Here is a 59,723-nt window from a genome sequence, read left to right on the forward strand (position 1 = left end):
TCTGTCTGGGGTCCGATTTGAGATACTTTCAGGTTGATTTAAGGTTGAAGGTACTTTTTTTTTTTTTTTTTTTTTTTTTAACTCTGCAGATTTACGTTTTGAAGACCAGCTTGTGTGAGCTTTTCTTCTGTATTGCTTTAAACGACTGAAGCTGAAGTCAGCTGGACAGGTCAACAGTTCATCAATGCACTCTTATTTTCACACACATGGGCAGTTTATCAGTGACCAGTTAGCGTCAGATGCATCGTCTGGAGCTGTGAGAGGAGTCTGGAGTCGCCAGAGAAAAACCCACAGAAGCAAACTCAGCACAGAAAGGCTCCACCAGCCGATCCCAGACATTCTCGCAATAAAGCTGGAGTGGCCTACTAACTACAATACCACTGTCTGGCTCTGGAGGGAACAAAGATACACAAAATAAAAATCCACTGAATTACAGGGGTTCATTAGTTTCCACCTTTGCTGTTACTTTGCATGCCCATGAAGCCTTCTCCCTTAATGATGACTCAAATTAAGCAACAGAAACGAAGACGTATGCAAACCACTGCTTGTTCAGCACAGGCTCAGTAAACAGGATTATCCACACAAGAGTGCCAAAAACTGGTTCAGTCACTTTAAATTTATAGTCAACTTTCAGGCTGGCAGAAACAAGTCAGTGAAGGCAGGAAAAGAAAAATAGAAAAAAAAAGTTTAATGTGTGCCTTCCTCCATTTTTCCAGGGAAGTGAGCGGTGTGCAGACGAAAAGAGGCATGCATCGCATTCAACGCAACATTATGTCAAATTCCCACAGCTGTCACAAGTCCTGTTACATCTGCTGCGAGTGTGTGGGTACGTCTCCCAGCATGGGCTGCAGCCATCACGCACAATAGAAAAGCGCCACATTTTCCTGACAGTATAGTGACATGCATGAGACATTTTCTCATTGTCCCGTGAAGCACTGTAAATGTAATCACCTCCTCCGCAGCACGTCCCCGCAACAACGTGTGCGCAAAGGGCCTGAATGTGCTGAGCGGTGTGTTCTTTATATTCACTGAAGCTGAGAACGTCTTTAGTTTTGCTGTGGAAAAATCAACAGATTTATTAAATTGATGGGATGTGAGGGGAATGGACTGACAGGTCAAATGAGGAATAAACACTATAGGGTGCTGTAACGCTGAACAGAGTGGGTGGCGGTACAATTCTTCTCTTAAGAGACTTTTAGGAAAACATTTTCACCATCGTACATAAATACTGAGTAACAAGAAATAGATTTTTGTGGGAGTTCGAGATGTTGTAATTCAGCCTTGAGGATTTAATGAATGAGTTTTCCACAATGAAGGAAAACATTCTTCAGTAGCTTCAACCAAATGTTTTCAAATCCACCAAAAGACTCATCATTTTGATGGACTGTGCATTCCCAAAATTAGCAAACACACTCGCGGGGGGCTTGTCAGCAAAAAGAGAGACTTAATACTTGCTGACATGTGTGATAGATGCTGACATGTTTGCTTTATGTGTGTGTTTGTGTGTGCACCTGTTGAAGGCATTTGTTGTGCTGCTGCTTCTTTGATGCTGATTGCCGATTCGTCCAAACTGCAAAGTCAGTAATGAGTGCAAACTGACTGAGGCTTTTGAGCGCACATAAACACACACACACACACACACACACACACACACACTCGCACACAAAGGAGAATGGAGTTGCAGTTAAAATGTTTGAATTAAGAGTTTTCTGACTGCTGGAGTTAAAAAGAATTCATTTGGACTCCAGCATAAGTTTTGTTTCAGGTGTGTTTTGTGGATTTAAACAGCTCGTTGCATCTGCTTTGGAAGCTCTTATCATTTTCACTTTATGACCCTAAATGACTTTTTAAACAGATAAACCAGTGCCACATTCAAAATGCATCAACAGTGGACTAATTCACATTTTTGCCCATGTGTGATCAGATCTTTTGATGACCATCTGAACAGCTAAATCGAATAAATATCCATTGATTTCTATGAGGTCTTGTTATGAGCAACTGTGTCACACATTGAAGTGAGGCATGCATAAAAGTATTCACCACTTTCACCTCATAGAGAGAAGCTAGTGGGTTCGAGTCCAGGCTGGTTCTTTCTGAATGCAATTTGCTGAGCATGTGTGGGATTCCTCCTGTTATTACACTCTCCTCCACAAGTACAAAACCATGGATTTAATGTTTATTGGTAATAAACTGCCCTGTGTGTGGATGTGAGTTTGTGTGGTGTGACTGTCTCTTTGTGTTTCTCCCATGATGGACTGGAATCGATCCAACAACCCACAGTCGGAGACAGTGGGATGGAAGACGAATGGAGGAAGATGAAGAGAAAGCAGCCTCTGGTCCACAAAACGCAACCATTAAAATTGTCTCAGATTAAATAGACGTCCTTAATCTGAATCTTTATTTAATTGTCATTGTCAGAGTAAATAAAACAGCGAAACTGTTGTTGAGGGCTTTCATATTACACAGTGTTTGGCTGTTCTTGGTTGGTGTAGCGATTCGTCTGGTTAATTCCGATAATGAATGTCCCTAACTGGGCCTAACTATGTAAATGACTCTTGATGCGTCAGGTCAAACTGGAGTGTTTGAGGGAAACGTGAAGCTGGGGTGAAGTACTAAATGTTAGTGTTTTGTTGGCTGTCGAGCATGCCTTTGCGTTTGAAAGTGATTTATTTTTAGCACTGAAATGCATAGATTTGATTAAAATGATTTTTTTTCAGAGTCAGCACTAGAATGATTGACAAACTCATATATTTCTTTCTTTATTTGCTATTACAGTTTATGCAACATTCAATATTTGTCTTTTTCTGTAAAAGGTTTTTCACCTACCGTGCATGATTTAAGCTGACTGCCACATCCTAAAGTGAAAGTTCTGGAAAAAATGGGAATTAGTTTTCCTATTTGAGTGGGATCCATTGAACTCTCCACGGATGTCAATCCTGTCAAGTCTGGAGAAAAATCGCAGGAACTCCAGATGTGACACTGAGAACTGTAATAAATTTCCATAATCACAGCCCCAGTTACAGCATGTCAGCATGAACAAGCTCCTCCCACACATCTCACAAAGTGTTAATTCATAGAAAAGCCATCAAAGATGAGCATAAAAAACCCCCCCAAAAACTAACAGTTCAGACACAGACATGCTTCTGCAAAAGGTATGGATGGAATAAATTCCATTTCATCTGCATTTTGTAAAGCAGCTTTTTCCTGTATTTCACTTGACAAGCAGGTGAGGACGCCGTGTCTGTGTCACGTACTGAGCACTGATGGTGATTTTACCCAACGAGGAGACAACACGTCCAATCACTGTAAATGAGCCTGCGAGTGTGAAAATGAACAGGCCACTCATGCAAAACACTTCAATAGAGTTTACAGTGATTCGAAATACATCATGACAACGGCTGGTGTAATGTAAAAGCCTATAATAGTCTGCAGCATTCCCTCATAAGTGTTTGAATTGTAAATGCTGATGTGACGTGATAGGGATGGCTCTCACTCCCGGCCTGGAGGATGGTGATTATTCATGAAAAACTTGACAGAGAAAGGCCCCGACCGCATAATCTAACCCGTTCTTCTTGATAACAAGAGCGCTGAGCTCTACACCAACATGCAGAGTTTACACATTCATCACGTTAAGTTCAAACTATAAATCCTCGTTACTTCACAGAATGAAAAAATGAAACACACACAAGTGAATACAGAATGACGGCTGGAGAAAAAAAACAAAAGACGAAGGGAAATAAGTTTTTCTCATGTTGTCTTTGGTCTTTGGGACATTCGGGGTTTCTGTCATTGAGGTCATCAGATCAGGTTTTCCTATTGAGAAATTCAGCTTCTGTAATCCACCATCCAAATTTACAGAGCAAATTAATTTAACTGGAGATTCCAATCTGCAGATGAGGACTGAGCTGCTTTGTAGTCATTAAAAATAATCTTTCAACACGATAAAAAAAAGGAATTCAAGGCATCTTAATTATAATTTCTGGCCTTTGTTCTCAAGGCGTAGCGTAATTGAAAGCGTCCCAGTTTTATAGTTCTCTCATGAAGCGAAATCTGAAAGCTGGTGTACAAAGAAAAACTCTGGAACGTGATGGAATCTGAGGCTGAACAGAGCATGCTCTGATGTTCCAAGGTTACACTGCAACTTCTGAAACACAAACTTTCTGTAATGACTGTCATCGTGGAGCATCTGATGAGTTTTTCATCTCTGTCCCGGGACCTCTGCTGAAGGACACATCGTGTGTTTAAAGAATTCTACTTTCCCTTCATAATGACAACATGCTTGTATATTTGTCCTACTTGAACAAACAATGACTCAAAACATCTGCAAGCCCAATACGGCAACACATTAATATAGCATTGTGTTCTCTGCTTGTGAATCCAGCATTCCTCAACAGATATTTGTACAGCTCATGAATGTGGTGCAGACCATAACTGATAAAAAAAGACTTAATATTTTCCTTTATTATATATCAGTGGTTAACTGTGTCAAAAATATCTTCATTGATGGCATCTTGAGAAATCCTAAAAGTTAGATTCAATGACTTTTTAATATATAACTCAAAATTTGCTGATAGAGATTAAAAAATGAAGTCCATATTTCTTATATATGCCACTCCGTTGAGCCTGTAACATGATATCGTCTAAGTTCAGTGAAAGTGAAGTGAAGCAGGGCCACTAATTCTTTTGCACTGAGTGAAACTCTTACACAAACACACTCCACTTTCATTTGTATTAGTTTGTTCGTCAGGTGTAAATGGGACTTTGCGGGCTGGCGTAAACACTCGGTCACAGCTTCCACAGGCACTCTGGCTTCCATCTACAGACCCTGATGGCCTGACCGCTTGTCTTTTGCCTAAAGTCAGCTGGGAAAAGGCTCGCGCTCCCTGTGATCCTGAAGCGTTTATTGCAGCTGGATGGGTGGATGCTAACAGCTGTTGGGGCTGATAACCAATAAATAGCATTTTCTGATGTGTGTTGATTAAAGGCTTTATAGGTCTTTATTTGGGGCCTGCAACCATCCACCTGTTATACTTTGAATGGCTTTTCCTCAGGTGATAAAGTGAATTCTGTTTCTAATCCAAAGGGTTGGCTGTTCGACCTCCATGTGTTCAAGTGTTTTTAGGCAAGACAAGTTTTTTTCCCCAATTATGTGAGAGCATATCATATAAAAACCTCCACCGCTGAGTCTGTGAGTGATTAAGAAAACCACACAGAGACTGATAAAACAGTAAATGAATGACCTTACCGGTTAACCTTATTGAATTACATTAAGAATTAAGCAAAGCCCATCTACCATATATTGAAACAAATTGTTTTAAAGAAAGTATTAATGGAAGATCTTTAAAAAAAAAAATCCTTAATTTGCATTGATTTCTAATTATGCTATCGACAATAGTCTTCCTTGACAAATTATGCATTGCTCATCACTCACAAATACTATACTGAATTACCATACATTGATTTCTTGCTGTTAAAAGTATCTTATATAGAGACAAACGTCTCATCTGGTGATATTTAAACTGACAGATGCAGGAAAAAAGGTGTCTTTTTTTTTATTTTCTTTCTACAAGAACAAGGGTGCAATTAAAATTCTGAGCAGTGTTTGTTCTGCACAAACAGCCACACTCGGCCCCCCGGCTTCAGATCCAGTTTCACTTGAACAATCCCGTCCTCCTGTGTGCCGCCACAGAAATCCGAAACCTCACTTATATATTTAGAGACAAACTGCCTTCGCCGACGTAAACTACGGCCAACCTTGACACCCGAGGTCTCCGCCGGTGGTCATGGTGGTGGACAAACGCTGATACATGTTTTCTGTCTGCGCTCGCGCATGCTTTATTCTATATTTTCCACATAACTGGAACCAAGTTTCAGGGCGCTGCTTTTTGAAGATTGAGGGATTTTTCTTTCTGTTGATGAAACTTTTCATAGAGAATTATATGAAAATGTCAAATTAAGTCAAGACTTCTTGGTTTTCAGCTGCCAATCATCCAACTGACAGTTTCAGGGTGATTATTATCAGTATTTTCACGAAGCCGTGCTCTGAGACAGTTTCCACGAACAACCCCTGCTGTTGCTCTTTGTCTCCATCTCCATATGCCACAGCGAAATCTGCTTTTCTGAATCCAAATGTGCTTGTCTCTTTGTGGACCGCTTTGACTTTTTAAAAATGTATTCTGTCAAGTATAAATCCTCCCCGGTGGTTGAGTTTCTCCTAAGCCCCTTCATGATTTTTCTTGGCTTTAGTTTTGCCCCATTCAACCCAACCTTTATTCAGCCGCTGCGTTCAAGACCCGTCTCCATCTGTTAAAGAGATTAGTGTGAACCCCCTCCGCTGCCACAGCTACTGTAACTCAAAACACACACACAGAGGGGGAAAAAAGAAATCAATTAATGAGAGGCTTTTGGGACGATGGAGAACGGGGACAACCAAGGTGAGCGATGCGTGTTTGGGTGAAGACTGATTAGCTCCAGAAAGGAGGGGAAAACGGGTAAATGTTCCTCATTATCTTTCCTCCTCCTCCTGTAAGTCTCCTTTTTCATTGAATCACCTAAGAAGAGGGGAAGAGACACTCCCAAACTCACTGCCCATTGGCCTGGAGGCTTTTGGAGGAGATTTTAAGAGTTGAAAAAGGAGGAGAGAGGGAAAGTCACTGTAAGTGTGGAGATCTTTGAATCATTGGTCCAGGTCAGTCAGCAGGTGGCGGAGGGAGAGGCTCGGTGAGTGACGTCCAGTCCTTCAGAGAAAAGAGACAAAGACAGGAGGAGAAAGTTAAAGAAAACCCTGAAGGGTAAGGCTACTTTGGAATATTTCGAACCTAAATCTATTTGGAAAGATTTGAAACTCAGAATTTCTGAAATCAGCCAGTAGAATTACAACAAATTTAGGATTGTTTGGCTGAGTGGTATATTCTACATAATGCTGTACAAAACGGATTTTAATAACTGGTCATTAACATTATGCCTTATTCATCTCTTCTCTTCACTGTGTCGTACCTTTTCTTTAATCCCCTCCCTCTCTCACTCTCTCTCTCTCTCCCCCCTTGTTTGTGAGGCTTTAATGAAGCAGTGCACGTCCTCCACAGGGTCTCACCCGGACAGTAACTTGACAGTGTAAAGGTTAAGATGACACCTTGAATTTATTAAGAGTCCCAGGGCTCAGCTTGCTTCCGTGTTCGTTTGGGTTTGCACGGCGGTGATTTGTTCATGATTGAAAGCGATGTGGGTGCATACGCGGCTGTGCATGAGTATGGAAAGCGTACTGTAAATGTTTCATACTGTTTCCTTGGTGAAATGCAGTTTAATGTGCACGTGTAAGGCAAAGGCTGCATATTTGACCCAGATATGGTGGAAATGTTTGCCACTTTCATTACAGGGAAAATATTGAGAAGTCAAGCATTAAATTGTTAAAATTAACTGAAATATGGAAATTTTAACAGGACATGAAGATAATAAATGTAAGACATTTTTATAAATGCAGACATAATTTTGCGCATGTGGAAACTTTCCCTCCTGAGAGGCTGTGAAAGACTTTTCCGGCTTTAAAAGCTCATTAAAATTATTATTTACGATTGTGTGTCAAGTTGATATGCACATTGTACTGTCCATAATCTCTTATTGTCTGTCAACAAAGCTGTCGGCGCTAATTTTCCTCATTGATAGTAACATAAATATTTATAATAGCCATGCGGACGGGGGGGTTATAAGTATTCTCAAAAGACTGTCGATCCAGTAGATTTACCTTTCATGCTACTGTGCTGGCTCGGGGAAAACACACAGAAGCCCCTTCCAAAATGAGCTACAGATGTGAGCCCTCAGCCACTGGAAATGATAGAGAGGAGGAGGCATGGTGAGAAGGAGAGAAAGAGAGAGAGAGGGAGAGAGAGAGAGAGACCCATGGCCCTGAGTGGGTGGCTCATAAAAAGTGTTGAGACTGTCCAACGTGACTGCTTTCATGGAAACATCAAAACAAAAGTTAAGGAGCACATTTTTTAGTCCAGCTCCATGATTGAAAATGACCCCTGGGTATACTAAAAACACAAGTTTTGTTATTTCGAACTGTTACCCGTGCCTAGGAAGTAGGCTGTTTTATTAATACTTTCTTTGGTTTTGCTCGTTGAGGTGAATGGAGCCTCTGTGGTCGTGATGTAGCGAGATCCTGATGGAGGTCTCTGTGGTCTGCGGGGCAGCCGAAGGTAGAGGGAGCCATGAAGATATGAGCTCCGCACTCAGACGATAATTGCTTTCAGCTTCGTTTTATTCATTTTAGTTTCCGTGTTCTGTCTGTGAACTGCGCGTGTACTCGTATGTGTGTGTGTGTGTGTGTGTGTGTGTGTGTGTTTGCAACCGCACTTGAAAAGGCATAACCTCATTTCTAGCCCTCCTCATGCTTGTTGGTGTGTTCCAGAGAAATCAGTCTTGAGTTGTAACCTGGTGAAACAGTCAGCCTTTTGTCTGATAGTTAATGGATCTCCAGAGAGGATGGGGCAAATATGCTCAGACTGACCAGAAGTTCTTCTGCTGCCTCTTCTTGTGTGTATCTGTATTCCCAGCAGGGTTTTTTTTTTCTGCGTTTGTTTGCTTTTGTTTCATTTGCAGTTGTCTGTTCTTCCCTGACTTACTTTATCGAAGCCCATTGTTCAACGCAATGCCCTTTTTTAAACCTCTAAAGTGGATTTTTTCTTCTTCTTTTTGCACAAGCAGCCCTCTCAGCTTGTCAAGATGCCTTCAACGAAAATGTGTTTGTTGATCCAGACAGTATTGTCTCCAGGTGATTAAATTGTTGCTACCTGTGGAGGTTCTCTCACCCCCCCCCCCCCCCCCCCACTCCGTTTGTAAGCTTTAAATGCCAAGTTTCACATACTGTACACACATGGACAGAACAGGTCTTTTACTCATATAAAAGACCGAGCACACATCTAGGCAACAACGCTTTACAGGCCCATTGACATAGCTCAGCATTGACATGGAGAGAAGTTATTGTCAGGAAGGAATTTTTCAACAGTGTTTATGGACATGTTGATTTTTACTTGCTTCCGTTTGACGGGCTGGCGGAGGTTCGGTCTGAGAGAGCCGTACAGTGCTGACGTAGAGCCTCCACCAGCGGAGCTCTGCGGTCCTGAGAGCTCAGAAACACTAGTGACAGTCAAATACCATTCGTTCAAAGAAATACTGGACCATTAACAGGGTATTTATTTTTGACAAAGTGTGAATAAACACCAAAATGTTCCATTTTCCTCTTCAGATATCTGTTAGAAATTGTCAAATTGAGTGAAATCACACCATTGATAGCTTGAAAAGTCTCTGGATCACCCATGATTGACCTTGTGTGGCTTTTTTGTACGTATTCTTATTTAGTAATGTATCCTGAGACTAACTTTCTATATTCATTTTAAAAGACATGTAAAGAACTTCCGAGGCTGCCAATACAGTCAGTAAAGAGTTAACTTCTGATACCGGACCTTTGGATAACGGCCAATAAACCCTCTCTGTTTTATAATATTAATTGAACAAAACCTGCTGCTCTGGCTTATGTCGTGACAGACGCTTTATTCAGCAGATATCTAGTATTTCATTTAGCGGTACCAATTCTTCCTGTCGTTTCACTTCCAACCACATCTGGTCGCTTCATCCATTAACTAGTAATTATCATTTGAAAACCCCTCATTTATTATCTCTGCCTATTTGATCCATCCCTTCAGTCACATTCGACAGTAAGTACATCCCAAGGAAATAGTTGGGTTTTTGGCGTATTTGGACCATTAAATATTTGATCATCTCTAAAGTGGTGGCTCTTAATGGAGGTGACATTGACTCCCTCCACAGTATTTCAGTGTGCAGCGCTGCCATGCCAAGAGCTCTTAAAGGCCTTCATAAAAAAATCCTTGTGGATTCCTTTGAGCCTGGTAGAGGGCTTTGAAAAATCCACCAATAATATGAATTGAAATGTGTTTTTTTTTTTCTTTTTCTTTTTGACTGTGAGGAATATCGTCTTCATGTGGTGCAAATTTCATGTCCTGGATTGACCATCTCCAAAAAGCACTTGATCCAAACTGAAATGAAATGTCAAAGGAGACCAAATATGTTGTGTCAAGATCTAGGAAGCTTAGAAAATTAGGAAATAAGAAACTTTAGTGTAGATTTCAGTTACATTTATTTTCAAAACGGCTTGGGATGTACTTCATTCTGTATATCCTTTCATCCATCCATCCATCCATCTGGCCACCACTCATCCATCATTAAGGTGACCATCTTTTATCCATTAACCGTCCTTTTACCCGTTCATCCATTCTATGTGGTAACGATTCTCATGTGACGGTCCCACTTCCCTCCTCTATTCCTTATTTCCTCCCTTCATTAATCCCTCCATCTGCCTCTCTTCTCCCACATCAGGACATTCTCAGCAGCCGGTAGCAGCTTGCTGCTGTGCTTGGAAAGTCACAGTGCCGTCTCCTCCAAGAGAAATAAGAAAAGGGCCTGAAAACTGTGGGCATCAAATAAAAGCCTGACAGGGAGCTATAAACATGCTTGTTAAGCATCTCTGTAAGCCAATGCTTGGTACCATTACACATGGCTATGGTATACTGTCCTTAATGTGGCACTCATTTAAACCCACACTCTGCATCATGCCTTCTCTCACCTATTCAATCTTTCTCACTCACTCTATTTCTTTCCATTTTCAAATATTTGTCTCAGTTTCTATCTTTCGCTTTTTTTTTTTCACTTCATCCTTGTGAAGTCTGCTCACGTCATCTCTGGTTTACCCTCCTAAGTTTTGGCCGTTGATAAAACAACCCAACATCCACCCATATCCAGGGTTTTACCGCCGCATAGGGTAAAATAAACAATTTGTCATGCTTGGACAGCTCGATCAGTCCCCGACCTCAAACTTTTGACCAACAGGAGTCATAAAGGCAGCTAAAAAAAGCCACACAAGGTCAAGTATATTGGGGTTGGACCCGTTAGAAACAGACCTCAATAACTGAACCGCTGTTTGTCTTCCTGAAACAAAATGTAATTTGAATCACAGAACTACTCGAGTTACGTCATCTATAAATCACCAGATTGTGGATTTGTGTGCCAACATTTGCTTTGTGCAAAACAAATTAGATCCAGTTGAGTGAGATAAGTGGCTTTCCACTTCAGAACAAAATATATATTCAAAATATTTTCATATAACTCAAAATGTCAGATGCTTTCAGGTTCTGCGGATCCCCTCTCGGGATCTCTGCAAATGTGAAAATGGTATCATCATGATGGACGGAGGATTGGCAGGCGCCGGGTCCACTTGTTGATATTTTAATATTCTGGCCAAAGTTCAATGGGTCTGTTGGGATTTTTAGGATCTGTGTCTGCTTTTCCAGCTGTTTTGGTTCTTTATGCTCGATGAGGAAATGTTTAGTCCACCGGGGATTCCAGGAGATCCACTCCTGCTCTTCAAAATGTCACTAGGCAGTTTATAGTAAAAAAAACAAAAACAAAAACCAAAACAAAAACTTGAAGAAAAGACTTGTTTGTCATATAATACTATGTTGGAGGAGTCCAGCTAAATCCCTGACTGTATTGTCTACAAAACTGTAATAAATCTTTTGGAATCATTCATATTTTTCACAGAATAATCACGTTCTTCTTAAAAAACCCCATTTCACCCCCAGTATATAATGCTGTATAACACTATGCAAGCTGTCAGGCATTACACTCTTTATTGCTGAACTTTCATTCACTCCATTAGTGGTTTTATGTTTCCATAGACCACACAAGCGCAGCAGGCTTAGATCAGATGTTCCCCTCTGCCACTTTTAAAACCTTTACACCAGTAAGATAAATTTACAGCAATGTCCAAAAAAGACAGGATGGAGGTTAAAAAAAAAAAAAAAGGGTGCACCGTTTTGGAAGCATGTAATTTAGCTTCTGGGGGAAGCCGCTGCATGGGTTTAGGTTCACATGACATCAGTGTCATTATACACAATGAGATCAGTAGTGAGGACAAGCGCCGGCGCGCTCCGAAGCTTTGAAACGCCTGACCGAGCACAGTTTATGGTTTAGAGCACAAGGATCTGTGGCACAATGATGACTGCTCACTTACTGCTTCCATGATGCAGACTTGGTATCATTAAACACACTAACACACACACGGGGTGACCTAATGGTTCAGGTTTCCCTTTGGTTAAATATACAGTAGCGTGCCTGGCTGAATGTAATGTAACTTATGTATCTTGACAGTATTTCTGTCCACAGTTTTCTGTGGAAGTCTGACATGTGGGGAGCACAAACGTGACCCTCTTTCAACCCGGAGACTCGAGTCCAGTCAGCCGCAACGACAAACATCTATAGTGTTCAGTGGTCTGCTGCACTTAGTTCAAGCCAAGGATACACTCTTTGCAAAATGTAAAGGCCAGCAGTGAAATAACAGATGGGAGATTTCATCTGTGCGGCTCTTACTCATGCCACTCACTGAGAACCTGGGAAGGGAATTTGATGTGTGCGCCAGTCAGCAGAAGAGGTGTTCAGCCATGTTTACAGACCGTTTCCACAGAACTGTGTTATACACATTCCAAAAAACAAAATAATAATGGGATAAACTACCATGAAAACAGCAGACAGTTTGTATGAAGAGCACCTAACATAACACACTCAGACCTTGTCCTACTTAATCTGACCTCTGGTTTACATTTTCAGCCTTTTCTTCTGGTTTATCGAAGGATTAACTGATTACACCACTTCACGAAGATCTAATAGTCTGAACCCTTTTAACACGCAGGTACAGGTGGTTACAGGTTCAACTTTTTGTTTAATGCAGGTGAGCATCTTCATGATTTTGCCAGGAGGACTGATTTATTTCAGAAGCGATGGAAAAACTCTTTCAGTAAATGTTAATGCTATTAGTCAACTCAGTGAGGAGGGCAGAGACAGCAGCTCTGCAGCTCTTGGACCGTTTTCACAAAAGAAATGAGGTGCTACGTACAAAATAAACTTGGTTTGAGACTGTAATATGAGCAGCTTTATATATTTTTGGATAGTTGAAAATGCAATCTTGTTTTTTCAATCTAAAAGGAAAGTTTGAATCATTGCCTGGTGTCAGTGGCGCTTTGATTGTTGTCATTTCCCAAGTAGCCATAGATAATAGCACCAGTAACACTGTAGGAAGATATTCAATACTCTCAGAGGATGATCTCAGCCTTTTTTCAGTCACAACAGCATAATAACAGCTGTACTTGAACCACTTCCACTTTGTATTAACATAGTTTTTGGGCCAAAATAAAAGGTCATATCACATGCGCTCATTCCTCTTTTGGGACAGCCCACAATTACACAGCGTGCTCACCTTAAAGCCCCAAGTTCACTTGATATTCACTTGTGAAAACTGGACACATTTTCGGGGAAATTAGCACCAATCATCTTAATCTCCACGAAGACATGACCTTTTTCATTTGATATTATTCAAATTCATCGCTCTAATAAGTTTTTGTTGTACATCAGATAGTGTCTGATAGTGCAGTATGTTGTTGGAAAATGGTGAGAAACAGTATCTGTTCAAATTGGCGGCCAAAAACAGAGATGCTCGGGTTCAGATTTAACAATACGGAAACTTTAACACTCACAGCTTAGATGCTGGTAGCAGTAAAGTTGTTGGATTTTTGGCTGGAGGTTTTGTAGCCTTATACCATATGGGAATAGGAGCTAAGGAGTGTTTTTCAAGCCGATGCTACAATTTTCTTTCCACCCTTACTTTGAAAGAACAGGTTTAACATTTTGGGGAATATGCACATACACACAAACAAAAACGAAAAAACCCTCTGGCATGTTTTTATATGTTTTCTCTCACCCCTGTGTTTTTGGTCTGTAGAGGACACACAGTCCCAAAGCAGTCAGATGTTTTTGATCAAGTGTATTCAAGTCTAAATAAACTGTTTCCTGTAGGTTCTTTATTGTATTGACCTTATATGCTTTCTTAGGTTATTCAGCAAAACTGACTACACTCCAAATAAACAAAACGCTCATACAATACCTTCCTGAGACACCTTTACCGTGGATTTCTTCAGGTATTCTATCTTTCACCCACAAGTCAAAAACATGCAGGTTAGGTCTACTGGTGCCTCTAAACTGGCAATGTTGTTGTTTTTGTGCATGATTCTTGTGCATGAGTGTGAGCCATGTGGATTGGCAACCTGTGTATGGTGTTCTTTGTGTTGCATGATACTCTCCACTTTCTTTTTACTTCATCATGGAAATATTATAATCATGATAGATTTTCAGTCTGGAAAAAGAGTTTTACTCTTAGCTCGTATTTCTTGCCAAACAAAAAAAAAAAAAAAAAAAAAAGATAGATTCCTGGATTTTGTTTTTTCAGACCTTTGACATTTGTTATATTCCATAGCTGAACTTGAAACTGAACCCTCCAAGATTCGTCTTAAAATAATTAGAAATGTATCCGTATTTCATATGAAAAACATAACAGTAACAGTAATATTACATCTGTGCTTGTATTTCGTCGATCTAGCCATGACCACGAGATTCCTGTGGAGGCCCCCGTGCCTGCTGGTCCTGCTCTGCACCGTGTCACACTTCTGCTCTGCAGACAACCAGCCGGACCCATCGGCCAAGGAGCAGGGAGTCACCTTCAGCCACGTCTATAAAATTGACATCCCGGGAAGTCAAAGTTGTAAATTAGAAAACCTTCCCTCTCAGGATCAAACAGGTAATCAATAATTAAACGAGATACTTCTGTTGATGAGCATTGTGAATCCAGAATGCTGTTTGCTGAATTAAAAGTCCATCTTTTCATTTTCCAGGTTTGCAGACAGAAACTACAACAAACGGTGAAAATGACATAACCTTTAGGCACAACATCAGACTGCAAATGCCAAGCTGTGACTGCGCCGAGTCAGAAAGCTTCAAGTCTCTGTTGTACAGAGTTAATGGACTGGAGGAGGAGGTGAACTACCTGAAGACCCAGTGTAGTCAGGGATGCTGTGGAGGCGCTGGTGCTGCAGGTGAGTGATGAATGATAAAGATGCAGACGTGAGGTTTTACAAGTGGAAGGAGCATCGGAAGCAGTTACACTGAATAAAAATGAACTCAAACTGTCAAACTCTCACTTTCTCAGGCGTGGACACGAGCTGCAGTGGCCACGGTACCTACCAGCACAGCACCTGCAGCTGCCTCTGCAACCCCGGATGGGAAGGCCCGGACTGCTCCACGTCCTCCTGCCCGGACGAGTGCAACGACAACGGCCGGTGCGTGGACGGGAAGTGTGTGTGCCACCAGGGCTTCACGGGAGACGACTGCAGTCAGCCCATGTGTCCAGACAACTGCAACGACAAGGGACAGTGCGTGGATGGGAAGTGTGTGTGCTTCCCGCACTTCACGGGCGAGGACTGCAGCGTCCAGAGGTGCCCCAACGACTGCATCGGTAACGGGCGCTGTGTGGACGGCCAGTGCATCTGCGACGAAGGCTTTTTTGGAGAGGACTGTTCATTAGGTGAGCGGATTTAATCCTCAATACAAATTCTGCCAGTGATGAAACATCAAAGATTCTGTTTATTTCTGCATATATGCTGTCATCCATCAGTCACTCACTGTGTGATTTAAAACTTGATCAGTTATTGACTATTGTTGAGGATAAGAACAGACCTACTGTGCCTGTTAGCTTTAGCCGTCATTATCTTTTCTCCGTGGTGGAGATGTATTCACAGGCCCAGAAAAAAAAAAACCCTCATTAACTTACCTGCTGCCACTGGTGTGTTTGTAGTTTCTTTCAGCTGCTGTTTCTTGTTCTCTTCATTTGTCCATTGATCCATTTCCCTCAAGAACAGATGTTATGGTGACTTTTGCATGACTGCTGAAAATCGTATTCTCCCTTGCGGGAGCTTGTGCAGGAGAGTGTTTGGAGTTGAAAATACCATTTAATTTCCACCTCACTGATGAAACGTCAGATTAGCTTAATGAGTAAATCAGACATTAGACTGACCACACAGAGCTGGCAGCTCAGCTGAAGTGAAAGACAAAAACAACTATGCGAGTGCTGTTGTGTTTGCATTTCCGCAGTCATGACACAGGATTATGTGAGTTTAGTTCGCCAGAAGTTGTCTGACACCCTTGCTGAGCAGTTGGGATTTGGAGTCTTGCTCAGGGACTCACAGCTTTGATCTGTTTGCACCGAAGCTCTGCGCTTACAGATCGGACGTTATCAATAAAAGAGGGAATAAAAAGATATACGTTTTTGTTTGAAGCAGCTCATCAGATGTAACTACAGTCAGGAAGGTAGAAATCACTTAACTGCTTAAACCAAAGTGGCATTAACGGTGGAAGGAGCTGTGACAGAATTTCAAGACATTAATTACGGGACTCTGTAATGGTACCCAGTGGAAATATTACAGTCTGCAGCTGCAGACATTGCCAGAGGGAGGGGGGAAAAAATCATTTATCTCCCAGTTTTTCCTCTTTCATGTGGCCGTGATGGGCTGTCATAACTTGTGTCCTCACACATAGCTCATTCTTAAAGAATTCATTCCCGTGGTCAGTTCTTATTATCCTGTCCGATGACATTTGATGTGTTCTGTGGAGAATATTAGTGTCTGAGTGAGCATATTCCACCATGAACCTTTAACGGGCCAATTATGTATTTGGTGAGCAGATAATAACATTTCATGACCTCATGCACTGAGCTTGATCTGCGTTCCTCCCGAGACTCCAACTTTGTTATACACTCACCTCCACTGTCCTAGCATTTTATTAGTTATCTCACAGAGGCTGTGAGGAGCTTTGGGACGATTAAAAATATTACACTTGTTCCTCTCATAACCAGTTCACCTTATAAATTTCCTTCCAAGTGTAATTTAGCCCAAACTTTTCGGGTCTGCCTGAATTCGACTCAGAGCAGCGTGGTTGGGCTTGAGTCAGGTATACACTGGCATCCGTTTGCTGCGTGTCAGCAGCTCATGCATCAGCTGAACGGTAATCACCTGACAGTACATTGGGCATCACACCCATTAACAGACACCAAAGATGAAAGTCTAATCAGAATTTAGCAGGTCAGCATATCTGACCAACATTAAATGGTCAATGGAACCACTGGCTTCACATCTTTATTGATGTTTTTTGGCTTTGGGGATTTTACTGATTTTACTAAGACCGGCACAGTCTTCGGTGTCATTTGGACTTCAGTAGCTATTCACTGACGAGTAGTTCCCCATTTTCTCTGTTAATCGCCTGAGATAATTGGTTCGTTTAATTGTGAGGCAAGATTTTCTGACCGAACATGAAGTGTTGGCAGTTATCCTGATGTCCGTTGTGACCCACTTGAGTGGAATTCAAAGCATCTGTCTGAACGGTTATTCCAGATATAGCATCTGAAATGGGGCTTTCAGTGGGCTGAACCCAAGACCTCTGCATCTCTGGCCTCCAAACAACACATGGCATCAGGTCGCAGAATACCAGAAGAACTTAAATACAGTCATCAGTCTTTTGGGACCCTGTTTGGTTTTAGCTTCCAGAAAAATCATCACCTTCGTTGCTAAATGTGCCGCTCGCGGAGCCACTATTGCCAGGCAGCTGCGGGAGGGGAGGACTAAATAAGCTGCATTTTGTTTCAGTTTAAGACAAAGAAGAAAAAACTTGAGCAAAAACAGTCATGAATTCACTATGAAGCCAAATACATGTTTGTTAGGGTAATTACTGTCTCTAAATTCTGCATGTGTGTCTTGTCTCTGAATCGCTGTGTTAGCACCGGACACGTGTCCAGGTTGAAACCTGCCTGTGACCCTTTATCAGCTGGGATCAGCTACAGCGTGACAACCCAAGGTTCAAAAGTGGGGATAGAAGATGGATTAATGATGGCCATAAGAGCACACTAGTGGTAACATCTGCTTCAGGCATGTTTTCGTTTGCGTCTAATGTAAAGCATGAGATTATGCTCTGAGGCACAGGAATTTTGACATTGAGTGGACCCATCAAGAGAAGCCTCATAAACCTTTTCATCTGTTCCTCAACTTCGGTTGTAGACACGGTGTAAGAGCATAAATTGTTCAGGGTTTACAGTAGCAGGTCAGTCGTGGCCTGCCTCAGACGACGATTTAGTTTCCTCACGCTGAGTTTCACTCCGCGATTGGCAGAGAATAGCCGGAGAGAGAGAAGGAGATCTGCAGCTCTGTGTGTAGGTGCCGCTGAACAAGGTCCAACATCAACAGTGGCACCGTGTCAGAGGAAAAGTCGGAGCGGAAGGGAGCGTGGGAGGCATGGGTACGAAAATACATTGTGTTGATTCAAGGTGTTAGTAATAATAGTAGTAATAAGCAGCAGGAGAGGAAGATCACAAAAGCAAAACAGTGGAAACGTTCTTTGTTTTACGTGGCTTGTTTCCATTTCAACGCCTGGGTGATGGATGTCAATCTGCTCTCTGGTGGGTGATGACGGCAATGCGGTTCGTCAAATATGGCTTCAGATGCACTGTCAATCCAGTGGAATGAAGTTTCAACTGATGCAATTGACGATAATAATTTTCACCGTGCATTGTCTGATTAAAACACAAAGTACACACTGGCAGTTAAAAAGAAAAAAGGTATTTTTCTTAAAAGCAATATATTGTTTTTTTCAGTGTAAGTAGAGTACGATCATTAATTTGTGCAGATATGTATTTCCTTTTCATACCTTGCCTTTGTATGAAACTTAGTTAATTTAGTAATAGTTACAGTATTCCTTTATGACAAAATTCAAAGGTTTTAAGGTTATTTACCTTGAAAACCAGCTTCAGTTTCAACGATAAAGTCTGTCCATCCATGAGGGCAACATTAGCTCAGATGGTAGAGCGGGTCGTCTCATAACCGGAAGGTTGGCAGTTTGATCCCTGCTCCCGCAGGCGTAAACCTGTCTTGTGTCCTTGGGCAAGACGCTTCACCCACCTTGCCTCAGTATGAAAGTAGTGTGAGAGTGAATGGTTGGTGGTGGTCGGAGGGGCCGATGGCGCAGATTGGCAGCCTGCCCCAGGGCAGCTGTGACTACAACAGTAGCTTACCACCACCCAGTATGGTGTGTGAATGTGAGTGTGAATGGGTGAATGTGATATTGCAGTGCAAAGCGCTTTGGGCTCTGTCAGTGCAGGGTAAAAAGAGCTATATAAGTGTAGTCCATTTACCATCCGTTCGTCTGTTCATCCGTCCATCGTGCATATTGCTTTACATGAGTTAAGGTTGCTGGTTTGTGTAGCAGGTCACAGTTCATCAGAGAGCAAACGCAGAGAAACAAACAATCCATCACCCTCGCTCGCATTTTGATTCAGAAATTAACCTTAGAAGTAAAATTTTAGATTGTGGGAGGTAGTTGAACGTCTAGGGTAAACCCACGCATGCACAGCCAGAAAATACAAACACACACAAACAGGGCCTGCCTGGACCCAAACTGGGTTTTTTTTTTCCAGCTGTGAAGGTGAGAGCGCTGACCACTGCTCCAGTGTGTGGCCCTGAACGCCCCCACCTTCACTACCAAGGCCCCCATTTTGGCGCCAGAGATAATGTAGCAACACCAAAAGTATTTTAAAAGGCTGAACCATGCCTGTCCATCAGATTACAGAGAAAGAATCCACATCTAATGAGGTGATCTGGACATAAAGCAGGTGAGCATATTAAAACTATGTCAATCCAACACAGATGCTCTGGATTTCTGGATTTGATACTATTTCTTTGTATTTTTTTTGCTGTCTGAGAAATGTGTCCTTTGTATGAACGCACGAATTTGGTGAGATTTAGTCATACATAATGTATCTTATGAAACCTACCTTCAATTCGAAACCATATTTGTCCTTATTTTGGTGAGTTCTTCAGGAAACTCACACATCCCTATCCAGAGTACGAATAACCAGCTGTGGATGTATTCTTTCATTTCATCAGTTAGTATTAAATTTCTGTTGTTCTACAGTCTTTTTAAGACCTCCAGATGTCTTTTTTCTCATTTCTAATGTTTTTCAATAATTTTCAATCAGAGAAAACACAAGTCACCATCGCTTTCCACTTTTCCCAATTTTAATATGTTAATTTATTCACCCCAAGTGCTATGGACTATTATTTGAGGGTAAATACTGTTGACAGTCATGCCTGAAGTGGCAACAGGGGGATATTAAGTGCGACTGGATGGAAAAGGAACACTACTTGTCAGGAAAAACATTAAGCTTCCTGACTTTGACTTGTGGAAGGGCGTATGAAGCTGATGCGAATTCCTTCCCTGCCAAACTTATGGCAGAGTCCTTCGCCGCCCGTTTCAGTGTTCCCCCTCGACGTATACTTATGTTTCTGTGCGTCGTGTTTTATTTCTTTGAATCTACCGCTGTCCATTATTTATCTGCCCCTATCGCACCCGTAGAAAGTTCATCCTGTTTGTGGGAAGCCTCACTCTGCAGCACTGCTGACGCGCTGTCTTCTGTCTTCTTGGCTGCTGTTTTGTTATTGCACACCTCCGTAGTTATATGCTGTACCTTCTCACCCACCTCCCCAGCTGTATTTTTTTCCCCGTCATTTCCAATGAAGCGCCATGGCCTTGTGTAGCCACTGAAAAGCAATATTTCTTTCCAGTTTGGGAAGTGGTCCTCCTCTGCGCTCGGGGGCTGTTCATCACTTCTTCACTCCTTTAACAAGCCAAATGAGAAAATAGCAGGATACACAAAGAGGAAACTGAAAATAATTCAGATCAGAATATAATGAGTGAATTAAAAATCATGAATATTTTATTGCTCCTCTGAACCTTTTGCTCTGCATGTGTTTACTTCTTTCTTTCCTTCCTTCCCAGTCTTCGCACCTCAGGGTCTGCGGCTCGTCAAAGTGACTGACGTCTCTCTCCTGGTTGAATGGAAGTCCGTGCGCGGAGCTGAGTATTACTTGTTAACATACCATCCCAAAGATGATGAAGGTGCAATGGAAACGGTAAGGCTTTTTTTTTTTGGTATCAAGTTAAACCAAATCTAGTAGTGCAGATAAACTGTAAATAGAGTGAATAATTCAACTTTCAAATTGAAATCATATCGATTGGATGACTTTATGACTTCATTCTTTCTTACTTTTATCCAGCTAGACACACAGTAAGCCTGGTTTCTGTTATTTAGAGCTGAAAAACATATGACTGTGTTTATGGTCTACCACCCCTCAGCCTGTGACTGCCTGACCTTGGTGAAACTGTGTGGGGCTTTTATACAGCTGTAGTTCAACCATGACAGGTGGAAACAGCAGTTCTGGAGGGTTAAACCTTCTTTAAATAGTGTAAAACTTTGTTACATGATGCTCGCTTTGTACCATCATCATTATCAGTATCTTTATATAAAATTACATATCATTCTCCAAATATGGGGGAATGTTTATGAAATGTTGCATGTTACTGTAACAGTAATAGTGTCTCTTTTAGCCTTTAGACGTAACACAATCATTACATTTGTCTTCGGAAAAAAGTACTGGAGAATTATTTTAACAGTTTCAATAAACTGGAGGAGGAACATCTGACTTATTCTGGACTCAGTCAGTTTCCCCGAGAGCCACACGACAGCTGTCTGATCATAAGTAATCTGTATTCACAGCATCATAAATGTAGATTTTATAAGAGCTATCTGCTGCTGTATTTACATGGTCTATTTCAGCGGTCTATTGCTGTTTAATATCAATAAGATCCAGATAATATGGTATTCTCCACCAACTAACTCGTCTAACTTCAACTCAACCCATCGAGTGAATCAATCAATAAACTGACCCACACAGTGCTAACAACTCAGCTGGTTTGTTCTGGCAATAAATGAAAAATATTTTGGTCTTTTCATGCTAGATGCTGTTATAAGCATATCCCCTAGTTGTAAAAATGAAAATAGTTTTTATATGTCATACAACAATGGATATTTCAAAGTTTTAAAATGAGAGTATTGTACAAAAACATTGTTATTATGATTTTTATTATCTTCTTATAAATATATTTGTTTTCATCCTTCCATGCACTAGGTCCGTATCCCAAACACAGACAACTCCTACCTCATCACAGGACTGACCCCTGGAGTGACCTACATTGTCCAGGTCCACGCTGTAATCAAAGAAACCCGGAGTGAAGCCGACAGGATTGAAGCCACCACAGGTGAGAGCTGGAGCTGACCCGTGAGACGGAGCGGCAGCCACACACTCACACGCTCACATCCACACTGACAGCTAACCTGAAGCTAAATAAAATAAAGCATCAAGTGCTTGTTTTTGAACTGTAGGAGCGCCAGGGGAATGGCACAGGGAGAACATGGAGATTAGTACAACCTTGGATGTCGCATTTTCACAATTAAGTGAAACTGCTAAGAACTGTATCACTGGAATAATAAGGATAGTTTTAACCAATATTTTAAATTTCATTTGAGTAATTTGTACTTCAGCAGAATCACTAGCGAGCGCTTTACCTGTGTGTCAACTGAAAGGCATTTAAAAACTTCCCCTTTTTGTTTGACACTTTCATTTTTGAAAACTCGGAGCTGAATAACCTACGACTGTGATGATGAGTAAAGAAGAAAGGAAAAACCGGGTCCAAATGGTGGCACACCTTAACTAAAAATAGAAAGAAGCACCAATAAATCATTTGAAAAATGAGGTTAATTTGTTTGAAGTTTACGACTGACTAAATAATGACATATTATTAGGGCTGACAGATTGATTTTCAGGAATCTCAGCTTAAATGCCCTGAAATGGTGTAACTTTAAAGCCTTAAAACCCACCAGTAATGAGCACATAAAGCTGTAAAAAGGAGAAAAAAGAAAAGGGTTTTAAAGTTTGAGCTTGCTTTGACTAAATTAGTACTTTTCAGAATAAGCTGTCTTCCTGCTGAGGTGCTGTTGAGCTGGACGCAACATGTTGCATTTAAATGAGGCTGAAGGCAGATGTGAGCCATTACACACTGCTGTGGTTCGGTGTCGACTGCACGTTTGTAGGATTAACTCAGATTTTTTGGGGATTACATAGTCACACCGGAGGATGGATGAGGGCGATGAGGTAAGAAAATTGGTGTTGCAGATTAACAGAGAAGAACGATTGTTGTATAAATGTTAAATTTTGGATCTGCACAGTGTTGATGATACTCCTTGATGTGGAGGGGTCCCCTGTTTAAGGTGAATAATTGAACAGCTCAGATCCTTTATGCTAAATCATATAATTATCTTTTTTTTTTTTTTTATTGCAGGATGAGGCATATCCTCCCAAGATTTATTCCCCTCCCATTCATATGAACAAGCAGAAGCCTGTCATTACTAAATGTTTCATTACACTCTGGTTTGTTCACCATTAACCGTTAAGGCAATTACAAGGAAATGACTACACGGATGTATTTAATGTAAATTGTGTTGGCTCACAGATGTGGTGGGAGACAGATGTGTGGAGACAGGCGGTGCTCGAAAGGATTGATGGGAGTGAGTGAGACTTTCAGAAAGTAGGAGTGACTGAGGCTGGCTCTGGTGTGCGGTTGGCCTGGTTTGCCAGTGGAAAACCTCGCAGAGCATGGCATTCCCATATGGGTGTAAGAAAACAGGCCATCATCTGGCTTATATGTCGTGTGAGGTTGTGCGCAGCATGAGGCAGTCATTTCTCTGGTCGCATAGTTTACACTTCAAAGGACGATCCACTTCAAAAGGGGGTTTAAGTGAATACTTTTCTGTTTCCCTTCAAAAAAAAAAAAAAGAACTGGCATCAAACAATAGTCACCCTTTTCATTTGGTAATGTTTTTTTCAGTTTCATAATGTTTTTTCTCATCATTTGCCACAAAATACAGAAGTCGCTCCTTGCGTTGGTGAGATTCAGTACTGTCATGTGATCCCTGTCTGTACCTGCAGTGTAGATACAATACATTCTTATCACAAACAGGCGTGAAAAAAACACGCCTCGGAATGTTTCAACAGTTATATGTAGCCATGGAAACAATACGCAAAAAAAACCCCTGTTACTTAAAACACTTTAACTCAAGTAGGGGTGAAAATACAGTTTTTTATTCAGCCGAGAATATAATAGCACTTCATTGATTCTTTGCAGGAAATTGCTGTGTTTCAGAAGCGCACGCACACCCACACCTCTCATCTCCTTTCAACTAAAGAAAAAATGTATTAATTGACTCTCCTAGAGGAAAAATAACTTGCATAAAAAAGAGGCAGGTCAGTCAAACAGTGTTCAGAATAAAATAAGCAAAATTTTACTTTTCCTCAATACAAATGATTTTCAACACACCATTGCATTCCAGCAGACTTACTAGAATCAGGCAGAGAAGAGGTCAAACAGGAAATTAAACTAAAAGCGTTGACAGTCATTCACATATCACAAAAACATACAAGTTTCAGGATTTCTGGAAGCCCAGAGCTGCTGCAGACGTGAAGATTTTCCGAATGCACTGCCTGGCAGCTTGTTGTGTTCTGGACTGATTGGCTGCAGAACAGTCAGGTCCCCGTTCTAAATAAAATGCGAAACCTGAACTTTAGCTTTGCAAGATCAACCGGAGACTCACTGGACAGTGAGTTTCGACTGTCAGTCAGTTTATTTTTCTATGAGCTTTGGCTCACTAAGTCCTCCTCTATCAGCTCTGCTTTTTATATCTGAAAAAGCTGCCTTATTTTTAATGCACAATATAACATTTCCACTCAGCATCTGTGTTTTAGCTGCACAGTTGGCCGGCTGCTTTACAGTCACAGCATGGACTGTCAAAAATTATAGACCTCACTAAACAGCTGGAAGATCCACCTCAACCATTTTAGCATTTAGCATTTACCCAGACCCAGCATGCACCTTTTGACTGTGCCACATGATTGTGTTTAATTTGCACCACTTAACATAATTACTGAGTATGACATGAATCTAGTCATCAATCTGAGTGGATTAGTGGATGAAACTTTGTTTTACATCCTCACAAAGTCTCGGTAATGACCACGACCCCCTTACATGATGCCGTTAAAATTATATGCACCTTTACTCCTGGCTCACTAACTGTGAAAATTTAGGGCACTTCATTCCCAGAACGTCGGCTGGGGGCAGAGAGGGTTTGCCCCCCTGCTGTTTGCTGACTTTGTTTCTTTTATGTTGTTCCATTTGTTTGCACTTTATTCTGTGAGTTTTATTCTTCCCCTCTTATAGCTGAGTCTGTAAATGTATCAAAGTAAATTAGATTCCCCAAAAATAGTGAAGCATGTGTGTTATTGTATGTTCTCTTCTTGCATGGAGTCCAGTACAAAGGTTTTATTTTCATATTTCAATTTCCCATGTGCTTTCAAATTCAAGATAATCTCAAGGAACTGTGTCACTCTTGTCTATGTAATTCTATTGTACATTGATTTCTGTCATTTCCAAGTTGTGGGGTTCATCGTCATCATCATCAGTACCAGTGTCCCTCAGTGTCCTCATGTACCTTGGGGACTTGTGTGACTGAGCCAGGCCAGATGCTGCTGGTTACACAAGTTCCACTGCAGGCGTTCCGGTGTGACTTTAGTGTCTGTACACTCAGTCCCGTCGACCCTCGTGTCCTTCCCAGATGTCTCCGTCGTTGACAATATCCAAGTCCTGGGCCAGACAGAAGTCTCCATCCAGGTGGACTGGGAGAACCCACAAGCCGAGGTGGATTACTTCAGGCTCACACACACTGACCCGACGGGACAGGAAGAGGAGATGAACGTGAAGATGAGCCAGGAGGCCCGGACCAAGCACACCATCGTGGGTAAGTCTCAGAACGGATCGAGCACAAAGACTTGCCTGCATTTATACTTAAATTCTATTCATAAGTAGAAAAAATCTTTACATTGATGTCCTTGCAACTTTTCTTAAAAACATCCAGAGGCTGTAAAGCTTTGCTTTTCAATCCTTTCATCATTTTACACTTACCGGTTCTTTTGATACTAAGAGCTTTATAGATTTTAGCTGAATACAAAATGCTTCTTTTGTCATATCAAACATATTCTATTCTCCAGAACAGCAATGAATAGTTGGAAGTCATTAAACTGCAATGATAATTCAAGATCTGTAGATTTCAATGTAATTGGATAGTTATTAAAAAAAGTTAAAAATGAATGTAAAAAATTTAACGCGAACAATTTCCATCCATTAATCCACCTAATCTCATGCACTCTGCTGATACAGAGTTTCTTGTACTCTTTATGTCAGATTTAAATTGTGGGGGAAAAAAAAGACACACACTTACATGTTATTCATAGTGGTATCAATCCTTCTGATTTTTCTATCCCTAAATCAAATGATAATGTTTTTTTTTCCTTCTGAGGTAGCACTTGGCTTGAAACCTGGCAGTTTAAAAAAAACAGGCAGGTAGAATAGAAACAGATGGGGATATTTAATGAGGTTTAATCCCTTTAAGTATCTTGTAACTGTTGTAATTTTTGTCAGTCTATGGTTAAAAGCAGTGCGGCACAGAATGAAGCCTGTTCCAATTCCATGTCAGATTAAAATGCTTCTCTCTTTCTTTCTTTAGGTCTATTTCCAGGGACTGAGTACCAGATTTCAGTCCAGGCTATCAGAGGAAACACTGAGGGGAAGCCTTCTTCTGTCACTGGTGTCACAGGTCAGTGCCAACACGTCAGTGTTTGTGACTTAAGCGCTTATTAAGAGGCACAAAATAGTCTCAATTTTCCTGAATTTGACTGCTGCTTGACATTAATTACACAGTGCGACAGCATCTGTGATACCGCTGGCGGTGTCTGACCGTGGATGACACTTGAAACGATGAACCAGCCACTCGTGGAGCAATAAATACATTAAGTAAATGGTGGGGACACCATATTCCACTTATTTTTAAATTGGATGGCGCATCAGGAATGGCTCTTTGCTCATGTGGAGCCACCTACCATCCGTCCGTGGTCACAGCCTAATAGGAAAAACACTTAATCGGTCACACAAACTACTGTCTTACCGTATTACACAACCTGTTATTAGCTTCCACGCACAGCCAACGATAACAGTGTAAGGAATACAAGCAGCGAGAGTCCAGATCATGGGTTAATGATGAGGGGCTGTAACTTACAGCCTAATAATCCAGACTACTCCAGGGGCTGTGGTGAGCGCGGGGGAAATATGATATGAAGAGTGTGACGACTAAAAGATGCTCCCTGATGGTTGAGGTGAGAAGAGCCCATCTGGTAATGCTGAACATTAGCGCGCTGTTCTGGACGTGACGGGAAATTCATTTTTCAAATTTGCTCCACAACACATCTCCTTCTATTCTGCTTTACCTCCAAGTTTCCCCTTCATTTCCTCCTTCACGTTTCCTCCCACCTTCCTTCAGAGCTCAGTCAGTTAAAGAAGCAGTCCCCGGGTCGGTGCCGCTTCCCGTATTTCTGGCCTCCAAGTCAGCCAATTTAATGGTTTTTAGTCATCAGGGTTAGCCAGGTGTTTTCAAGCCTCAACTCTCTTCTTTTGAAACCAGGCAGGTACTCAAGGGCTCCTGTCTTTGCTAATCCTTTTTTCTGTGTGAGTCTGCGACCTACGTGTGTCTCCGCTCACGTGTGTTTACGTGTGAGAACGGGCTAATCTACACCAGACAGACAGTGGCTTGTCTCCACTCCAGTAGCTACAATCCTTCATTTTAGGTGTAGCACGAACAGGCTTAGAGGTGATTGAAGAGGATAGTCCTCAGCACCGGCTGCCAGAGAGGATACGCCGGGTTCATGATGACTGGCACGGCGCTACGGAAAGAGCACTTTACCTATTATCTCAGCGAACACGCTGTTTGCCTGTGGCCAGTGCGGCTGTACAGTGACAGAGATGAAAGGAACATCAGGAGGAAATATGCAAAGTACACACATGCAGAGCAAGCAGTAAAAAAGTAAAATACCACACAAATTGCATCACAAGGAAAAAAAAATATAGAGCGAGAACTCAGAAACAAATATGAGGTTGTAAAAATATTGAAGCATGTACTGTATCATCGTGGAGCAACTTGGTTTTAAGCCAATGATTCATGTTATAAAAACTATAGAAATAATTGCTTGTATTTTCCCTTTACTTTTGTTTTTAAATATCATCCATATTGTGTTTGGGTCCCTCATATTGTTTATTTCACCCTAATTTGATTCAACATTAAAAATGCTCCCTGTACATTTAGATTTAGAAGACATTCAAGGAATTCTTATTGTTTCTCTCTGAAAAAGTGAAAAGATAAGCAACTTTTTTTCTATTTCATTTAATGTAATGGCTCCAAAGACTGAAGAATAGTTGGAGTATTTCTTTAAGTACGAGGGTTATGAGTCATTGATAACATCCTGCAGAGATATTTCAAATTTACATTTTTTTAAGCTTTTTTTTGCAGTATTCTGAGTTTGACTTCCAAGTGGAAACTCAAATTTAATAATGTAACTTTTTATTCATGAATCTAAGAAGATTTATTACTTTTTCATGGTCAAAAAACTGTTGGTCAAATCGCATGTTTTCATCTTTTCTACTAATCATCAAGTGAAAAGACCTGATGTGTTAGAGATATAACACGGTAAAACATGAGTCATGATCACAAATTATCCTTTTTAGAGAATTAAACCCTGTATTAATGAGTAATTAGTCCTTACAAAAATTCTTTGGTACAAATATTTGGTGTCAAAAATTATCACTGAGATGTATTTACGTTATGATCTGGGATGGCAGGCAGTGTGAGTGGAACAAAAAAACTTGAATGAGTTCAAGGTTCTCAAAATAAGGAAAATATATATGTGTACTTTTCTCTAGCCTTCACAATATCAGAGAATGATATGACATCTATGACCTCATGACAATTTTCACTCATGGTGAGGATGAATACAGCAGAATTACTCTCTTGAAAAAGTGCCTTTTGACAAAAATTGCAGTCACATTGAGCCAAACTAATCAGATCAAAGCCTTTACATGAAATCATTTTGATTGGACGAGCATTAACCATGGCATGGAAACAAAAAAAATGATGGAAAACCACTGGACAAAGCTGTCTTACATCTCTGCTGCCCTCACTACAATAAATGTCACTGGAATATTGTGAAGGTTCTCAGCAGAGAGCGTTTCTCTTATTTCAATGCAAACACTGTGAGGAGACCTTTCCATTTCACCTACATTTATGGAAAGTTTAAACATATTCCACATAAATGCAGCTGATTTCTCCTTTATTTAACCAATGAAATTCTATGATGAAGTCCTGCTCTGGCAAGCATCGTACAGATACAGTAAAGTAACTTTTATATTCAGCACAAAGTAATGAACCGGTAGTTCCAAAATCTACATTTAATATTTACTGCGTGGTTGGACCTCCCTACGTGCTTCCAGTGTGGTTCTATATATCATCGTCTTTCAACCGGTGGTATGTTGAATTTATGCTCCTCTTACAGATCGCGCAAGACGTGTGGTTCTGTAGGTGGCTGTGTTTTTATTCAACAGCCCCTCCAAACTAAAATCAGACTTTGAAAACCAGCTTTTAGGAAAACTCCCAACTATATAAGGAATTTCAATATAGGGGAGGCGTCGCAAAGATATTGACCTGCCAACATTTTTTTAAGGCGTATAAACAAAACATACCACGGCTGCGACTGCTGATTCAGATTCAATAAAATCACCACTAAGGCCTGTATAACCCAAAGCAGATGACTTGGCTGCGGAAAACGGGTTGAATTTTCAGGCGTTCTGTTATCGGGATATACTATAGCATCTCATGCGGTGCAGTGGGATTACCCCGTCGACTCAGACGTGTCCATCAGATGCTACTTACTCAGCTCTGCGTATAAAATGCAGGAAAAATGTCAAGTAACAGTGTGCCACAGAATATTTTTTCTTGAGATAAAGAAAGCAAATCGATAAGTCAAACTGAGGCTGACAAAAACATTATTGCGATGTAAGCCAGGACATTAATGTGATAAGATCATGAATGGGCTGATTTAAGGTGTGAAAAGGTCTGCAGCAAAGATAGAAATACAAAGCTCTCTTTTGTTATTTCTTCAATATTTTGACATTTATTAAAGATCATTGTCGACATTCTTTACATTAATTTTCTATATGAAGTTTATGTACTATTGTATGTTTATAGCACTTCTAATGCAAACAAAAATGATACTGTACTTTGTTAAATACTATTATACAGTCAAAAAACCATGGCATAAAATGTGATAAAATCACAAGAAATAGTAAATATAGTTTGACTCTGTGAGTGAATAATAGTGTGAAATACAGCATGGTTGCATAAACACTATAGTAAATAGTAATAACGTCAAAAATACCATGATACATTGCAGGATAAGCTTTAATATTTTCCATGGTATCACCAGAAACACATACTAGTATGTATACCTAGTACATACTAATGTGTTTACATTTTATATTGTGTTTCTTTGCTAAAAATCAATGCAAATATGCATAATTACTTTGAGAATATACGCTTTGTTTACTGGCCAAGCTTTTTACTTGTTCATATTTCACTGCATTTTTGCAATTTTCCAAGGTAATGTTGGTGTCTGCTTTGTGGGGTTTGTCAATATTACATATTTTAATAGACAAGACATAAAGAAAACAGAGCGGTGGATGTGTTGAGCCTGGCTGGAGAAGCTGCTATCCAGTGGACAAACCCAGTAAAAGAGATTTCATGTCATTCATATCATATATTAGGTCTGGATGTAACCCAATAAATAAGTCAGGCCTGCCATGAAGAGTTATGAGCTGCTTATGGTATCTATAGATTCTCTGGCGAACAGAAAAAGTCTACAGTTGCCGGAGGACCCCGCAGCAGAGCATAAGTCACGCCTGACATATTGTAGTCTCCAAACGAGTAGCACCTTATTGACTCCCGTCTGTGGGCACAATGTTTTCTTCCAGCGTACAGTGAGGCTGTAAATGGTGAGAGACAGCCTGTTACTGCGTGCCTTGTGGTCAGTGCCTCCGCCGAACACGCCACGCGTAATGGATAAGCTGTTTTCCAAATGGGCCGGGGTCACAGCTTGTGTTGTGTTTCGCCTGATAGCCGATGACTCTGCTGCGCTGCCGAGGCAGAGCGCCCGCAGTAGCTGGATCCATCACGTGCTGAAGCTTCGGCGCAAACACTATTGTAGCTTGCAGCACCTCCAGGAAAATGTAATAACGTATAGAATATGTCAGAAAGCCAAGGCGGCAAAGGAGACTCCTTTCCTTTGTTAAGGAGGAAAGAAAAACACCCAACGACAACCAGAGTTTCACCTTTTTGAAGGTGGACTGTTGAAAATCAGCTTATTTTCTAAGAAATCTTAAAAGAAACCAGACACTGTGTCACTTTAATTGTCCATTTTGAATTGCGTAATGTAAAGTCTACTGTCAGAATTAGGTGTAACACTTATTTTTGAATAAGATAAAATGCAGTTTTTACTTTCAGAGTCAAACAATGTGTGTGATAAAATTCAAGAAATGTTATTGTCATTATTGAGCCCGTTTAACACAATGCAGCCTGGAACATTATGAAATGCATACCTGTATGTTGGTCTGGTGCTGCAGAGTCCATCACATTACATTACATCAGATTGACATAACACACAGACACTTAAGAACAGTTTAGTTTCACCGGCAGCATGCACAGGTAGAGCATGCAGACTCTTGCTGCGACACAGACGTCACATTATTGAGTCTACAAACAGTGAAATGCATCACAATCTGCAGAAACAAGCATCTGAGGTGGTGAAATCAGGCAGCCTCCAGCTGTAAAGGGACGACCACACAACCGTGGCAAAACAATCATAATTGGATACATGGGAATGCTGCCTCAGGTTTAATGAGGGAAGTATGTGTGATCGTCACTGTGCAGTTTCAGCCAAATTGCAGACTGTAGACTGGGGGCCTGGTAGCCCCCGCCGCCACTTATGTTGTTCTGCACTCATAGTGTGAAACTGTGAATTTAGTATTGCAACAGTGGTGTGAATGTGCAGGGTAACACAAATGAGATAATAGCTTTTTTTCTATGTTTTGCAGTGCTACTGAAGAAAAAAAGAGTTTGGATGACAATGCCATTGTGGAGGTGTTCCAGTTGCAAATGTGTTTTTCTGACTTTTTTTTAAAAGCAATCCAGAATTCAGTCTTGTACTATTTGCAAGTTGTCAATGGCTTCAGGCCGTTTATGTTCAGGAGTTTGAGTACAGAGTGATAAATTAAAACAACGCACATGTGAGCCGCAAACAGATCCAGGAAAAGAAAACTCATATGGATAAATAGAAAATCAAAACTGGGGAATAAGGCAGAGTTAACAGAACATAAAATGAAAATAAAAATGAAAACATTATGGAAGTGTGGTTATAATGGAGGGACAGATTCTTTGTCTGGGTTTTATTGGGCTTTGCATGTTCTTCCTTTGTGAAACCAGGCTGATTCAGTTGTAGAAAAGCTGCAAGCACAGTCCAGAAACACGAATCATGAATTTGACTGAAATTACCTAAAGTAGATGTAAATACGTGCACATCTGACTGTCTACCCTGTCTGCAGCCTTTCACCTAATGTCCACCTAATAAACCGTGACAGAATGTGACTGGATGAATATAAATCTGTCTGTTTCCTTGTGTGGCCTTATAACGGCACTTAGAAATGGAAATATATAACTAGTGTGAGAAGGGCCCTTCTACAAACCGAAAGGCACCTCTGAGACTTGTCTAATTGAAATGGGATGTCCACATGTCATATTTTTGTGAAGTTTTATGAATCCCTTTCCATATCTGGTAATGATTTTCCTCAGACGTCTCACACTGTCTATCGATGATTTTATAAACATGTTCTTTCTTGGAGTGAGCTGTTAAGTCAGCATCCTGAGCTCCCTTAAAGTACTCACACTGCTGAATGACCTCTTTTTTTTTTTTTAAATGTTTTGGGGGAAACGCTCATTTCTAATAAAAGCTGAGCCATTATAAATTCCCTCTGCGGCCCGGCTCATGACAGACTGTCAGGCTGTGCAGCCACAAGGACACGGAAGTGACAGAAGTGAATGGGAGGAGAGACAAAAAAAGGGGGGGGGATCTGGAGTTGGAGAGTTGCGCAGCTCCTTTCTTCTCCTGGATGCACCATCAATCAGTTTTCACTATGCAGACTGCGCTCTGACATCAGACTGACCTCGGCTGCCGCAGAGGAATAATCCTAAATGATGATTACTTTTACATTTCCCTCCGCTTCCTCTGTGTTTCTGCCGCTAGGCCTCTGTGACTCTCCCCTTTCATAATCTGCCTTCCTCCCTTTGTCGCTCCCTGTCTTTGCTTGCGTTGCCTCGGCGGACCCTAACACCCGTCCGCGCACGTGTACCGCCGACTGCTCTGCCTGCATCTTCCCATATGTGTCCTGTGATTCCTCGAGTCCACCCGACGTTTGAAAATAGAGGCTCCGTCTGTTGTGGTGCCCGCCCGTCCTTCTCCGCCTGCAGCCTCCTGCTGTGGAGTTCAATAAGCAGGAGAGGGCCACGCGCCGGGCTGTTTGCTTGTGATGTTCCTTTGAAGAGCTTCACAGAGCTCTTCAGCTGTGCCCGAGTACGAATTCTCTTTTCATCTTCGGCACACACACTCATAGCAACCCAACACACTCATTAATAAGTAGATTTATATTGTTCGAATACACATGTCCGCTGTCATTAAAAAAAAAATGTAAAAAAGCAGATAAATTTTACCGGTTTTCTCAGTCACGCTGCGGCGCTGTTGTACAGCCCGGTCTGGAGAGGGCGCTACACCCACTGAGAGGGAGTTGCCAAAGTGTTCAAACAGCTCCAGAAACTGCCTCTCAGATGCCCAATGTCAGGATTGCAATATTTCACACTCACTTCACCCAGCTGTGCCGGAGTGAGAGAACTGGCAATTTAAACATCTTTCACAGCTTTTTTTTTTTTTTAAAGAAACTACTTTGGATAATTGTCTCAAACGAATTAATAAAAGTGTAAGATTGCACATGTCTGCCAGAATAGAAAAATGCCCACATATGTGAAACATTATTACACCTTCCTAATCTGTATCAAATCTGTCTTTCAGGCTGACTTGAAGTGTGGCCATTCAGGATCACAATAAACAGTTTCACTTCCATATAATGGAACACACAACTTTTATACTTTCACCACCACCAAGCTGCACAAAGTTCAGCACATTTTTCTTTACTACAGAGCACCGGGGAGCAGAGGGGTTCCTTCCCACAGCTTTTTTTCACCCTTAGACAAAAATAAATTAACAATAAAAAAAAAAAATTCATATTCAAAATAGATAATTTGAATTTAGTTGTCGCATTTACAGGTAGACAGGAAAGGTGCACTTACAAAAGCTTTTTTTTTTTTTTTTCTTTTTCTGATTGATCCTTACTTCTTCAGACATTGACGGGCCGACACAGGTCGTCACCACCGGGGTAACCGAGGACACTGCCACCGTGTCCTGGGATCGAGTCCAGGCAGAAATAGACGGCTACATGTTGAGCTACACGTCCTCTGAGGGATCCAGCGCAGACATCCCCGTCGGACGTGACAGGACCTCGTACATGCTGGTCGGCCTGAGGCCCGGAGTTGTCCACACCGTCTACGTCTGGGCCTACAGAGGAGACAGAGTCAGTGGGAAGAGTTCAACAGAAGCGGAGACAGGTAAAATTTGAACCGGATCCCAGAAGTCGTTTCTGTACAGCTTCACAGAAGACCTTTATATTTGGGTCAAAGGTGGACACCGAGCATAAAAGCTCAGTTGACGCAAGGTAAGACACAAAAGATGAACTCCTGACCGTTTCTTTTGAAGTTGATGCAGAACCCACAAGGTCCAAACAAACATTACCCATCCTCTGCAAACTTTTCTCCAGCCTGCACAGTGACCTGTGATTCTTAGAAAAGCGTTCAAACCCACGGTAAATATATTCCCACTTTGAACTTTGCAGCCTTTGAACGTAACGATGAATGCTTTAAGTGTCTCTTTACTCAGGTGTAAAACACTCTTACCTCAGATAGTTCGCTGTGCAACGCACCAATCATTTTTCTTTTGATCTCTTGATTTTGTTTCCCCATGCACAATTTTTCTTGTGTTTTCATGGTGGTGAGAAGTGAGAAGCATCAGTGTAGACATTTCACACTTGGCGCACTAACAAGTATTATCGCCAATGCCAAAGGGAAAACTTGAGCTCTCCCTTAAAAGGGGGCTATTTAACATAATTAGTCTGGACACCTTGTTTAAACATGATTTAGCATAGCCTGAGGCTGAAGAGGTTATGAGGAAGACGCCTCTTTACTCGGTCAATGAAGTCACTTATTTTGTGTTTTGCAGGCTCTTATATGTTTTTGCTGTATCTTAATCCGCCCGTTGAGGGGGTTAGCAGCTGTTTCTGTCTGCTTGCGCTTGTGTTTTGGAGGAAAGTCTGCAGAAGAACAGTTGTGAGTCCAGACTGGCATTTATCCAAATAGCTTCAAATATTGCTGCAGCTCAGCATCGGGATCAAAGGCTTAAAGGATATCTGCATACTCCCGAGTAATGAAAGAGATAATTCTCACATTTCCACTGATACAGCTCTTAAATACCAGCAGATTTAATGTTCGAGGTGGCCAGGAATACAATACGAGAAGTCACATGTGGCATGATATTTTATTGTTGATGTGATGGTATTCCCCACAGTTGTGCGAATGGGAGATACTGCTTTATATCACTTTGAGCTCTTGCCACTGAGTTGCAGTGTTTAGTGAATATGCCATATGTTTTTCCTCCCTTTTAAGAGTAAATATTATATAATATTTTTTGAAAATCCTGATTGATATCCCAGATCTTTAGGGCGCAGGGTCATAAATTTTGCTCCAATAACATCACTTATCCATCGGGATGTTAAAAAAAAAAAAAAAAAAAAGGTAAAGAAAAACAACATGAGCGACCGTGCCTCAGGTATCTGAATTATTGCAGAACATGCCATTTAAGTTCTGGTGGCAGTCCAGAGAAAATCTGAACAATTTCATAACGTTTTAAGAACGCACTTGTCCCCAGGATTACTTCCAGAGGAAGATTTAAGAGACACTGCCCTGCTAAGGACAACAGCAGTAACTACAGAGATTAATCTTACCTTTTGAACACATGTTTACAGATATCTTCTTCTTGACTTAATGCGCAGTAACATCTATTAATAGTGTGGATTTTTTTTTTTTAAAGGAACAAGTTTTTTCTGCTTTTTTTCCACAGGAATAGTGTTTTCAGTGTACATTAATTGTCATTTTCATATGATCGCCATAAAGTAATAAAAACAATAATATATGAGTGAAAATAGAAACAGAAGATAAAATTAAATATATTTTTAAATTCTGTTCATATTGAGCAGGAGCCCTCATTGTGCAGAAGAAGAGCACCCTAATCACATTACACCCGTAATTTTTGCATTTATGCCAGAGTCCTTCATGACCCTAATGGCTTTCATCCTGTGATTGGAACGACTGTTGAGATACACAGGAGTTTCACGCTGTGGACAGTTAGCCACATTTAGGTCATAACATTTTATTATGAGTCAGTGAACCAGACAGAAATACCTAAGCGATTTATTCAACTTCACTGATTCGTCCAACCCCTGACAACTTAATTTCACAGTCTGGTCTTAGTGAAACCGATAGTGCGCTGCTGCATATCTTGCATGGTTTTAACATAGCTCATAGTTCACCCGTAGTGTCACCTCTTGATGTCAAACTTGGATTTAACAGAAAATGTGTCCTTAAGGCTTAATACAGACGTCATGGCTGATATTGGAGTCGTTTGAAACGCGTCTATCTCAAAAGAACATCACCATTTGGTGCTGTGACGAAAAAAAAAACCCCTTTCCATCTAGTTTGATCCAAGTTTAACATGCTTTTCTTACTCTGTTTTAACCTCTGACACACTGAATATAGACTCACCCACACATTACTGAGCCTACTATGTTTGTGTTGTCTTTTAATTGTGTCTACTAATGTTAATTTCCCACACAGAGCTCGATGCTCCTAATGTCTTGGCCCAAGATGAGACAGTCTGGCTTCAGGGTGGAGTGAGATCGCACTCAGGCAGAAATTTATGGCTACGTCCTAACCAGTGGTTGAGGGCTCAAGTGAGGATTCCTAATTGGGTCTGACAGTACTCCATACATGCTGACTGGCTCAAGGCTCAAGGCACGAGACTGTCTCCATCTGGGCTGTCAGCGAGAGAAAAGCCCCCAAGTAGAGCTCAATACAAGCTGGTAGTGCTCTCAGACACACGGCTTTATTTGAAACTTATTATCTAAATTACTGTTTATCAGATTTAAAGAAAATCTCTTTAACTGCGTGCAGCATTTTAACATGATTCACATGTCTTATGTTATCAGATATAAAATATCTGTCGATGGATGTATGTGTCTATTTATCAGATATTTTATGATTTTGATGGAGTCCATTTGTCTTTGTGACACATCCAAACATGTAGATGGGTGACAGATTACAGGAAAAAACTATTTTTCTTGAAAATTTGTGGCTAAGTGAAAGGATAATTTTTTTTATGAATGGAAATCTGTAAAAAAAAAAAAAATCATTTTCATTTGAAATTTTGTGCGGATTAGGGTTGTTAGGAATGTCAAATGTTTTTTATTTATTTATTTATTTTTTCAACATTCCATGTTGGTATTTAAATAGTATAAACTATTGTTTTTAAGTTTTTCCATTTGGTCTCCACCCATCTGCAGGTTGGGCTTTGCCTCGTTGTACTTTTGTCATTAAAATCCTCCACTAACATCTTTCTCTAGAACTGGATGCTCCTGCTAACCTCTTATCCCGAGATGAAACAGAGTCCAGCTTCACCGTATCTTGGGATCCGGTCCAGGCTAACATTGATGGCTACATCCTAACCTACACCTCCTCTGACGGCTCCAGTGGGGAAATCCCAGTGGGGCCCCGCAGTACCTCATACACACTGACCGGCCTCACGCCGGGGCGCCTCTACACTGTCTACATCTGGGCCACCAAGGGGAACAAATCCAGCAGGAAGATCTCAACACAAGCAGAGACAGGTGTCCAACAGTTTTGTTCAAACAAATCACCCACAGTGTATATCCATGTTTAATGCCTCAGAGTTTCAAGTAGCCTGTAGCTACAGTTGTTTTGACAGGACAAGGCTCCCTTGTGCACCTCCGACCGAAGAAAAAAAAAGTGTCTCACATGGTAGACCAATCAGACTCTGCTTGTTTGTTTAAAGCAGTTTTTCCAATGTATTCTTCCACTGGTTCGTCCACCCATTTGCCAACTTCTTCTCTGGGTCACGAAGAGCGGCCCAGACGTCCTTTCCCCCCAAATAACTTCCTCAGGAGTCCCATGCAATGCTTGGAGCATAACTTGGCACAAAGAGATACTCAGAGCTCAGTGGTCGTTTTTCCAAGTGACCAAGCCGTCTCCCTTTTTTTTTTTTTTTTGTTGCACTGCCTGAGTCGCTGCTCTATTCGTAGTTCACATGTTGGAGAACTAAGCTATTTTAGCAAAGAAGATGCTCATGTCAGCATTTTCCTTTAAATTAAGAGCAAACCTGACGGACAATTGTCTTTTTGAGGAGGCTAATAATGAAGAAAAAGAAGGATATGAGGGTCTAGAGAATGGAGTCATTTGAAAAGAGGAAAGCAAAGAGGTACTGGAATATCTCCTGGATGAAACTGAAGAGGCCTTTAATGAGCTCCCACATACTCATTGCCTGTGTTGACTCTGTCCTTGTTGCTGGTATGAATGTCAAAGTCCTGGAGGACCGCACTTACTCAGTTTAGTTCACTGCTTTAACGATCAGTGCAGGGTTGAGTAACTTTTGCTTAGTCCACAGATGGATGAATAGACTTTGCAATCTTTGCAAGCCCTCACAGTATCTGAGCATGGGAAAAAGGGTTTGTCACTACTTTTTGTTTCAGTTTTTGTGAAACTTGGTGAACCAACTTTGGATGTTCGCAAGTTGTCACGTCAAATCAAAAGGTGCTTGACAGCGCCCCGTCCTCGATGTGCAAGCAAGAGCTCCACTTTTATTACCGTAGCCACCGGCGAGGACCTCAAGAGCTTTAGTTCCCAGTGTGGCTGACCCCATATATCAAGTCTGCAGCTCCAGATACATTGGTGGAAATGTCTGATGAGCTCAGGTCTCACCTGCTCACCTGCTATCAGCGACCCTGCAGAGTAGAATAAATGGATGAATTGCCACAGCGGCATTTGACCTGACCTTTGCATTGCTCTTACTTTATTTGAATGGGATGAGACATTTTATGACAGTGGGGATGAAAGAAAACCCAGAGGGAGTCCTTACTTAGTTTTGTCACCTTCAAGCATTCTCTATCTCACGTCCATATCATCCTGAGGCAAAATAAGAGCCAAGACTTTTGATTGGCAGGAAAAAAAGCGTACTTTTCAGCGATAGCAGGGTAAAATTTAACTTTTAGAATCTTAACTAAATTCTACAACTGTATCAGCCACAATTTCAGAGTGTGTCCTCTCAAAACTGATGACTGCTTCACAAATATGATAAATACTATATTAGGTCAATTATTCTGGATTCAAGAGCAGATGTTTTGTATTGGTAAGCCAATATTCTCAATTTTTTTTTTTTTTTCATCCTGGGCCTCCTTCTTTTCAAGATGATGGACATAGGGTTGCTCTCTTACTGGTGTGGTCCACACCATCAAATTTGTCTGCGCTTTTTCCGTCGTATCTGTGCTATCCATTTAGCATTCTGACTGAACCGCTGGCTTGACTCAACCACAGGACCCACAACCCGGAGGATTTCATGCAGGTTTTCTCAGCTTTGGCTCGAATGCAATTTCTGGAAAGATGTGGGCGGTCCTGGTCTTCTCCTGCCTGAGAGGCAGTCTATCTACTTGCTGTCATCACATTGAGAACTGTCTTATTTCACTGGATAGATCACAGATTTTATAACTATGGACTCCCTTTGGAGCGGAGTACTGTTCTTCACTGAGATATTCGTGCTATGCTAATACTCATTTGAAGATTTTTTTCTGTAATTTACTAATTTATTTCTAAAATGTTTGTGATGTGTAATGTTTTTCATGTAGTTTTAGTACTAATGCTGTTGAATTCATGTTGTTTGGAGTTGTTTCATTTCCGCTCACAGCGAGAGATGAAACAACTCACCTTGTAGTTTGCATGAGTAGTGTATTAAATCGCCTTCACTAACGTCTTCCTCTAGAACTGGATGCTCCTGCTAACCTCTTAGCCCGGGACGAGACAGAGTCCAGCTTCGTCGTGTCTTGGGATCCGGTCCAGGCAGAAATTGATGACTACATCCTGACCTATAGCTCCAGCGAGGGCTCTAGCCAGGAAATCCCAGTTGGGTCCGACAGGACCTCTTACACGCTGTCTAGCCTGAGGCCCGGAGTCCTCTACACTGTCTACGTCTGGGCCACCAAGGGGAATAAAGTCACCAGGAAGATTTCGACACAAGCTGAGACAGGTTAATACAGTCTGAACAGGCAGAATTTTCTTCCTGGAATATCATTCTTTTATTATTTTTTTTAAAGATCTCTGCTCTATACATAGTGTGCTCTCACAAACGGAGTGTTTTCTACCCAGCTCCTCCAATTTAAAGTGGATTTATTTTAGCCAGCTTTAGTGCTAAATAATTAACCAACAGCTTTAAACACAGATGAGACCAAATAGGCCATAATTAAAGAGAATTAAATACCAAAAGTCAGACTAATTGAATCCTTATATGAGTGACATACCAAACAAAGTTATTGTGGAAATCTTTTTAAGAGCCCCTTTATTGTTTCACCCGTCAGACTGTTTTTAACAAGTGAGACCATAATCATCATCAACGCACAATGCGGCCTTTCAGTAATGGGTCCCAGGCGGTGTTAAATATACAAGCTCAAACGGCTTACTGCTCTATTACTGTTCATAAAAAATGATCTTCGTCTGAGACCGGTGATAAGAGTTTCCAGTCTGTCCAGGTCTGCTACATGTGGCCCTAATTTAAAGGGGGGATACCGTTGGCAAAAAAGCACAGATACAGTAGTTTGCCCTCCTGGAGCAGCTTTCTGTGCAGAAGGAGGAAAATCACCGACTTCCAAGTGATGACAAGAGGCGCAGTGATTTCTCTCCTATAGAGCTGCTAATTTGTTTACAGATGAAAAGCATTAGATTAGGTCAGGGAATCCTGCAGCCGTACAGGACTCCTTTAAGATGTTTTTAATGACGGCGCTGCAACGCATGGCATTCACAGGGGTCGAGGGTTAAGTGCGTCAGGAAATAGATCCTTGGTCATCTTGTTCCAGCTGAAAAATTTTTCCAGTCCTTTGCCAGACTTACATGTGGGAGTTTGTGCTGAAAGTGCAGGAACTCATTAAATGCAGTTATTTAGTTTACCCATTAGAGTAGTCACTAATGCAGAAACGGAGCCATAGGGGAAGGGATTAAACAAATTTAGAAAACATTCCGATAAAGGCAGGTTAAGAAGAAAAAACAAACAAAAAACATCCTCGGAAATGTCACCCTAACATTGTTTGTGGAGCTTTTGTTGAGTTTTCTAAACTTAGATTAAGTTTAATACATGCAATTATAAAGTTTGCTGACAGTGTTAAAGGCTTATCTCTACACTTTCACTAAGCGAGTTTGCATGCTTTTCTATTTATACATACTACCGTTACCAATTGTGTAAATACCCTATTTGGAATTTCATGCTTCTGTGTTAAACTTGCGATTTTCAAAACGGGCACGGCGGTGCAGTGTTTTGCATCTGCTCACAGCGTGACGTGTTAGGAGCCTTTCTGTGTGGCGTTAGCAGGCATGCTTTCTATGCGGTTCACTTCCACAGACGTGCGACATGTGTCTGGGGTTAATAGGTGACTGTAAATTGCACCTTGTTCTGAGTGTGAGTGTGTTTGACTGCTTGTACGAAGAGGGTGAATTTATGGATGGACTGCACAGATAAATGTGGGTTTACTTAAAAAAAATAACCTGTAACCTGGTTATCATTAAATTTTAAATCAATCAAGCTTAAAAAAAGCTTTTGTTGCAGCACAATCTAGCAATCTCTTACAATAAAATTAAACATGTAAGTGCAATTTATAGATATTAAATGATAATTTTCAGTATTTTCAGTTTTTTGCAATCCAGAAATTGTGCTTTTCACCACAAAGTTTTATCTTTTGAAGCTCTGCGGTAGAACAGAAGTCCTCTGCAGGCAGATGCCAAAGCGAGGACAAATCATCATGACAGAAGGCAGCTGGGATGTTAACAGAAGATTTAACTCACATGTTTGTGTGGTTTTGTCACACTGTTTGCTTTAAAAGCAACAGACGTCAATCATGATTGTTTTGAAGCAATTTTCAGGATAATGTATAAGACAGAATAACAGTTCTTCTGTACTTATCTTTTGCTGAATTGCCAATATTCTCTCTGTTAGCATTCAGATTTTGCTAGTTTAACAGTCTTCCGTAAACTTTCAACAATTTGGATCTACACTTTTAGGCTTGGAACAGGGGAAGCAAAAAATTATTTAACTAAAAATAAAAGTTATTTTAACTCAGCAATTTTCTTTAAAAATAAGATCGTCAAGTTTTTAACCCCACTCTTGTTACAGCTGAATGCAGAATTTTAACAAGCACTAATCCTACGCCTTTTATGATTTCACAGTGAAGTAGATCTTTACCCGTACGCTGGTTTTTTTAGTCGTCTTCCTCAATACAACTGTCCAGGTTACTTTTTTCAGTGTTTTTTTGTTTTGTTTTTTAGAATTAGAGGCATTTAAATTCAATACCTCAAGTAAATCTTTTGATTTTTCGTTAAACCAACTCCTGCCTAGTTTGTTCAAACTCAGTAGTTACTAATCTATCAATCTTTTCTTCTTCTATACTTGCTGCTGTTGTGCAGAGCTGAATATATTCCAGCCAGTGAGAAGCAGTGCACACCTCCAGCATTTTAACATTTCAGGGTAACAGGTTTCCTTAGAAGTCAGCACTGACACTAAAGTACCAGGAAGCACAGAAAGTCCTGTTCTGTCAGGAAACGCTTCGTATTGCCCAATCCAGGTCACCGGGTCTGTCTCATAACTCACTGTAGGGTTAAAAACCAGCAGCACACGGTGAGTGGCTCACAACACAGGTATCTCTGTGTTGGAGAGATGATGTGTAAAACCTCCGGGGAGCTCTAAGTGAAAGCTGGAGCCTTTTCAATTAGGCAGCAAACGGCCCAGTTTTGGAATATAAACTTTGCTCGTCGTAACTCATCAGAAGCCATCAGTAACGTAGGTTCAGACATGGAAGTTGAGTCCAAAATATATCATCTGGGATACATAAACAGGAATGTTATTGCATTTGGGACTTTATTGGGGATGGTAACAAGGACCATTAATGTGTCAGTTCAAACTGGCTCACACCAACATCTGAGTGTGGCACGTTTCTCAGGAATGTTTATTTCTGCTTGTTATACCAGTGCCGCCAATGAATTTCACACCTTTTATAGTGCTTAAAGTGAAATTGATGACCTGATCATTCCTGCATGAAAATTACGATAGATTACGGTATGTTGTTTTTACACCACAGGATGACATACATTTCCTTTAATGAAAAAAAAAAAATATTGCATTACATTTCAGGTTTTTTACTGATAGATCTCTAAATGAAAAACACGTTATTACCGCGTCTGTTTTATGATCATCATATGGTCGTTTCGGCTCTGCTGATTTTTGTCCTAGATGGACAAATCTTGCATTCAATAGTTATCTCAATCAATCAGAAAAATAAAGATAAATATTCACATTTGCACTACAGGTTTATGCACCATTAAAAATAGGAATATTTAGGTTCACAAAAACTAAAAAATGACAGTCTCTCAACTCTATAATTCTTGTTTATAAAGCAGTCAGATGAGAGCAGCAGCAAAACCCTTCATATCTCCAAACCAGAAGGATCTTTAAAGGACCGATCAGTTATTCTATGAATGGTCTTATCTTATAATCCACTTTGATTTACACTCATGCTCACAGACATCGACTCTCCGAAGGACCTGAAGGCAACAGATGTGACGATGGACTCAGCCACTCTGACTTGGATCCCGCCGCTGGCTGACATTGATGGTTATATCCTCACCTACAGAGATGAAATGGGCAACATGGAGGTACATGTCCACTCACTCACCTGAAGCGATCGTCACCACAACGGTTTATTCACATATCTGGGTCCATATACCCATTTTTAAAAATATGATCTCTTCTTTGACTTTGCTGGTCATCTGTATTGTGAAAACATAAAAAAGATCTAAGTATTCAAGCAGAACTCCTGGGTTTTTTCTGATGTTCTGATTGACAACTTTTATATTGTCTGTCGCTTTTTATTATTTAGTGTATGAGTTAGAAAGGAATCACAAACTACCCAGTCAATGGAAAAATTGAGGTGCTTTAATATTAATAACTCCAAATGTTTTCTTTGAACTAATTTCTAAAGAAAACTGAGCATCATTTCATTCTTAACAAGACCCCCAGGATGTCTTTCAGTTATATTACATCAGAATTGCTTGCATTTGAGCTGTTATTGGCACTTCTTTCTAAAATAATGTCGGTCCCAGTAGTTCTGTTCAGACTTGAGGCTATTTGATTTTTTTTTTGTGTTAGAAATTGAAAGATGTTGATGCATATTGTATATCCCAGTTTATTGATTATGGCATATAAGATTAGTAAGATGAACATGATGGAGCTTCAGAGTAAGATAATAAAGATCATACATAAAATCTTATGAAATATGTCTCACAGTAACATGATTAATTTTAATAACATAAATTCATCAGCTTTTAAATGATTTGGTACAGCATTAATTCTGTAACTTAAATAATAAAATATTGATTTCATTAATTTCTAAGGTTGGAGTCTGAAGTTGTTTGGCACTGCTCTGCTTTGCACTGACAGATGTTCTTGTTATTTTGTCCACCCCATCAACATGCAAGAGCTGAGCAGAATCATTGGGTATCAAGTGTACTGTGCTGGTTTTCTTTTGCAACTATCTCAGAAATGATAAATGCCACAGCTGAAGGGAAGGAGTTCACACAAATCCACTGTGGAATAGGTCAGAGCAAAGTCTGTCGATAAAAAAACCCCCCAAAAACCTAATCTTCTGAATATCATGACTAAGAAAGGTCCATGTCAAAGGTGCATGTTAAAATATGTAAAACATTGCCCTCTTGTGGCCGTAAAAGAAACACCTGCCTCCCAGAATCTAAGAATAACTTTTTAATAAGAACTCAAGAGATAGTGTTGTACATATGCTGTTTTTTTTATTATATTGTTGTGCGTGTCTTAAGGACAATTCAACAGCTTTTTATTATTTATATCAGGAAGTGTGGGAGCATTTTGTTGGACTACAGTGACTGATGTAGTAAAATGTGCTGTTTTGTGTTGTGATCAGACTGTTGAGCAGCAGCTTCGAACCCATGAAAGCAGCTTCATTGCTTCCAGTCTGGAGATGGGGAAGAGGTACATCGTTACTATCATCGCATACAGAGGCGGCAAGAGGAGCAAGGTGGTGGAGACCATCTTCAAAACAGGTATGCACACAACTCTTCACTGTAAACAATATTTTATTCATTCGTTTGACAGGAAAAGTGTTCACAAGGTAAAAAAAAAAAAAAAAAGACTGCAAATGGGATAAGATGTGCTTTGAGTGACTTTCATTAAAATCATAGTTTATCCCAGTTTGGATATCATTCACCACATTTTGCCTTGTTATTCAGAGTTGGAAATGTCACGCCATCTTCTGAATATGAAATAAACTCCAGAGATGTTTTTTCTCTCCTCAGTTGGTCTGAAGTACCCCTTCCCCATGGACTGTCTTCAGATCATGAAGAACGGCAACATGCAGAGCGGTATTTATACCATCTATGTGAACAACGACCGCTCGAAGCCCATAGAGGTTTACTGTGACATGGACACCGATGGAGGCGGCTGGGTGGTAAGCTCGCCAAGACAACTTCAAGCCTGTTTTCACATTTTATGATCATAATCAGACTATTTATCCACACAAAAAAAATGATCTGAGCAAATCTATATGTTTTTTGGGGATTGTGGGTAAAGACCAAGCAACCAGTTGAGGGTAAAAACAAAATTTGTTTCTAATAAAGCACATTGTTTCAGAAATTAACATTGAAATACCTGGTTAGTATTAAAGGCAATCCAAAAAGTTTTGTGAGATTCAGTGAGTGAGAGTCTGCTTACTTGTATTTTATGTGTCTGTTTTCTCCGTTGTGATGGTTTTGTACCTTTAATCACTGTGGTAATAAAGTAGAAGAATGCGGTGAGGTAAATTAGACCGTCACCTTATTTAAGACGTTTTCCTTTGATAGCAGTAAACACCGTCACGTTCACTTTGCTCAGCATCGTCTTAAAGAGCCTCTCAGTCGGTGAAACACGGTGTGTAACGTCTGTCGCCCCACCGAAGTCAGTTTTCCAAAGATTTAAAAATAATCCTGATGGTGCCCACACGCTGCTAAGTTGCATTATGGGAAACAAATCCAGTTTGTGTAGCTTGACTAAGCCATGGGACTAAAAGAGCAGGATTCTCTGCTTCAGTTTTTTTTTTTTTTTTGTTTAAATCATTTTCTCTCAAGCTTTATGAAAATGCAGCTGAACATCTCAGGTTTTTCATAATGACGCTGGTACACATTTGTTGCTTGGATTTTTGTGGTGGATACAAAAACTAACAACCCAAAGCAACTGTTAGAGTAACATCTGCTGGAAACAACCTTTCCGCTTTCTGCATTCAGGTGCTGCAGCGCCGTAATATTGGCAAGCTGGACTTTATGAAACGCTGGAAGCAGTACATGGCAGGTTTTGGCAACATGACCGACGAATTCTGGATTGGTGAGCAGGGTTTTTTTTTTTGGAGCTTGTGTGTGTGTGTGTGTGTGTGTGTGTGTGAGTGTGGGGGGTGGGGGGGGGGGGGGTGGGGGGGGGGAGGGGGGTGGAGTGGGGGTTGTTGTTTCCGCAGGTGGTGAAGTCTCTCTTTCTTCTCAGGTCTGGATAAGATATACGAGCTCACCAACACTCCCACACGGTACGAAGTGAGGTTCGACTTGGGCCTGGGCTCAGAGAGGGCCTACGCCGTGTACGACGACTTCAAGATCGCTCCGGTCAAACAGAAGTTCAAGCTCAGCATTGGCAAATACAGAGGGACAGCAGGTGGGCCTTTATGTCTTTTTTAACACTAGAGCTGCCAGGTTTTTCTTGCCCACCATTAAAACCCCGAGAGGGACCAAATGGCCCCTGATTTGAAAAAAAAAAATATAGATTGACCTCCATACCTTATAAAATATATTATGGAGAAAAACTGATGTCAATTCAGACTGAATCACAGATATATTTCCATCTATTACATGAGCTGAAGCATTTCAGGCTTGCTTATTCATACTTTCAGCTTGTAAGTCATAAATCTGAGAGGTTTAGAGTGGATGTTTGCTGCTTGTTCACATTTTCACATATTCCTGGTCAAGAATGTTGTCATTGTCGCTTTAAACAGTTTACTAGTGTATTGTATCACTCTCATTACTCTTCCATTGTGATTGTGGAAGACGTGACAAAAGGAAAGGTCGCCAGACATGCAGACACTAGTGGGACACGCTGCAACACTGACTGTATATTCCCTGAAAATATATCTAAGCAGAATAAATGTTTTCTTGCACTACTAACTTGAAACTTGAAACTCCCTGTTTTTGTCGATGATCCGCAGGTGATGCTATGACCTACCACCAAGGCCGGCCTTGGACGACCATTGATTCGGATAATGACATCGCGCTGGGGAACTGCGCCCTGACCCACCGCGGCGCTTGGTGGTACAAAAACTGTCACCTGGCCAATCTCAACGGCAAGTGGGGCGACAACAGACACAGCCTGGTGAGTGAGGAGGCAGCGCCGCATCGCCGACCTGCGGTTTATTGGCTCGTGAGCACAAAATAAATTTTAATCTGTCTGTGATGAGGTGCTTTTCAGCCACATCTAATTATGTAAAGGTGGGCTATTAAAAGGCCTTTCAAAGGCTGGAAATGTAGCGAGAGAGAGAAAAAAACAGCAGCAGAGTGGTTGACCCAGTAATCACAGTGTTGTCCACATTTCAGCCTTGAACACAACACTAATGACTTTCATTGGCAGATCTGAGCCGTCGCTGTGTGAATAGATGAAACCCAGGCGCTTTGGATATAATCTCAATATGAATGCAGGCCATTCTCTATCAAGAGTCATAAAATTAATTAAACACTTAAAATCCAGCGCTTCAAACATTGCAATTACACAATTTCTCTGTGTCTGCTATTTGAAATGAGTGGTGACCTGTAGAAATTGACACTTTTTTTTCTTCCGTTTTGAGAGGTCCTGTGCATTGACACCAATAACTGACACTGACAGTATTTTTGGGGGCAACGTGTTTGTGGAACTGATAAAGAATCAAGGAGAACATTCGACAATAAAGCTTTATTTCACACAGTTTGGGTGAAAATTTGTAAACAATCTGCTCATTAAAAAAAAGAATGAATCAATCAATATACGTAATTTAGCATTTCAAGTCAAAAATTATGGCAAAAGGTTGTGAGATTCACTAAAAAATACAAACAGGTAAGGCAGTCATTAAACACAAATGAAGATCGATGACCTTTATGATGAAAACGATGAATTCGTATTAGTTCAAACCCTCGATTTTCTTTTGAGACCTTTTCAAATAAATAGGATAATTTTTGAAAGACTTCCTACCTTGCCGGAAGAACAAATTAATGAAGCGTATTACTACCTGGAGCTCAGAGGCCTCAACATGAGCAGATTCTGACAAGTCATCTCTGTCACCTCTGGAGCGCGACTCCACTCAGCAGTGGCGTCTTCTGATATTAAACACATCGGAAACTTTGCTCTTCGTCTAAAAACAGGCCTGGCGAGAGGAAAAATGTGAAAGTGTGAGGGCGCAGTTTTAATTGCGTGAATCTCACTTTCTGTGTTTGAAGTCAGCACATACGCTGGAAGTTCAACTCAAAACACAAGACAAATTGATGATTAAATGAGAACTGATGGCGAGGTTTCATTAGCCAGCTTAAAAGGTTAAAACAGTTTGCTGTCCTCAACTGTACTGGAAACCAGCATGAATCAGCAGAAGTCAGATTTTTAGATAAAGCAGTTCATCACCATTTTCCACACCGGTCGTTTCTCTGGATTATTTTTAACCACTTTCACGTCTTTAAAAAGATGAGTTCATGCATACAAAGTTCACATCCTGCTCTGATAAGACTAGCAGTTGTGAAAAATGCTCAAAAACTATGCCTTTAATTTTCTTATAAGATTAATTTATTTACCATGGTTGACACAGACAAGGCATCTTAAATGTACACTATACAGCGCGATTTAAATGAAAGACTAGCACAAGCCAAGCCAGTGTTGTAATACCTGCATCTAAGCCTGTCCTCAGTCCAGCGCTTGGATGGGAAATACAAGAGTGGGGTTCTTAGTAATCAGGAGTCAATAAAGAAAATGCAAAAACTGGGCTGAAGACACCCTGCCTGGAATTTGTACGACTCAGTGGTGCTGCATAGAAAATACACACAGTTATACATGAACTTACCTCAGGCATACATTTGTTTCATGTTGTGGCAGGTCTTCTGAAAAGCATCTGCACCCTGCTCTGAATCAACCATTTGAAAAATAATACTAATTGATCTCACGATGGTTCGATCAGTGTTCGCTAAATTGAATCCACTGTAGGCAAAATGACTGCAGAAAGCAAACATCATTGAGTTCATTAGGATGAAAAAAAAAAAAGACTCTCCTTAGCATTTTTGTGCCAAGGCAAAAAACCCGGCCCCCCTGGAGGCCGTTCCCTGGTCAGCAATCAAAGACAGCGCCACTCCAGCCCACCCTTAGCTGCTTTTTTTTTTTTTTTTTTTTTTTTTGCAGTTGTTGAGGTGTAGCAGAAATGGCCAGAATCCATCAGCGGTGATAAGAAAACACATTTCTCACACCAGCTATAAACCATAAGTGTTTTTTACCAGGCTGATAGGGTAACAACAACAGTTATTATGTCTAAGGGAGACTGATACTGAGGGAAATGCCGGGGGATTTCTCTGCTCTCGTCGAGATTTCATCCATAATATTGCTGTTGCAGATGTCTCCTGCAATGTTTGTCGGCAAAATGCAATAACAGTCAAAACAAGTTTGTACTCACATGAAATGAAGCCAGAGGCTGGTATTTATTACTGTTTGTCATTCTGCCTGTCTGCCTTCTCCACGACGCCGTCTCTCTGCTACCTGCCCGTCTTCCTCTGAACGCGTTCTGTTCTCCACTCCCTCCCGTCTGTTTCTGTCTCCGTCTCCTGCTGTCAGGGAGTGAACTGGGAGCCGTGGAAGGGCCACCTAATGTCCCTCGACTTCACCGAGATGAAGATCCGACCGGTGGGAGCCCTGTCCAGCAGGAAGAGGCGATCGCTGACGGCCAGAGAGAACAGCAGAGACACAAAGCTTCACAAGAAATAGGCCGTGCGACTCAATCCATACAAGTCATCGGGCCCATTTACCTTCCTCCTATGATTTATGTTGTAAACAGTTGTGTGATGGTTTTGCACTGGGGATGGGTTTTAGGCCTTTAAAAAACATCACTACACTCATCAATATTCCCTAAAAGTTTCTCAATGTGTTTAAATTGTTGGAAAATAGCAGAGATGAAAACAGAAAAGTTTTTGGTTCTAAGATACACAAAAAAAGGCTTTTTTATTTATCAAGGAGTGTCTTCATTGAGACATCTGTGTCACTAGATATATAGTGGAAAAACATATAAGGTTGCTATGAACTGTTCTCAGTCTAAAGAAGAACAGAAGTTCTAGAAGGAAAAGTGGGGCGATCTCAGAACTTTGATCCAGTGCCATTGAGCCTTAACCACAGAGAACCTTTAGTCACTACTCCAATTCTCCACTGAGTTCCTTCAAAACTCAATTGCACAGAGAAGTACAGTGGGGTCACAAACAATAATTTCTCCTCGTTTCGTTTATTTTTCAGTTTACAAAGTAATAAGATTAAAATATTATCAACTTTTTTCACCACTATGCATTTATTTCCTCACACCTGCCTGAAACATTCACACATTTGCGCATTCTGTTAATTTTATGCAGGTTTTAGAGACAGCCTTATTTTTACCGCTTGCTCATCTTTGCATGCTTCATTTGTCCAAAACCCGCCGGTGGTGAACGAGAGACTGCATTCAAAGCTGAAAGAAATTAATCTTCAATGTTTCTCTCATTAAACAATGTATTGAACTATTGGTTTTTTTTTAATTCACTAAATTGTTCATGCACCTGCTGACAGTGATGAGTGGAGCTAAAATGATGCTACTTCTGCTGTCAACTTCATGTCTCCACTGCGTCCTCTCTGCTCTCATGTTCGCTCTGCTGTGCACGTTGACCTTGTGTCTGAATGTTGTCCCTTCCATTCTGACTTGTGCCGACCTCATGTCTCCACCATGTCCTCCACACTCTGCTTTTTGCACTGATGTTTGTCTCTGCGACTTCCTTTCAGATTTATTGTCTAGGCTCTCCTGTTTTTGCCAACCTTGTGTTTCCATGGTGTCCTCCATATGCTATGTGCTAACTTCATGTCTCCACAGCATCCTGCCCGCTCTGATGTGTGTTGGCATCCTGTCTCCGTGGCGTCTTCTCCACTCAGCTGTCTCTCTGTGCCTCTTTACTCTAACGTGCGCTCACCAGGTGCTCCACTGTATCCTCTCTGCTCTGTTGTGCTTTGGCCTCACTTTAAGTTCGAAAACCAGCATGATAATATATTAAAGTTCAAACTCCATTATTTAACTTTTTAACAAGTTAATATTCTTTTTTGATACCCATCCCCATTCACTACTACTACAACTCTATAGGTCTTTGAACATTTTAGGGAAAACGAACAAATCTCACTCTCATAACTTATTATCTGTTTGTATTTACATTCAAAATTTCTAAGTTTAGCATGATTGTAGAAAAAAAAAAATGGCAATGAAGAAACTTGCTGAAGTTATTTTTTGTTGTGTTGGTACAGTTGTGATTTTGAAAACTCCTTTTTCCTGATTATAATAGAAACTTTGATTATACATCAGGAAAAAGTAGACAGAAGAACATAAACATTTTCCTCCCATTACTACATTTATTTGGTTTGTATTAATAACCTCAGGACGCGCCTGGGTTTCTTGTATTATATTTGTTTATTTCACATCCTCGGATGAAATTGACTGTATAGTGGTATTTGTCTTGATGGCATAAATGTAAAACTGAAAGTGGCAAAGATGGCTTGTTTTTGCTTTGTTTATGGATCAGGTGCAAACTAATAGGAGTTAGTGCCCTGAGTTTATCGATTCTGAAGCTGTCTGTCTTCGTCGCATTAAACTGCCACGGAGCCTCTAACGCTGTCACATTACATCAGTTTGCGCAGGAAGAGCCCGGGAATAACAACAGACGGCTGTCTGGATCAGCCATACTGCTCCTGCTTTACATTCATATGGCGGTGACAGCTCATATCAATCACCGCGACGCGTCTATATCACATGTCAATAAGAATGAAGTTTGTTTGCTCCATCCTCCAGAAGTTAATGACCAAACTCCTGTGTTCAATCGGGAAACCTGACAACAGTTATTAATACTGTTTTGACTTTGACGTTACTTAATTACATTTTTTTCCCCCCCTGCACTTTTATTACGAACTTGGTCTATGTGACAAAGACAGAGCTCATCAATCAACTTTTCAGCTAATCTGCCAGAATTGATTTGTGCTCCTTTCTCTTCATACATGTTACTCCCCCAAAAGATTTCTTTTTGAGATTTCATAGCTCATAAAGTTTTACTCCCTCAAGTCCTTCATCAGCTTTTTCAAGATCAGAAAGAAGGATCTCCAAGGGCAAAAAACTATGTATATTACTATTTTTCCTTACTAATTGTATTGCCACACTGGCATAATTCACATTCATATTCATCCTGCCATTTATAAATAAAAATATGAAGTTTTTGTTTCATAAAGACATTGTGATTTTTCTCATCTGAATGTTGCTGGAAAGTTGTTTTGGTCAGATAAAAATCATTTCCAGGAGAGTCGCTCAGTGTTTTACTTCATGGAGTTTAATGAGAATTTATTGAAATTTTGCATAACTTTGTTTTTCTTTGTTTATGAGCAAACAATAAAAGCATTGCCTTAAAAAAATAAAGGAAAATTAATCAATTTTTCTATTTTCGGTGTCTTAAAAAGCTTCTGTAAAAAAACAGCAAGAAAAGCAATTATACATATTAAGTTGATAATATGAATACAAAAACTTTAATTAAAAAAGAATGTATTGTGTTGTCATGTTTCCACACAAATAATTGAATTTCCTTTTCCTTTTGATTAACTGTTTTTTTTTTCCTTTTCCGAGCAAATTAAAAACAACAACACTTTTAAAAACTATGAGTACAATTGCCATAAGGCCATTTCATTATTTGGTAAAAGCCTTGTTGAGAAATACAATAGCTTTTCCAAGACGGCCAGTGTAACCTGACAGTGTAAATGAAACGTGGTACAGGAGTGACAGAGGCTGTCAAGGCTGGAGGATGGACCCAAACACAGACGTGCAGCTGAGAAGAATCGACTGCAAAGTCCAGGACATGAAGTCCAAACACAGAAACAAGGAGGAGGCCGCAGGGCGACCGGGAGAACATGAGGAAGGGGAAAAGACGGGCATGAAGCAAAGCAAGATGAACCAACCGCCACACCAGACCAGAGAAGGTTATAAATAGTGTGCTCACAGGTGCAGCACATGATGGTAATGAGCACAGACCATTGGCTGAAAGACACATGAGGTGAGGTAGACACAAGTTAATTATCAAGGATTCCCAGAACATTGCATTAGGCCTAGAAAACACTATATTACAATGACCAATAGGTAGCAGTAAAGTTCAAACTCAGTTGATTGCAGATTGGTTGCTAAATCTGTATTGTAATATTTTAACATTTTAATTCATTCAAAACTTTGACAACACCAATAAATCAAACTACCCTGAGTGTATGGTTATAAATGTCCATAGCTGAGTTTCTCTCTCTCTTTTGTTTTTTTTTTAGAACCACAGGTTTTCTACATACCGGCACTTTTGTCACAGTGAGTTGAGCAACTGTACTTGCAGGAACTGATGACTGTTTGCCGTCTGGTCTCATAACAGTTTCTCAGTTCCCATAATCTGTAGGCAGGAACGGCCTGGACAGGAACTGTTTTCACACAGCTGTGGATTGAAAGGACAATAAAAGTGCATCGCCCCATTTAAGCACAAACAGATACAGATGCAAGATATGCGTTCAAGCGGTGAAACTGGGTGGGGTGTCGATCCTCCCAAGAAGCCAAATGAAGAAGTGAAATGATAATATTTTCGAGTGTTTATTCATCAAAATCAAATGAGTGTTTGAGGAGGCTCCAGCCTGAAATTTGGCAGCAAACATTTCTAGCATAACATTTCATTTCAACTTTGAAATGAAATGTCTTACAAAAGCTCATTGATGCGAGGGCCCTTTTCAGCCACAGTGATTGCAAATTACTTTAAGGAGATTGGTTCCTGCCGTCGCTTTGTGAGGCAAGTGGTTCGCCGTGTGCCAGGATAAACAGAAAGGAGGAGACGGAGCATTTCACCTCCTCTGTTTCTTTTTCAGTCTTTCCTCCGGGTGTGTGTGTGTGTGTGTGCGTGCGTGTTTACGTGCATGTGTGTATATATATACAGAGAGAGTGCAGTATAAGCATGCTGACACGCACACTTGTCTGTCCGTGTCAGTGGAGTTGACACTTACGTCTTGGGTTCAGCGTGATGCGTTTTTTCCATGAGAGTCTCGTTAATGCGGCAACAAGGCAGTGTTTGTTTAAAGGGGCGGGGTGGAAGCCGCAAATGGAAAGAGAGAAAAAGTGATTTGCTGTCACTTCACATGCAAGAACACACACAGACGGTGTCGGGAATAACTTGTTTTTATATAGTAACGCAACTTTTTGGAGTAACAAGTTCGTAACAGATTAGTATTGAGAAATTAATAATAAAAATTACAGTGATATTTTATAAGTTCCATACTGTTACAGCTGTTTGAGTGAACTCTCAGCATCAGCATTAAATAAAGCTATGGTATGAAAGTTACTATTTTGCTTAATCCCTTTTTACTGGGGGAGGGGAAAGTCATTGATCAAGAGCTAATTCAAGATGAAATATTATTATTATTATTATTAACCTACACCCACAATACCTGTGACTACTAGAGGAAAACGTTTTTAAAAATAGGAGAAGTACAGAGAAACAGTGCCAACTTAGTTTGTCTAGAAGTTATAGTTATCATCATTTAAATTTGGCAGAGATGATGCTTCTCAACAGCAGTAAGTCGACGGAATGTGTGATAATTTGACTGTTTGGTGAGTGTGTGGTCGGAACCATCCCGCCGTAGCCTGACGGGCAGTTCGTGTGTGAATGCCCCGAGGCGTCTGCTCACACGGGACCATGTTTCCAGATGATCGCGCTTTGTTGAGTGTGAAAAACGAGGTTTGTCTCTGAACAATGAACGTGATTAGCCGAGTGGTCAGGTGTGTCCCCACAAGACGCTGGGCTAAGACAGATGAGGGGACACATTAGTGCAACATGACTGTGAGTCGAGGCGACTGACGGTTTATTCCCTCCTGACACCACCGAGCTTTAAGTGACTTTGATGCTATTAAACCTGGCACAGGTGCTGTTGCTGCCCTTTTAATGAGTTACACTGATGATGGAGTCCGACAGATGTGTATAATAACTCACTCAATCCTTTTAAAACATTGGCCTTCATTTAGATGCAGTATCAGGCCTGTGTTAACACGCCGGGAGGCGTTAAGATAATAGATTATTGTACAACATTCGAATGATTTTGTATGTTTGCTTGAAAAGAAAGTCGAGTTAACTCAGTCACTCACCAGAGACGCCGCTGTCGTTGTGGTGGGAGGTATTTCATCAGCTGCCCCCCCCACAACTTTTATTTGAATATTGTGGGACAGTAGATCTGTTATCGTGTTTCTGACGGATGTATGGATCCTGCATCTCACTCAAGGCAATGCTGATTCTGATTCTGATCAGGTGAAGGTCCTGCGGTCTTGTAATTTCTCCCGTCCTCCCAGCAACTGCAGCACAAAGCAGCTTTAATAATATAATAAGAGCGTCTGCTGCTGCCGACACGTGAGCGGTTTACCTCCGCTGTTTTGCTGCTGCTGTTCCTCACTGTCATAAATCCATAAATCCACCTTTTTAACAAACTGCTAACATTCCGATTATAGAACGTCTTCCTCCAAGTAATTACTGTAACTTCAGCAGAGCATAATGAGTTTATCAATGAGCTGCAGGAGAGAAACACCAGTACAGGTAATGTAATGTTAGTGTCATCAGGAGAGGCCAAAATGAGGGAGATTATTAATTGTATGTATTTAACTTGGTAATTTATTTTAAGAAAATCTGAACTAATATTTCATAAAAGCAATGAGTGAATATCTTCAAAACTAGTTTGCACTAACTCATTCAACACTGTAGTCAAGTATCTAAGTATATCCATATGCTGGGAGATCCCCTGGATTCATACTAGAGTCCCGAATGTTGAACCTGCTTCATTTAGTGAATATTCTACATCCATTTAACAGTTCGGCTAACTTGAATGTGACTACGAGTAAAGCTTCCATGTGTAATTTTTATGCAGCATCACAAACGGTGTTGCTGGCGATGGGTTCATGTCAGCTGAACCACAAGGTGTTGCGTCCTCATAAATAGTTCAGAGTCGATGCCTCTGAAGTGTTACAAACCTCCTGTCGACACATCGATTGTTCGCTGAGAATTTTCCACACCCAGGCTGAGCACATCGGCCATTGAAGAGGAGCCGTCATGGAGCTGATATAACCCCGAGATCAAACGCAAGTTGCCCGATTATATTCGTTTGTGCACATGTCAGTGTGGAAAAGTCACGAGCCGTCAGATAATTTTGATCACACCTCAAGCCTCAACGAGGGAAATAAACAAACATGTTTACAATCTGGAATTTAAGTCAAGTTAATTCTCTCACACCTCTTCGGTGACAAGTCTGTGAGATGGAACTAATTCCTGCTAAACATATGTATTGTCAAAGACAAATCTCTCCTCAAGCCAAACTGATTAGTTGCATCAAAGGTTTCTCAGCCACGGCCATCAAAATAATGATGCAAATTATATGTTCTGGGAGATCACTGGAGGCAAACCTGTTCAATAATTACATCGTTTCAGCAGCTTTCAGTTTTACTTAATTACACAGTTAATACCGGAACAAACTCCATTTGTTGCCTTTTTTGTTTAGTTTATTCTGGCAGTTTTGGATGTTTGGGAAGCAAAAAGAATGAGACTACGGATTCCCACAGCATAGATCAGCAATACAACCAAACCGTGATTTGGGTCTGAGACTGAAACTTTGGTTATGATTGTGGCCAATTTATTAGCAAACTATCAGATGTATCAGATGCAATTACCCAAGTTTAAACTGGCTTTTAGTTTTTACATTCATGATAAATTTCTAGAGCTTGCTGTCTTTGGATCCTGCTCATAAATAACTATAAACTTTAAAAACTGTTGACGTCACTATTTCCTCAAAAATCTCCTGTTTAATGAAAGAGTTGTGCCGAATCATCCTGTACTTCATTAATTGTTCGCACAGCAGAATAAAAGATATTTGACTATAAGCAATGGTAACATCAAGATGATAGCACCTGGTGGTGTTGCATTGTTTTTAAATTCATTGTAGAAAATAGAGATTCCATAGTGATAGAAAAATACTTTATTCCCCCCTGCCATCGTTCACACTGAGCTGTATGTGCATTATGATTGTGTCTCTATATGTAATAATAAATTATGCATGCAGAGCAACCGACAAAAACCAGCCAGGCACATAATTAAAACCAAAAAAGAAATCACCTCAGCATTTTTTCAACTGTGAAACAGCAAACATCCTAAATATACAATGTCATGCATAATTGGATGGGATTAAAAAAAAAAAAAGAAGGGGGAAAAATAAACTGTCATTGTATGGAGGAACTGTGCAGTGAGGGAGATTGTCTTTTCAAACAGATGACAGAATCCAAACGCCTCCTTTCCCTTTGATCACAGAAAACTGGCGATGGGGAAAAAAGGAAAACATATACCCTTCATATTATTACCCCTCCCATTATTGATCTCCTACAAATTCATTTACATAATACATCAAAAAGGAAAAATAGTTTTATTAGAGTGAATGAAACACGGTCAGGCTCAACATGACGAACATGTAGGCATGAATTCAGATGAGCTGTGTCCCTCAACACAGCATCTGAGGAAACTATCATTTCATATTACAAAATATACAAAACTGAGACCCATGTGCCAAAAAATACACACTGAACAATGCATTTGTAAATTTCAAAAAGTATAAAATGCTCTCACACGTGTCTTACAATGGTCTGGTCCATTTTCCGTGGATCAGTGGAAGTGCTTCAAAGTCAAAACAAAAACTCTAAAATTAAATACATGTGGTCTTTTTTTTATCTCAGCAATTTTTGACATTTCAACGTTTGTTTACGACTCTCAGTAAAAAGTCTGAGTCGTGCCTGTAAAGAGGAAAAGTCAATGCAAACTCTATATGTATATTTAAACATATCCAACAAAAAAGTTTTAGCATTGCTTTGCAATGATCACCTTTTGGTTGACTGGAGCCAAATAAGACCAAAATAACTTTTGATTAGAAGCCTGCATACTTCAAACAGGTTTGTGTCATGCAGCAGCAGCAGCAGCAGCAGCATATTTTACCAAAGTTTGAATTACACAGAGATGACAATAGAGGCAGAATACTGAAAGTAAATTTTCTTGAACTGTGGTGTCAGGGGCGTAGCTTGGATGTATGCCACATGGGTTTTCATGCGGGAGTTGACGAGCGGGGGGTGGGGGGGGGGGGAATTGGTGAGCGTGTCCGAGCAATGCCGAGTGGTGCCGAACGCTGTGGTGCTCACACAGAGCGTCGGAGCGCTAGGAGAGCACCGTGCCCACTCGGAACACGGAGCGTCGGGGCGCCAGGGGGGCCCGTGGGTTTTCATAACCCACCAACCCTACGTAAATTACGCCTCTGTGTGAATGCCAAAAACACATTTTCATATAACTTCATATAATGTCTTTTCTAAATTCACTTGCATGGGGAACTCTGGTTGTGGTTTGAGAATGTTACAGACATGAAATGTTTCCTCTTCTCAGTGCTGCTCATTTCACCCAGTTCAACGTTTAACACAGAAGCATGAGAATGACTCATCAAAGAAAGCCTATGCAGGAATTATTATATCTCAAAATGTTGAAAAATTCCTGTATACTGAAAACTAAACTAAATAAGACATGCAGCAACCTCTGTTTTGTGTTTTGAGCTCTTTCCATTTTGGCTGTTACTATAATCAGTTACACAAAAAGGAGAAAAGCTCCAATTTCCACATGTCATGGGATGTTTTAGTCCGAGTGTATTAAAGGTGCTGTAGGCAGGATTCTGCATCTCCGCCATCTTGCTTAGGGTTACCTAAGCAAGATGGCGATTTGACCCATCTAAGATGGCGATTTGAAACTCAGCACAGCCAATCCTGTCCTGTTTTCTCTGACATCACGTCCTTACGCAAGTTTAGCCCCTCCCACAAGAACGTGCGACGAACGCCCCTCGACCAATCACGGTTAGAGCCTCATGGGCTCTTCTGATTGGTCAAAGATACCTGGAGCTGTCGAGATTCCTTTTCAGCTCAGAACAGAGACAGATGGAAACGCTGCGCCCTCGCGGTGGTGCATTTATGCTACACTCCTAAAGGAT

The 59,723-nt window shown here is 40.7% G+C and overlaps 2 protein-coding genes across 2 annotated transcripts in view; one reads left to right on the top strand and one right to left on the bottom strand.

Annotated features, from left to right (window-relative positions):
- The first annotated feature begins 6,716 nt into the window (after positions 1 to 6,716).
- On the top strand, positions 6,717 to 50,409 carry tnn (tenascin N). The gene is made up of 18 exons (XM_030115000.1): positions 6,717 to 6,791; positions 14,501 to 14,698; positions 14,793 to 14,984; positions 15,107 to 15,481; positions 20,776 to 20,909; positions 21,966 to 22,095; positions 25,502 to 25,684; positions 26,450 to 26,539; positions 34,268 to 34,531; positions 37,654 to 37,917; positions 40,080 to 40,343; positions 43,878 to 44,008; positions 45,289 to 45,427; positions 45,680 to 45,831; positions 46,643 to 46,739; positions 46,893 to 47,057; positions 47,605 to 47,768; positions 50,232 to 50,409. Exons 2-18 carry the CDS (start codon positions 14,503 to 14,505, stop codon positions 50,379 to 50,381), a joined length of 3,090 nt encoding a protein of 1,029 aa, XP_029970860.1. The 5' UTR covers positions 6,717 to 6,791; positions 14,501 to 14,502; the 3' UTR covers positions 50,382 to 50,409.
- A 9,302-nt stretch (positions 50,410 to 59,711) lies between these two features.
- Positions 59,712 to 59,723, bottom strand: part of kiaa0040 (KIAA0040 ortholog) — an 8,300-nt gene continuing 8,288 nt past the window's right edge. Inside the window, exon 2 of the mRNA XM_030114390.1 lies at positions 59,712 to 59,723. This exon is cut by the window's right edge and continues 2,774 nt beyond it. The gene's annotated coding sequence lies outside the window, so the exon portion shown is untranslated.

This window comes from Salarias fasciatus, chromosome 18 (genome assembly GCF_902148845.1).
Source record: "Salarias fasciatus chromosome 18, fSalaFa1.1, whole genome shotgun sequence".
Taxonomy (NCBI): Eukaryota; Metazoa; Chordata; class Actinopteri; order Blenniiformes; family Blenniidae; genus Salarias; species Salarias fasciatus.

Excerpts from the sequence above, each read along its gene's own strand:
- tnn (XM_030115000.1), top strand. The coding sequence starts at position 14,503 with ATGACCACGAGATTCCTGTGGAGGCCCCCGTGCCTGCTGGTCCTGCTC. Across the intron at positions 22,096-25,501 it reads CAGGATTGAAGCCACCACAG|ATGTCTCCGTCGTTGACAAT; the intron begins GTGAGAGCTGGA and ends TGTCCTTCCCAG. Across the intron at positions 25,685-26,449 it reads GACCAAGCACACCATCGTGG|GTCTATTTCCAGGGACTGAG; the intron begins GTAAGTCTCAGA and ends TTCTTTCTTTAG.